The sequence below is a fragment of the Triticum aestivum genome, chromosome 4A (assembly GCF_018294505.1).
Source record: "Triticum aestivum cultivar Chinese Spring chromosome 4A, IWGSC CS RefSeq v2.1, whole genome shotgun sequence".
Classification (NCBI taxonomy): domain Eukaryota; kingdom Viridiplantae; phylum Streptophyta; class Magnoliopsida; order Poales; family Poaceae; genus Triticum; species Triticum aestivum.
This window is the reverse complement of record NC_057803.1, coordinates 373,678,678-373,750,766: the sequence shown is the minus strand read 5'-3', so window position 1 is coordinate 373,750,766 and position 72,089 is coordinate 373,678,678. Positions and strand designations below refer to the sequence as shown.

The 72,089-nt window shown below is 46.1% G+C and overlaps 1 long non-coding RNA gene across 12 annotated transcripts; it reads right to left on the bottom strand.

Moving 5' to 3' along the window:
• Nucleotides 1-32,583: 32,583 nt before the first annotated feature.
• Nucleotides 32,584-51,429, bottom strand: LOC123086129 (uncharacterized). Of its 12 annotated transcripts, XR_006440526.1 has the most exons (8): nucleotides 51,209-51,429; nucleotides 50,603-50,612; nucleotides 50,099-50,519; nucleotides 49,832-49,926; nucleotides 49,667-49,749; nucleotides 48,514-48,702; nucleotides 33,170-33,281; nucleotides 32,584-33,056 (listed from the first exon to the last, which is right to left on the bottom strand). It is a non-coding gene; the product is annotated as an uncharacterized lncRNA (long non-coding RNA). The 12 variants fall into 12 exon arrangements; XR_006440523.1 differs by having other exon boundaries at nucleotides 48,514-49,749; XR_006440525.1 differs by lacking the exons at nucleotides 32,584-33,056; nucleotides 33,170-33,281 and adding an exon at nucleotides 48,025-48,437 and having other exon boundaries at nucleotides 48,514-49,557.
• Nucleotides 51,430-72,089: the final 20,660 nt, after the last annotated feature.

Sequence of the window (72,089 nt, the reverse complement as noted above, 5' to 3'; positions counted from 1 at the left end):
ATCTGAGTGAGCAAACACTTCTGAATCATCCTCATGAACGTGGCTCCAGCATTCTTGAGGCCGAAGGGCATGGTGACATAACAGAAGCACCCGAATGGGGTGATGAAAGCCGTTTTGATCTCGTCGGGTCCATACAGACGGATCTGATGGTACCCTGAATAAGCATCTAGAAAAGACAAACGCTCACACCCCGCGGTCGAGTCGACTACCTGGTCGATGTGGGGGAGAGGGAAATGATCTTTCGGGCAGGCCTGATTGATATGTTTAAAGTCAATGCACATGCGAAGTGACTTGTCCTTCTTGGGGACCATGACAACATTGGCGAGCCACTCGGAGTGGTAAATCTCTCGGATGAACTCCGCTGCTAAGAGCCGAGCCACCTCCTCGCCAATAGCTTTCCTCTTCTGGACAGCGGACCGTCGAAGATGTTCTTTCACAGGCTTGAACTTCGGGTCGACTCATAAACGGTGCTCAGCCAGCCCCCTGGGAACTCCAGGCATGTCAGAAGGCTTCCATGCGAAGATGTCCCAGTTCTCATGGAGGAACTGGATGAGCGCTTCTTCCTATTTGGAGTCGAGCGTCATTGAGATGTGAGTCGGGGCAGCATCAGGGTCGGTCGGATGAATGTGGGCTGGCTTAGTTTCACCGGACGACTAAAAAGCAGATTCTGAAGCAGGCTTCTTGGCTCGTAGCAATTCACTCGGATCAGCAGTCTTCTGGTACTCTTGCAGCTCAACAACTGCCATCTGAGCGTCAGCAATCTTTGATCCTTTCTGAAAACACTCCTCTGCTTTCTTCCGATTGCCTGTAACGGTGATCACACCTCTGGGGCCGGGCATCTTCAACTTAAGATACACGTAGCACGGTCGAGCCATGAAGCGTGCGTAAGCTGGCCCGCCCAAAATGGCATGATAAGCACTTTGGAAGTCCACAACCTTGAATGTCAACTTTTCCTTGCGGTAATTCTTTGAATCACCGAAAACCACATCAAGAGCGATTTGGCCGAGTGATTTGGCTTTCTTCCCAGGAATGACTCCGTGGAAGCTCGTGTTACTGGTACTGAGCCTGGACATCGAAATGCCCATTCCTTTCAATGTTTCAGCATACAATATGTTCAGGCCACTGCCACCATCCATCAGGACTTTGGTCAATCGAGTGCCTTTGACAACCGGGTCGACCACCAAAGCTTGCCTCCCAGGGGTGGCAATGTGCGTAGGGTGATCAGACTGGTCAAATGTGATGGCAGTCTAAGACCACTTCAGATAACTGGGTGTTGCCGGAGCAACCATATTCACCTCACGGTTAATGACTTTCAGTCGACTTTTGCTTTCGACATTAGCAAAAATCATCAGGGTGGAATTGATTTGGGGGTATCCATCGTCACTATCTTCCTTGTCCTCAACTCTGTCCGACTCTTTTTCCTTATCTTTGGACTATTTGCCCTAAAACTGCTGGATCAGGAGCCGGCACTGTCGAGTGGTATGCTTTGGGTAAATAAAATTACCCTCTTCATCTTTCTTGGTGTGGATGTGACATGGCAGATCCAAAACATCATTTCCATCTTGATCCTTGACTTTCTTGGGCTTTCAGGGGCCTTTGGGTTTTCCCTTGAAATTTCCCTGGGTTACGGCCAGGGCCTCCCCAGGGGCGGCTGGCTCGGCCTTCCGCTTCTGTTTCCGACTGGAATTGCCTCCGGTTTCCTGGGCGACTGCTTTCTGCTTGCCACTCCGGAGTCGATCTTCATATTCTCCGTTAGCGTATTTGGTGGCAATTTCCATCATCTGATTCAGGGACATTTCTTCGGTCCGACCGAACTTCAGGTTCAACTCTCTGTTCTTGACGCCTTCTTTAAAGGCACAAACTGCTTGGTGATCCGGTACGTTCTCAACTGTGTGATGCAAAGTGATCCACCTCTGGATGTAATCCCTCAGAGTTTCCCTCGGTTTCTGCACGCAAGACCGCAATTCTGTAAGGCCTGCAGGTCGCTTGCATGTTCCTTCAAAGGTCGTGACAAACACTCGAGAGAGATCCTCCCAAGTGTAGATGCTGTTGGGTGCTAACTGATTCAGCCACGCTCTGGCCGAGCCCTCTAACAGAAGAGGCAAATGCTTCATGGCCACCTCATCATTGCCACCGCCAATTTGTACAGCCACTCGGTAATCTTTGAGCCAAGTGTCAGGCTTAGACTCACCGGTGAACTTGCTGACTCCAGTCGCCAACCTGAAGTTGGGAGGAATCACTGCGGCTCTGATGGCTCGACTGAAACACTCTGGCCCCGAAACATGTACTCTGCTGCTGACAGGCGCATCTCTGTTGTGGCCTTCCCGATGAGCTCTGTTCCTGTCAATCAAACCTTGAACGAGGATAGACCTCGCATCAAAGCCTGGGTCCCTGGGGTCGACTAGAATCCTCTGCCCAACACTATGAGGGCGCCTGTCATCTCGATGTCGAGGCGCATATGACCCACTCCTCGGGAAAGGGGTTGGCACTCGACGTCGATCATCACGATCGGATCGGTGATCATACTGCTCATTCCTTCTATACTGATCATGCTGGTCACCACGTCCCTCACGCCTCGGGGGCGATCTCGGGCTGTGAGCTGACTGGACTGTATCTGTTGCAACGGATCGACTGTGGATCCTATTCCGCGATTGAGAAACAGCGGAATTCTGGTTTCCCGCCGCCTGGAGCAACGCTCTGATCTGCAACAAGCCCCTGCCAGCCTCCGACTGGGAGGGCTGAATCGATTCTGCTATACGGGCCGCGGTGGCCAAATTCTGAACTGGGGTTCGGTATACCTGCGTCGGCGGGAAGAGCTGACGTCGACTAGACTCGGGAGCCCGCAGACGCGCTTGCTCGTCGAGTGCTCGCTGGAGATTCTCTAGTCGAGTGCGCTCGGCCAAGTTAGCCAAGCGTGCGTCCTCCAAGGCCCGGGCCTCAGGGGTCTCTCCGACGATAGGAGTGTGGAGTGCGTCCATGTTCCGGCGGCGAAGCTCCTCTCGCTGTAATGACGTGAGAGGTTCGGGGAGATACTCATCGTGGGGATGCGACGGGTCGCCCCCACCCGCGCCTCCATCGGCGCGAGGGAAACCGGGAGGACTGTGCGTTCCATCTACCGCCAGAACCTCAGCCGCTGGGTCGCTGCTGTCGCACTCGGATGCGGTCTCCGCGGAGCCAGTCGACAGGTCGAACAGGCCGTAGAGGGATTCGTCGGGCTCGATTGCCGCGACTTGTGGGGCGGCCGACTGGCGAGCCACGGCATGCCTCACCCACCTCTGAAGTCTCGACCGACCGGAGCGCTTGCGCCGGTGGGAGACAGAGCGGGGAGACGATACGGGGGCCGACCGATACTGGGTCGACGGTTGCTGCAGGAGGACGCCACGAACGCATGCGCGGAAATGCGTCGCGCCGCGGACGGGGAGCGCGTCGATGTCGAGTGGTGCCTCCTGAAGTCAGGCGGAGTCGTCGGCGATGAACGTGAGCGCGCCGAGGCGGATCTCGCGGCCCTCCACCAAAACTCCGCACGAAACCATGATCAAAGGGATCGGAAAAATCGCAACTTCTCCAATCAGGCGCTAAGATTTCTGCCCCATGATGGGCGCCAACTGTCGTGGTTCTAACTCTGACAGTGATGTAGGGGGATGTGTATGGAGAGGCTAGATCTTAGCTATTGGGAAGTTGTAAACACACCAAGATGTACGAGTTCAGGCCCTTCGCGGAGGAAGTAACAGCCCTACGTCTCGGTGCCCGGAGGCGGTCGATTGGATTATAGGCGTGTGAATAACAGGGGTGCGAACCCTCCATACTGAGGAGGGGGGTGGCTTATATAGAGTTCGCCGGCCCTCTCCTGCCCTCAGTGATACCGGGTTTAAGGTACATTTAAGGTTGGGCGTTACTGGTAACGCCCCTAATAAAGTGCTATAATGACCATAAAGACTACTTAATAGCCGACCGTTTGCCTGCGGAGTGACTTTAGATCTCCTGGCAATCGAGTGGTTGGCTTCATGGTCGAGTGATAGCTTCTTGGTCGAGTGTCTTGAACCCGTCGAGTGGGATACCTTCAAGTCGATTGAAAGGTGACTTCTTCTAGGGATGTCCTTGGGTAGGGCTCTTTGGACAGGTTCGTGCCCCTACCCTAGGTACATAGCTTCATCAGCCTCCGAGTGAATGTGATGTGTGAATTACGGGACACTCGAGAAGACGGAAATAACAGAATGTAAAATGACTTAGCTGTCTGAAGGCGCGCGAGTGGCCGAGTGGTGACGAGGCGATGGTGACAGTCGACCTTCGTCTCGGTGTCCTTGCGGATAGGGATGGAGCACACATTATACTTGTGATGCAGCTCCTTGAGTTAGAGGTTTGCTCTTGTCCCAGTCAGATTTTGGCTACTTAGGTGAGTCCTTGGACTGCAGCTAAGCCTCCGAGTGGGAAGCTTGCTCTCCACTCGGTAGGATTTCAAACACTTTGGCGAGTACTGGACTGCAGCTAAGCCCCCGAGTGGGAGGTTTGCTCTCCACTCGGTAGGATTTTTTTTTAAACTTAGGCGAGTACTGGACTGCAGCTAAGCCCCCGAGTGGGAAGTTTGCTCTCCACTCGGCAGGAATTTTTTTTCAACCTTAGGTGAGTACTGGACTGCAGCTAAGCCCCCGAGTGGGAGGTTTGCTCTCCACTCGGTAGGATTTTTTCAAACTTAGGCGAGTACTAGACTGCAGCTAAGCCCCCGAGTGGGAGGTTTGCTCTCCACTCGGTAGGATTTTTTCAAACTTAGGCGAGTACTGGACTGCAGCTAAGCCCCCGAGTGGGAGGTTTGCTCTCCACTCGGTAGGATTTTTTTTAAACTTAGGCGAGTACTGGACTGCAGCTAAGCCCCCGAGTGGGAGGTTTGCTCTCCACTCGGTAGGATTTTTTTCAAACTTAGGCAAGTAATGGACTGCAGCTAAGCCCCCGAGTGGGAGGTTTGCTCTCCACTCGGTAGGATTTTTTCAAACTTAGGCGAGTACTGGACTGCAGCTAAGCCCCCAAGTGGGAGGTTTGCTCTCCACTCGGTAGGATTTTTTGAACTTAGGCGAAACAGATTCGCAGCTAAGCCCCCGAGTGAGAGGCTGACTCATCACTCGGTAGGATTTCTTGAACTTAGGCGAAAAAGATTCGCAGCTAAGTCACTCACTGAGGGATGCCGAGTGGTGATGAGGTGACCAACCGAGTGGCGACACGCGGGGCGGCCGAGTGGTGATGAGGTGACCAACCGATGGCGACGCGCGGGGTACCCGAATGGTGATGAGGTGACCAACCGATGATGACGCGCGGGGCGGCTGAATGGTGATGAGGTGACCAACAGAGTGGCGACGCGCGGGGCGGCCAAGTAGTGATGAGGTAACCAACCGATGGCGACGCGCGGGGCGGCCGAATGGTTATGAGGTGACCAACCGATGGCGACGCGTGTGGCGGCCGAATGGTGATGAGGTGACCAACCAATGACGACGCGTGGGGCGGCCGAGTGGTGATGAGGTGACCAACCGATGATGACGCGTGGGGCGGCCGAGTGGTGATGAGGTGACCAACCGATGGCGATGCGCGGGACGGCTGAGTGGTGATGAGGTGACCAACCTAGTGGCGACGCGCGGGGCGGCCAAGTGGTGATGAGGTGACCAACCGATGGCGACGCACGGAGCGGCTGAATGGTTATGAGGTGACCAACCGAGTGGCGACGTGCGGGGCGGCCGAGTGGTGATGAGGTGACCAACCGACGTGCGGGGCGACCGAGTGGTGATGAGGTGACCAACCGATGGCGACGCGCGGGGCCGCCGAGTGGTTATGAGGTGACCAACCGATGGTGACGCGCGGGGCAGCCGAGTGGTTATGAGTGACCAACCGATGGCGACGCGCGGGGCGGCCGAGTGGTGATGAGGTGACCAACCGATGGTGACGCGCGGGGCGGCCGAGTGGTTATGAGGTGACCAACTGAGTGGCGACGCGTGGGGCGGCCGAGTGGTGATGAGGTGACCAACCGATGGCGACGCGAGTGGCAGCCGAGTAAAGTAGACGCGTCCCGTGGAGTGGCGATGCACGGGGCGTCCGAGTGAAGTAGACGCATCCCGCGGAGTGACGATGAACGGGGCGTCCGAGTGAAGTAGACGTGTCCCGCGGAATGACGATGCGCGGGGCGTACGAGTGAAGTAGACACGTCCGGCGAAATAACGATGGGCGGGGCGTCCGAGTGAAGTAGACGTGTCCCGCGGAGTGATGATGCACGAGGCGTCCAACTGAAGTAGACGCGTCACGTGGAGTGACGATGGGCGAGGCGTCCGAATGAAGTAGACGCGTCCTGCGAAGTGACGATGTGCGGGACGTCCGAATGGTGTAGACGCGTCCCGCAAAATGATGACGCATGGGGCGTCCGAGTTGGGCAAGTTGATAATGATGCAAGCAGCTGCGTGACCACGTGCTTGGCGGCTGAGGACATGTCCAGTCGAGTAATGATGTACGGGCGGCCGAGTGACGGCGCACGAACGGCCGATCAACGCCAGTGATCTGGTTTGGTTCGAGTGAGCTAGTTCCATCCGAGTGATCATGCCAAGTTGCTGACTGCAGGGAGTTGTTGCCGAGTGCTAGGTCAGCGAAGTGGCGTACTGGTGGAAGCCAGTCCTTTCGTTTTCTTTTTTCTATATGCAGTTATTCCTCGAGGAGGTTGATTTGGTGCAGAGCTCGATCTGTTGGTTGTGGAGCAATAAATCACAAGTAATTAGGTGTAATTGCTTGACCGGCCAACACATTGAAGGAGTTGCGCACGTTCTGAACGTGTACGTAGAATGCGTGGGCCGTTTGAGTCAAGCAGACGCATCCCACGGACTGGCGACGCTCGGGGCGTCCGAGTGTTGTAGACACGTCCTACGGGGTGACGATGCGCGGGACGTCAAGTAACCATGCACGCGCGACCGAATGACGCCGGCGTGACCAGTTGAGCGACGGTGTGTAGGCGGCCAAGTCACTGCATGTTAGTTGTATATAAAAAATGCATCTGAATGAATCTGTACGTTTAGTAATCCAAATGAAAAACTCATTTGCATGTCATCGTGTTATTCGCCTGAACGAAATGTCCATCCGAATAAACTGCAGTCGGTGGACGACAACGGGACAAATGATCAGTAGCAAGTATAGCTACGAATATTATTATTTTTTTGACCCCAACGCTCCTGCAAGATACTACCTCTCTCTCAGTTTATAGGGCGTGTGCGTACCCCTAGGTCATCAATTTAACCAACCTAATACAAGTCATATATTACAAAATATATACCAACATAAACTTCGAGTTTCTACTTTCAAAAGTTATAATTTTTGTGTTATATAGTTTATATTAGGATGATAAAATTGGCAACCTAGGTATACGTGCAGGACTTGTAAACTGAAACGGAGGTAGTAGCCAGTTAGCAAGCATAGCCACGCAATTAATAGTCGGGCGGTTGCACATGCATGCATGCATGCATGCACCAATTACTGGTGCATGAATAGCAGGAGTTTTGGCTACAGTAATTAGGAATTTGGTGCAGGAAATACTCACCTGATGAGCCGCTTAATGACGCAATTACCTTAGTGAAACGGCCACCCCACGTTCTTCCATTTCCTTGCGCGATGAGGAGGTGGGCTATGCTCGCGTGCGGTTAACGCACTAGACGGGCTACAGGGTTGATCCCTTACTCCCGAATGACGGCTGCAGCGACGTGACTTGGAAACGCCGCCAGAGGGGCCGATCCGGCGCGGATGGACGTGCCAGAGGCCTGGGGGTCGTGCAGCAACCGAGTGTCCGTGTCACCGGAGTGACTGCTGAACGCCTGCTGTCACCGCAGCTAGCAGACGGGTGTGCTAGGCTTGACGGAGAAGACGAAGCGGGAGGCGCGCTGGTGGCCGCCCCGGTCGGTCCGGTCGAGCGGGCGATTCGCCTCGCGCTCGGAGTCCTCGATGGCATTGGGGTCGTCGCCTGTGAACCCGAGGTAGTGGCGCGGGTCGTCGGCACCCATGGAGGCGGCACCGCCGGAGTGCTCGGCGGAGAGGAGCCGCACACCGCCTAGCGGGGGCGCGTCCGTCCAGCGGTACCGGCCCTCGAAGATGAAGCCCATAGTGTAGAAGGAAATCGCCTGATCGACGCGTTTGTGAATGGTCATGCACGCTTGCAGTGTCGGGTGAAGATGTATCTTCTCCTCCACTTTTGCGGTGCTTGAGTTGTTCGTATGAACTGCATGAACAGTAAATTAGATGGATGAAAAACCATCTGCATCATGGCTCGATAGACGCCATGCCCCACGGTGGGCGCCAACTGTCGTGGTAACGATTTCGACAATAAGAGAGGGGTAGGATAAAGGAGCATGGTCTATCGAGATGCAAATGGGTGACACGGTGGTTTTAGCGAGTTCGGGCCTCTCACGGTGGAGATAACAATCCTACGTCTCGTGCTCCGGAGAGGCTTTGTTTTATCTGAGTATGTATCCAGATATTACAATGTGTGTTTGAGAGAGAGAGGGGAGAGTGGATCTCCATGCCTGAGCTATGTCCTGAGACTAATGGTTAGAAAGAGAAAGAGGTGGAAGAAAAGAGCCCCCTAGTCTAGTGGTGGGGATGGCTTATATAGAGTGTGCCACCCCCTCACCCCTTATGTTACACGATGGAGCATCAATGCCATAATGCCTGCCCACTACAAAACCGTCATGCTGACTATTGGTCTTTGCATATCCGAGTGAGTCACATGACCGAGTGGAATAAGCTCGTCGAGTGAAGTGTCGTGCTCCGAGTGGTTGTTGCTGTCCGAGTGACTTTCAAGTTGCGGTACATCTGGATGGCGATCTGGCCCAGGGGCCCAGTACAAAGTATACGGTGTCCATGGATAGGGCCTTTAGGTCAGGCCTGTTACCCTACCCCCAATACACGTCCTCGTCATCCACATTGGAGATTAGCTCAACGGAACAACCTACCATAGTTGAAGCACACGGTGCCTCAACATCATCTAGCACACCGGAGTACATGATCAGAAGTGAAGGTAACACCCCCATCCTTACTCTCCTTGCGTCTCTTGAGACTGAACCCTCATTTGTGTTGTTTGGCACCTGGGCAGACGACATGGACGCTTACCTCAATGGTCTCATGAATGATAATGCCAATCCTGACAACCTCTTTGACGATGAATATTACCTGTTTGCTGGTGAAGGTATGTACACCCGCTTGAGCGTGATCCACATGTTGGGGGTATCTCACTAATTAGAAACATTGTTTGCAGGCTCAGATGTTGATGACATGGAGCACAACGAATTGGAAGACTCAAGGCACAATAACTATGCCGACCATGATCCATTTGACTATGTGTACTCAAACCTCCCAGCCAACACACACATCCTGAAGCACGCTGCGAACTGCGACCACTGCAAGGCTAAGAAGTTTGTGTCCGAGACCCCGGGATTCTGCTGTTGCAGTGGGCAGATCGAGCTGAAGCAACCGGAGCCCATCCCGGAGCTCATGAGGCTTTGGTCTAGCACTGATGTGGACTCTAGACATTTTTGGGAGAACATACGGTTCTTCAACGGCCACTTCTCCTTCACAACCCTCGGTGTCAGCCTCGATGAAAGCTACACAAACATGAAGTCTGGGGTGTACACGTTTCGGGCGCACGGCACCATCTACCACAACGTTCATTCCTTCGGGCCAACATCCCGTCCAGAGCATCTACAGTTGTACTTCTACGACGACGACCCAGGCCTAACCCATCGCAAGGATGCCACCAAAAAATTAGACCAAGATGTCGTCAGAAAGTTAGTGGACATACTCAGGGAAAACCCGTACTCCCAGCAGTTTAGGAGTTTGGGTGCGCACAGGGACAACCTCAACGATTACAGGATAGACCTCAACACTGACCAGAGACTAGACCAAAGGAAGTATAATAGACCTCTGTCATCCGAGGTCGCTGCAATTTGAGTGGAGGGCACTGACCTAGAGAAGAGGTTCGATCGTAGGATTACACTTTGCAGGAATGACAACCAGAGGCACAGTATACATGTGACGGCTGGCTCGTATGACCCGCTCTCTTACCCACTCTTCTACCCAAGGGGGGAGCTCGGTTGGCACCCGAAACTACCTAAACGTGATGTCCCTTGGCCGGTTGTGCAACAACCAAGAGGTGGACGTGATGATGATGATGAAGCAGGTAAGCCTTATGCGTATTATGTCGTTTTGATGAATTGTATAGTTCTCATATGAATCCTAACTTCCGCGTTACTCATCCATGTGCAGAGGGGAATAGCAGGTTATGCGTCTTGGTGAGAGACTACTACTGTTACATGCTGCAGACACGACCTGGGATATTCAATCCCATACTCTGTGGAGCACAATTGCTCCAGCAATGGGGGGTGGACATGTACATCAAGATTGAGAGCTGTAGATTGAAGTGGTACAGGAAGAACCAGACAAAGATCCGTGCTGACCTGTATAAAGAAGTTGTTGATGCAATTACATCCGAAGAGACCCGGGCAAGCGTTGTTGGAGTAAGGATAGTGCTCCCTGGAACGTACCCAGGTGGCGACCGCGACATGAAGCGGAGGCATATGGATGCCATGGCAATAGTCCATACCTACGGGAAGCCTGACATCTTCTTGACCATGACCTGCAACCCTAACTGGGAAGAGATAACGAATGAGTTGTTTCCTGGTCAGACAGCGCAAGACCGACCTGATCTTGTGGCTCGTGTGTTCCATGGCAAGCTAGAGGCTATGAAAGAGATGTTGTTCAAGAAGAATATCCTGGGTGTTGTTGTCGCACATGTATACATAGTCGAGTTCCAGAAGAGGGGCCTCCCCCACGCACACTTTTTGTTGATCATGGATTTTGCAGTACGACCGACTTATTTCTGCCGAACTCCCAGACAAGCAGAAGTATCCTGAACTCCACGCCTTGGTGGTGAAACATATGATGCATGGACCATGCGGTGCTCTCAACCCCAAAAATGTGTGCATGCAACAGAACGAGTGCAAGTGCAGATACCCGCGGCCGTTCAATGAAAACACGGCACATGGAAAGGACTCATACCCAGTTTATCATCGTCGAGATGATGGTCGGCAGGCTAAGGTCCGGGGTAAAATGTTGGACAACAGATGGGTTGTGCCATATAACCCTTACCTTCTACGTATGTTCAATTGCCACATCAACGTTGAGGTTTGCTCCAGCATAAAGGTCGTTAAATACCTTTACAAGTACATATACGAGGGCCATGATAGGGCTTCTTTCAGCATCGACCAACCCGACACCGATGGTAACATTGATGAGATCAAAAGATACGTAGACGCGAGGTGGGTTACTCTTCCAGAGGCGATGTCGAGGATATTTGGCTTCCCCTTGTGTGACAATGACCCGCCTGTCCTACAGTTGTCTCTTCATCTCCCGAATATGCATAGGGTGGCATTCAATGAGCAAGCTCACTTGACCGACGTAGTCGCCTCTGAGAATGCTTCCAAATCCATGTTGACAAAGTATTTCAAAGCTAACCAAAACCACCCGTGGGCTAGGAATATATTGTACAAGGATTTTCCTGGAAGGTTCACATGGCAGAAGGGTAAGAAGTATTGGAAAGAGTGGGTGGAGCGTTGTCAGATAGGTCGAATTGTGTCTGCCAATCCTGCCGAGGGGGAGCGATACTATCTGCGTGTGCTGCTAAACCATGTTGCTGGCAAGACATTCTATGAGGACATGCTCACCGTGGACGGTAGGCTATGCAGGAGCTTTAGAGAGGTTGCCGAAAGGTTGGGACTCATCGAGGCAGATAACACGCTCGACGACTGTCTTACCGAGGCAGAGCAGTGGGCAATGCCATGTTCTCTCAGGAGGCTCTTCGCAACAATTTTGGTGCACTGTGAGCCAGGCGACGTGTGTGGTTTATGGGATAGGCACTTCGAGCCTATGTCTGATGACTATCGGAAATCACACACGTGCCCGATTGAGGTGCAACAGATGGTGTTGCTTGACATTAGGGGTATGTTGCAGTCCATGGGCAAAGACATAGCCGATTTCGCTCTTCCATGCATTGACGATGCGTTCGACCCAAACGAGGGCGAGGCCAGAGAAGTGATCGAGGAATCCAACATCGATTTTGACATCAATGACACTAAATTGGCATCGTCGCTAAACTTGGAGCAGAGGATTGCATACGATGAGATACTAGCTGCTGTTGAACGCGGTGATGGGGGTGTGTTCTTTGTTGATGGCCCGGGAGGTATAGGGAAGACCTTCCTGTACAGGGCACTGCTCGCCAAGGTTCGAAGCGAGGGAAACATCGCTATCGCTACCGCGACGTCAGGTGTCGCCGCTTCTATCATGCCTGGAGGCAGGACTGCCCACTCGAGGTTCAAGATCCCATTGAGCTGCGACGATGGCGCCTCATGCACCTTCACGAAGCAGAGTGGTACCGCCAAGCTACTAAGGATGGCCTCATTGATACTATGGGACGAGGCCACCATGACTAAGCGACAGGCGGTCGAGGCACTCGACAACAGCATGCGCGACATCATGGGAAGACGGGACCGACCCTTTGAAGGAAAAATTGTTGTGTTTGGCGGGGACTTCAGGCAGGTGCTTCCAGTCGTCAGGAGGGGGTCCCGGGGTCAGATAATCGATGCAACCCTCCGAAGTTCACATCTCTGGAAGGGTATGCGCCAGCTAAGGCTCGTCACCAACATGAGGGCTCATAATGACACCTGGTTTGCGGATTACTTGCTAAGGGTAGGCAATGGTACCGAGGAAGTTGACGATCAAGGAAACATACGACTCCCTGAAGATATTTGTGTGTCGTCTACAGGCGAGGGTGACGACCTGGAGAAGCTGATTGACCGTGTGTTTCCGAGACTAGATGACAACATGTCTGATCCGAATTACATGACTTCACGCGCAATCCTCTCCACCACGAACGACAACGTCGACAAGATAAACATACACATGGTAGAGCGTTTTCGGGGGGAAGAAGTAATCTACCATAGCTTTGACAGTGCAGAAGACGACCCATATGGCTACTATGCTCCTGAGTTCCTAAATGGACTGACTCCCAACGGTCTGCCTCCGCATGCACTCAAACTGAAGCTCAACTGCCCTGCCATACTTCTGAGGAACATTGATTCGGCTAATGGTCTGTGTAATGGGACGAGGCTTGTGGTGCGAGGTTTCGAGAGGAACGCCATCGACGCAGAAATCGTGATCGGACAACACGCAGGTAGGAGGGTATTCCTTCCTCGAATACCCCTATGCCCGTCTGACAACGACATGTTTCCATTCAAGTTCAAGAGAAGCAATTTCCTGTAAGGCTTAGCTTTGCTATGACGATTAACAAGGCTCAAGGACAGACGATTCCGATTATTGGCGTGTACCTACCTAATCCGGTGGTTTATCATGGTCAACTCTATGTCGCATTGTCTTGAGCCACCGCGAAGAGAAATATAAAGATCCTCATTGAGAAGGAGAAGGATAGGGAGAATGGCAAGAAGCAAAGCAGTAAATCAAAGAAGCGAAAATGACCTACCTTGTCCTTACAAACCTCGATGAAGAACATCGTCTATAAGGAAGTCCTTACAGGCTGAAGTCCGCTCTTAAATATGACAGAGGATTTACTCTTATGCTACAGATAAGTTGGTGCTCTTCGGTGTTCTTGTACAGATATCTTATCTTTCGATGTTAGCAATTAAACCTTATTATGTTTATACAACAAGTCAAATATTAATAATATTGCCTCGGATTTGTGACTTTGCAAGTTGCCAATTTTTGTTGTATGTGACATTATTTTCCCTTTTGCTGGATTGCTTATATATATTATTCTTTTGTTGTTTTGTAATCAATCATCTACTACATCTAAACTCGGCTTTGTTTTCCTGCACAAATTTTGCACACTACCTGGGTCACTCCGTTGTTGTAAAACTAGACTCCACTGGAGTGTTCTACATTAGATAAGTTTTTATGATGCAGCCCCAAAGCATGCAATTCTGAACATGCAGAAAACAAAAAAATATAAGCATGTAAACAATAATATTACACCAAAAATATCACAGCTATATAAACTTTCATCTCTGTTACTAATTAGGAAGAAGGTCATTTCTACTGAAACTACAATGACAATGTCACTAGACTAGAAAACAACTGAATCTTTAATCCCAGTGCAGTAGTGAAACACTTAACCTTTAGGCATGTTTGCATGCTTTCAGTACTGTCACAATTCAGGCCATATTCGTTTGACATAATTTTCATGGTTTGGTGCTGAAAATTGGCAGTGTATTGTGAAATAACAGTACTCACAGTGTTGGGGAACGTTGCAGAAAACAAAAATTTTCCTACTCGTTTCACCAAGATCATCTAGGAGTTCATCTAGCAATGAGTGATTAGATGCATCTACATACCTTTGTAGTTCGCGCACGGAAGCGTTCAAAAGAACGGTGATGATGTAGTCGTACTCGACGTGATCCAAATCACCGATGACCAGCGCCGAACGGACGGCACCTCCGCGTTCAACACACGTACGGGACGGGAGACGTCTCCTCCTTCTTGATCCAACAAGGGGGGAGGAGAGGTTGATGAAGATCCAGCAGCACGACGGCGTGGTGGTGGATGCAGGGCGTCACAGCAGCAGGGCTTCGCCGAGACTACGAGGGAGAGACGTAACGGGGGGAGATGGAGACGCCAGGGGCTGGTGTGAAATCCCTCCTCTCCCCCCCACTATATATAGGGGTGCCAGGGGGGGCGCCGGCCCTAGTAGATGAGATCTACTAGGGGGGGCGGCGGCCAAGGGGAGGTTTCCCTCCCCCCCAAGGCACCTAGGGGTGCCTTCCACCACATGGACTCTTCCATGGTGGAAACCCTAGGCGCATGGGCCTATAGGGGCTGGTGCCCTTGGCCCATCTAGGCCAAGGCGCACCCCCTACAGCCCATGTGGCCCCCCGGGACAGGTGGCCCCACCCGGTGGACCCCCGGGACCCTTCCGGTGGTCCCGGTACAATACCGATAACCCCGAAACTTGTCCCGATGCCCGAAATAGCACTTCCTATATATAATTCTTTACCTCCGGACCATTCCGGAACTCCTCGTGACGTCCGGGATCTCATCCGGGACTCCGAACAACATTCGGGTTTCTGCATATACATATCTTCATAACCCTAGCGTCACCGAACCTTAAGTGTGTAGACCCTACGGGTTCGGGAGACAAGCAGACATGACCGAGACGACTCTCCGGTCAATAACCAACAGCGGGATCTGGATACCCATGTTGGCTCCCACATGCTCCACGATGATCTCATCGGATGAACCACGATGTCGAGGATTTAATCAATCCCGTACGCTATTCCCTTTGTCTATCGATATGTTACTTGCCCGAGATTCGATCGTCGGTATCCCAATACCTCGTTCAATCTCGTTACCGGCAAGTCACTTTACTCGTACCGTAATGCATGATCCCGTGACCAGACACTTGGTCACTCTGAGCTCATTATGATGATGCATTACCGAGTGGGCCCAGTGATACCTCTCCGTCATACGGAGTGACAAATCCCAGTCTTGATCCATGTCACCCAACAGACACTTTCGGAGATACCCGTAGTCTACCTTTATAGTCACCCAGTTACGTTGTGACGTTTGGCATACCCAAAGCACTCCTACGGTATCCGGGAGTTACACGATCTCATGGTCTAAGGAAAAGATACTTGACATTGGAAAACTCTAGCAAACGAACTATACGATCTTGTGCTATGTTTAGGATTGGGTCTTGTCCATCACATCATTCTCCCAATGATGTGATCTCGTTATCAATGACATCCAGTGTCCATAGTCAGGAAACCATGACTATCTGTTGATCAACGAGCTAGTCAACTAGAGGCTCACTAGGGACATGTTGGTGTCTGTTATTCACACATGTATTACGATTTCCGGATAACACAATTATAGCATGAATAAAGACAATTATCATGAACAAGGAAATATAATAATAATGCTTTTATTATTGCCTCTAGGGCATATTTCCAACAGTCTCCCACTTGCACTAGAGTCAATAATCTAGTTACATTGTGATGAATCGAACACCCATGGAATTCTGGTGTTGATCATGTTTTGCTCTAGGGAGAGGTTTAGTCAACGGATCTGCTATATTCAGGTCCGTATGTACTTTACAAATCTCTATGTCTCCATCTTGAACATTTTCACGAATGGAGTTGAAGCGACGCTTGATGTGCCTTGTCTTCTTGTGAAACCTGGGCTCCTTGGCAAGTGCAATAGCTCCAGTGTTGTCACAGAAGAGCTTGATCGGCCCCGACGCATTGGGTATGACTCCTAGGTCGGTGATGAACTCCTTCACCCATATTGCTTCATGTGCTGCCTCCGAGGCTGCCATGTACTCCGCTTCACATGTAGATCCCGCCACGACGCTTTGCTTGCAACTGCACCAGCTTACTGCCCCACCATTCAAAATATACACGTATCCGGTTTGTGACTTAGAGTCATCCAGATCTGTGTCGAAGCTAGCGTCGACGTAACCCTTTACGACGAGCTCTTCGTCACCTCCATAAACGAGAAACATTTCCTTAGTCCTTTTCAGGTACTTCAGGATATTCTTGACCGCTGTCCAGTGTTCCTTGCCGGGATTACTTTGGTACCTTCCTACCAAACTGACGGCAAGGTTAACATCAGGTCTGGTACACAGCATGGCATACATAATAGAACCTATGGCTGAGGCATAGGGGATGACGCTCATCTCTTCTATATCTTCTGCCGTGGTCGGACATTGAGCTGAGCTCAATTTCATACCTTGTAACACAGGCAAGAACCCCTTCTTGGATTGATCCATATTGAACTTCTTCAATATCTTATCAAGGTATGTGCTTTGTGAAAGACCTATGAGGCGTCTCGATCTATCTCTATAGATTTTGATGCCTAATATATAAGCAGCTTCTCCAAGGTCCTTCATTGAAAAACTTTTATTCAAGTAGGCCTTGATGCTGTCCAAGAGTTCTATATCATTTCCCATCAAAAGTATGTCATCTACATATAATATGAGAAATGCTACAGAGCTCCCACTCACTTTCTTGTAAACGCAGGCTTCTCCATAAGTCTGTGTAAACCCAAACGCTTTGATCATCTCATCAAAGCGAATGTTCCAACTCCGAGATGCTTGCACCAGCCCATAAATCGAGCGTTGGAGCTTGCACACTTTGTCAGCATTCTTAGGATCGACAAAACCTTCCGGCTGCATCATATACAATTCTTCCTTAAGGAAACCATTAAGGAATGCCGTTTTGACGTCCATTTGCCATATTTCGTAATCATAGAATGCGGCAATTGCTAACATGATTCGGACGGACTTCAGCTTCGCTACCGGTGAGAAAGTCTCATCGTAGTCAACCCCTTGAACTTGTCGATAACCCTTAGCGACAAGCCGAGCTTTATAGATGGTCACATTACCATCCGCGTCTGTCTTCCTCTTAAAGATCCATTTATTTTCTATGGCTCGCCGCTCAATGGGCAAGTCAGTCAAAGTCCATACTTTGTTTTCATACATGGATCCTATCTCGGATTTCATGGCTTCTAGCCATTTGTCGGAATCCGGGCCCGCCATCGCTTCTTCATAGTTCGAAGGTTCACCGTTGTCTAACAGCATGATTTCCAAGACAGGGTTGCCGTACCACTCTGGTGCGGAACGTGTCCTTGTGGACCTTCGAATTTCAGTAGGGGCTTGATCAGAAGTATCTTGATCATTGTCATTAACTTCCTCTCTAGTCGGTGCAGGCACCTCAGGAACATTTTCTTGAGTTGCGCCATTTTCCGGTTCAAGAGGTAATACTTCATCAAGCTCTACTTTCCTCCCACTTACTTCTTTCGAGAGAAACTCTTTCTCCAGAAAGGACCCATTCTTGGCAACAAAGATCTTGCCTTCGGATCTGAGGTAGAAGGTGTACCCAATAGTTTCTTTTGGGTATCCTATGAAGACGCATTTTTCCGACTTGGGTTCGAGCTTTTCAGGTTGAAGTTTCTTGACATAAGCATCGCATCCCCAAACTTTTAGAAACGACAGCTTAGGTTTCTTCCCAAACCATAATTCATACGGTGTCGTCTCAACGGATTTCGACGGAGCCCTATTTAAAGTGAATGCGGCAGTCTCTAAAGCATAGCCCCAAAAGAAAGCGGTAAATCGGTAAGAGACATCATAGATCGCACCATATCTAACAGAGTGCGATTACGACGTTCGGACACACCATTACGCTGAGGTGTTCCAGGCGGCGTGAGTTGTGAAACTATTCCACATTTTCTTAAGTGTGCCCCAAACTCGTGACTCAAGTATTCTCCTCCACGATCTGATCGTAGAAACTTGATTTTCCTGTCACGTTGATTTTCAACCTCACTCTGAAATTCCTTGAACTTTTCAAAGGTTTCAGACTTGTGTTTCATTAAGTAGATATACCCATACCTACTTAAATCATCAGTGAGGGTGAGAACATAACGATAGCCACCGCGAGCCTCAACACTCATTGGACCGCACACATCAGTATGTATGATTTCCAATAAGTCGGTTGCTCGCTCCATTGTTCCTGAGAACGGAGTCTTGGTCATTTTACCCATAAGGCATGGTTCGCATGTGTCAAATGATTCATAATCAAGAGACTCTAAAAGTCCATCAGCATGGAGCTTCTTCATGCGTTTGACACCTATGTGACCAAGGCGGCAGTGCCACAGGTATGTGGGACTATCATTATCAACCTTACTTCTTTTGGTACTCACATTATGAACATGTGTAGCATCACGTTCGAGATTCATAAAGAATAAACCATTCACCATAGGAGCATGACCATAAAACATATCTCTCATAAAAATGGAACAACCATTATTCTCAGATTTAAAAGAGTAGCCATCTCGAATTAAACGAGATCCCGATACAATGTTCATGCTCAAAGCTGGCACTAAATAACAATTATTAAGGTTTAAAACTAATCCCGAAGGGAGATGCAGAGGTAGCGTGCCGACGGCGATCACATTGACCTTGGAACCATTCCCGACGCGCATCGTCACCTCGTCCTTTGCCAGTTTCCGCTTATTCCGCAGCCCCTGCTTTGAGTTACAAATGTGAGCAACTGCACCGGTATCAAATACCCAGGAGCTACTACGGGCACTAGTAAGGTACACATCAATTACATGTATATCACATATACCTTTTGTTTTGCCGGCCTTCTTATCCGCTAAGTACTTAGGGCAGTTCCGCTTCCAGTGACCGCTTCCCTTGCAATAAAAGCACTCAGTCTCGGGCTTGGGTCCATTCTTTGGCTTCTTCCCGGCAGCTTGCTTGCCGGGCGCGGCAACCTCCTTGCCGTCCTTCTTGAAGTTCTTTTTACCCTTGCCTTTCTTGAACTTAGTGGTTTTATTGACCATCAACACTTGATGTTCCTTCCTGACTTCTACCTCTGCTGATTTCAGCATAGCAAATACTTCAGGAATGGTCTTTTCCATCCCCTGCATATTGAAGTTCATCACAAAGCTCTTGTAGCTTGGTGGAAGCGACTGGAGGATTCTGTCAATGACCGCATCATCCGGGAGATTAACTCCCAGCTGAGTCAAGCGGTTATGCAACCCAGACATAGTGAGTATGTGCTCACTGACAGAACTGTTTTCCTCCATCTTACAGCTGAAGAATTTGTCGGAGACTTCATATCTCTCGACCCGGGCATGAGCTTGGAAAACCATTTTCAGCTCTTCGAACATCTCATATGCTCCATGTCTCTCAAAACGCTTTTGGAGCCCCGGCTCTAGGCTGTAAAGCATGCCGCACTGAACGAGGGAGTAGTCATCGAACGTGCCTGCCAAGCGTTCATAACATCTTGTTCTGCAGGGAGAACGGGTGCGTCACCAAGCGGTGCTTGTAGGACATAATCTTTCTTGGCAGCTATGAGGATGATCCTCAGGTTCCGGACCCAGTCCGTATAGTTGCTGCCATCGTCTTTCAGCTTGGTTTTCTCTAGGAACGCGTTGAAGTTGAGGACTACGTTGGCCATTTAATCTACAAGACATATTGTAAAATATTTAGACTAAGTTCATGATAATTAAGTTCAACTAATCAAATTATTAATGAACTCCCACTTAGATTAGACATCCCTCCAGTCATCTAAGTATTACATGATCCGAGTTAACTAGACCGTGTCCGATCATCACGTGAGACGGACTAGTCAACATCGGTGAACATCTTCATGTTGATCGTATCTACTATACGACTCATGCTCGACCTTTCGGTCTTCTGTGTTCCGAGGCCATGTCTGTACATGCTAGGCTCGTCAAGTCAACCTAAGTGTTTGCATGTGTAAATCTGTCTTACACCCGTTGTATGTGAACGTCTGAATAAAACACCCGATCATCACGTGGTGTTTTGAAACAGCGAACTGTCGCAACGGTGCACAGTTAGGGGGAACACTTCTTGAAATTATTATGAGGGATCACCTTATTTACTACCGTCGTTCTAAGTAAACAAGATGCAAAACATGATAAACATCACATGCAATCAAATAATAAACGTGACATGATATGGCCAATATCACATAGCTCCTTTGATCTCCATCTTGGGGCTCCATGATCATCTTGTCACCGGCTTGACACCATGATCTCCATCATCATGATCTCCATCATCGTGTCTCCATGAAGTTGCTCGCCAACTATTACTTCTACTACTATGGCTAACGCGTTTAGCAATAAAGTAAAGTAATTTACATGGCGTTTCTTGATGACACGCAGGTCATATAAAAGAATAAAGACAACTCCTATGGCTCCTGCCGGTTGTCATACTCATCGACATGCAAGTCGTGATTCCTATTACAATAGCATGAACATCTCATACATCACATATAGATCATTCATCATTCATCACAACTTTGGCCATATCATATCACAAACCACTTGCTGCAAAAACAAGTTAGACGTCCTCTAATTGTTGTTGCAAGTTTTACGTGGCTGAATTAGGGTTCTAGCAAGAACGTTTTCTTACCTACGTTAAAGCCACAACGTGATTTGTCAACTTCTATTTACCCTTCATAAGGACCCTGTTCATCGATTCCGCTCCAACTAAAGTAGGAGAGACAGACACCCGCCAGCCACCTTATGCAACTAGTGCATGTTAGTCGGTGGAACCGGTCTCACGTAAGCGTACGTGTAAGGTTGGTCCGGGCCGCTTCATCCCACAATACCGCTGAAGCAAGAAAGGACTAGTAACGGCAAGAAAGTTGACAAATCTACGCCCACAACAAATTGTGTTCTACTCGCGCAAGAAGAACTACGCATAGACCTAGCTCATGATGCCACTGTTGGGGAACGTTGCAGAAAACAAAAATTTTCCTACTCGTTTCACCAAGATCATCTAGGAGTTCATCTAGCAACGAGTGATTAGATGCATCTACATACCTTTGTAGATCGCGCACGGAAGCGTTCAAAAGAACGGTGATGATGTAGTCGTACTCGACGTGATCCAAATCACCGATGACCAGCGCCGAACGGACGGCACCTCCGCGTTCAACACACGTACGGGACGGGAGACGTCTCCTCCTTCTTGATCCAGCAAGGGGGGAGGAGAGGTTGATGAAGATCCAGCAGCACGACGGCGTGGTGGTGGATGCAGGGCGTCACAGCAGCAGGGCTTCGCCGAGACTACGAGGGAGAGACGTAACGGGGGGAGATGGAGGCGCCAGGGGCTGGTGTGAAATCCCTCCTCTCCCCCCCACTATATATAGGGGTGCCAGGGGGGCGCCGGCCCTAGTAGATGAGATCTACTAGGGGGGGCGGCGGCCAAGGGGAGGTTTCCCTCCCCCCCAAGGCACCTAGGGGTGCCTTCCACCACATGGACTCTTCCATGGTGGAAACCCTAGGCGCATGGGCCTATAGGGGCTGGTGCCCTTGGCCCATCTAGGCCAAGGCGCACCCCCTACAGCCCATGTGGCCCCCCGGGACAGGTGGCCCCACCCGGTGGACCCCCGGGACCCTTCCGGTGGTCCCGGTACAATACCGATAACCCCGAAACTTGTCCCGATGCCCGAAATAGCACTTCCTATATATAATTCTTTACCTCCGGACCATTCCGGAACTCCTCGTGACGTCCGGGATCTCATCCGGGACTCCGAACAACATTCGGGTTTCTGCATATACATATCTTCATAACCCTAGCGTCACCGAACCTTAAGTGTGTAGACCCTACGGGTTCGGGAGACAAGCAGACATGACCGAGACGACTCTCCGGTCAATAACCAACAGCGGGATCTGGATACCCATGTTGGCTCCCACATGCTCCACGATGATCTCATCGGATGAACCACGATGTCGAGGATTTAATCAATCCCGTACGCTATTCCCTTTGTCTATCGATATGTTACTTGCCCGAGATTCGATCGTCGGTATCCCAATACCTCGTTCAATCTCGTTACCGGCAAGTCACTTTACTCGTACCGTAATGCATGATCCCGTGACCAGACACTTGGTCACTCTGAGCTCATTATGATGATGCATTACCGAGTGGGCCCAGTGATACCTCTCCGTCATACGGAGTGACAAATCCCAGTCTTGATCCATGTCACCCAACAGACACTTTCGGAGATACCCGTAGTCTACCTTTATAGTCACCCAGTTACGTTGTGACGTTTGGCATACCCAAAGCACTCCTACGGTATCCGGGAGTTACACGATCTCATGGTCTAAGGAAAAGATACTTGACATTGGAAAACTCTAGCAAACGAACTATACGATCTTGTGCTATGTTTAGGATTGGGTCTTGTCCATCACATCATTCTCCCAATGATGTGATCTCGTTATCAATGACATCCAGTGTCCATAGTCAGGAAACCATGACTATCTGTTGATCAACGAGCTAGTCAACTAGAGGCTCACTAGGGACATGTTGGTGTCTGTTATTCACACATGTATTACGATTTCCGGATAACACAATTATAGCATGAATAAAGACAATTATCATGAACAAGGAAATATAATAATAATGCTTTTATTATTGCCTCTAGGGCATATTTCCAACACACAGATTATTCTACTGTTATTTATCTAGAGATGGGAGTAGGCTGAATTAGAGCGGGATTGGGCATATGGATACACACAGAAATCGAGCTGAATTGCTTTTTAAACATGTAAATGCTACTCCTTGCTGTACTTTAAAAAAATACTCCTTGATGTGCATTCAGACTCAGAATTCAGAGTGGCTAGAATTTAGTTGCAAATCAATCAGATACGGCGCACCAGCGAAGTGCTTCCACAAGTACACCTAGCAGTTCAGAACTGCAACTACTCCTACTGCAAACAAAATTCAGTAAATTTCAGTGCATCTACTGCAAACAAAATTCAGTGCATCAACTCCATGTACTCCTAGAGTACTCTTTCTTTGAAATTCAGTGCATCTACTGGAAACAAAATTCAGTAAATTTCTAGCAACTACTCCTACTGCACAAAAAATTGAGTGAATTAAGAATGCAGAGATACCTGCCACAACTTGATTCACATGTTTGGATTCAGTTGCATTGATGGATTCAGAGTACTACTGCCGGCACTCCCTGTTTCTTGGCTTGCTGAAGAAAGAAAGCAACCAACCAACAAATTCAGAGGAGGGGCTCGCAAGCAAGCAAGCAGGCCAAGAGAGCAAAGGAGGGGCTTACCATCAGCAATGCGGGAGCCGGGCAAGGTAGCGCTTGTTGAGACGGTCGATGGAGATGCCGATCGCCGGGCGCGGGGGGCGTTTCGGTTTCTTGGCCTGCTGAAGCAGCCGGAGGCGGGCAACGACGACGCGTGCTTCGAGCTGGATGAGCATGAGGTCGTGTGGCCGGCCGGCGGCAGCGATAGGGACGTGGACGGATGGTCGGCCACGCCGGTGGCTGAGGCGGCGGTGCCCCCGCGGTGCGTCGCTCAGCGCATGTCGTGCCGCAGAGCTTCGAGCTGTCGTCGCTCCTTGTGGAGGGCAGCGGCGTCAGGGAGTTATTGTCACCCTGGTCGTGCCTGTGAGGCCGGGCCGCGGCGCCGCGGCACATCAGGGGCGACAACGACGGGGCCAACGAAGAGGCAACAACGGCCCGAGAGGGAGAGGCGCCGGTGATGCGGGTGAGGGAGAGGTGCCGGCGAGGCGTGCGAGGGAGAGGAGGCGGCGGCGGTGGGAGACGAGGCCGCCGGCTGTGCGGCTGTGGGGGCGAGAGCGGAGGGAGTGTGGGTGACTCCACCGTGATCTGGATTGTGTGCGTGAGTGGAAAGGGAGTGGAGAGAGTGAGGAGAAGGAGTTGGTGGGTGCTGGTTGGCCCATGATGCGAGTGGGCTTGGGCTTCTTGGGGCCTTTGTTGTAAGAAAACAAATGCCTACAAAAATGATGTACGAAAAAAGATAGTATATATTAAAGTAAAAAGGATATAGATACATTAATTAAACATGGATCATCCAAATAAATCTTTTTTATACTTATTCCATATATTCAAAATATCACACAAAAACACAATTTTGAGTGAAGAAACAAAGTATACTTGGTTTATGTTGGAGAAGGGTGACGCTAAAAAGGGCCGAAAATTCATCGAGTTTTTCACAACATAATGATGTGGAGGCGGTGATATCTCATAAAAAACCAAAAAAGTATGCCAATTTAAATGTTATCGCACAAGGTATTCTTTTCAATGTTATTATCGATCTTTCTTTCATCATATTTCCTTTTGTATTCAGCCAATTTGTCTCATTTTAATACAAATTTGGCTCATTTTTGTATCATGACGATAGACTATGTTTGTATCCCTAGAGATATTACAGTCATCGAATCAATCATGTCTGCCCTAAGAAAACCAAGTTCGTGGACATTGAAGATGTCTTGTTATCAAACGATGATTTGGAATGCTTTATGAAGGATGGTATGTTCTTACAGGATGGTGTAAGACCAATTGCATAAACTTTGTAATTAATAATATAAACAATATATAATATCGTAAAACATATATATTATTGTCATTGTGGAATTACAGCTGGCTCATGATCATCTATGAGATAGGGCGGGTGAAAAGGTACATATTATTAGCACGTTTGTTTCTGCGAGATGAAAGAAGACGGAGAAAGAGACATAGAAGCATCAAAATTTGTTAAGTGCATCAAGTATATCTCAATAATTTTTAATAGATTTTTAGTTGGATCATCCCTTATCTGTATACATTGTTAATGTGCTATTTTTTGTTATCACTTTACATTACAAAGTTAAGTGGACTTAAATTATTATGTAATTGGGACCGTGTTATAGTGTCTCTATTTTTGACGATTTCAGAAGCCCGTGGCAACGCACGGGCATTCTACTAGTTATTATTAGGTAGAGAGGTAGAGACTAGGACATATGCCCGTGCGTTGCAACGGGAAAAACAAATTCTCGCATGTAACCATGTAATATTTGAATGCACTTACATGGCATGGTGCTCCTGGTTGTAACTCGCTCAATCATTGATTGTGGAAGATGCCCACGCGTTTCAATGAGAGAATAAGAATCCATACTTTTGACCGTGGAAGAAAGCAGTATACACATGGAAATATAGATTATAAACTAAAAATGAAGCAAAACCTGAATTTTGTGTAGATATGATGCTCTCCTTCAAGCCATGTAGTATCATGGTGTACATCAGAACAAAAAGAGAAAAAAAATATGTCGGTAGTAATTCATGCGCACTGATAAAACAATTGAAACTTCCATTCAGTATACGATATGGTGGTAGATAGAGGGGAGTAAAAATAAATTTTTCTTTTTTGCGGGGTGAGGCAAAATAGAATTGTCACCCAGGGACATAGGAAGTGTGAATCTGTGCGTAACAAAGTGCATACCTCTGCATAAATATTCAACGATTTAATGCTATAGAAAAGCCAACCTTGATTGATCAATGTAAGCTTGCACGTGTAATTGTTGAGTTCCTCCTCTTGCATACCCAAACCTGCAAATTAGCCAAGTGAGATTCGGTTTTCTTCTACACCGAAAGGACCATGGACAAAAATGACTTTGGCCTTGAAGATGAGCAAAGGAAGGTAGCATGTTACCAACAATGAAAAAGGGTAACATGTTGTCAGGGTAGCATTGCCCCGAGGATTCAAATTCTTTATAAATATTTATGTAGCACGCTAGGAGTTATGCAAAATCCATATCATGTTAGACAGAGGTACATGAACTGATGGAAAATTCAGAATTGTAGGAATATGAGAAATACCTTACTCCTCTCGCTGTAGTTATATAGAAACTGATTTAACCAGGGCATGGACTTTTACAGGATACTGGCTTTGCTTGGTTCGCTCGGTGGCATCCGGTTTCCTAATCACCCTCCGCTCGGTTGATTTTGACTTTGCGAAGCCGCATATCAAAAACCGCTGCTGCCGAAAACATCATACGCGAACCAAACATGATCTACCGTTTCAGAAGCACGGGGATTGGCATTGGAAAACGCAACACTTTCCGTTCACCAAAAACGTCGTTAGCTAGGGGATCAGAAAAGAGGAAAAATTAACGGAAATGTTAACGCCCACACGTGTGGGCATTCACAACACCGTCCAAACGCGTCCAAAGCCACCAGATGAAAAAAGCACGGATCTTGAGGCGTGTCCCAGCCACGTCATCAACTGAGCGTGTGGCAGGAAGGACGAACGTGCGACACGACTGAACACAGCTCAGTTGCCTCCCATCGCCCGCACAGAGCCCACTTCCCCACCCACACGTATCTTCTCCCCCCCCCATCCCCCCAACCCACTCCTTACCACCACATCTCAAATCCCGAGGGCGACGGCGAGGGGATTCTGGGTCGGCGTGGCTCCCCATGGCCGCCGAGGGGACAAGCAGGCGGAGGTCCTCGACTACCTCAACGACGACTAGGAGGTCGGGGTCGAGAGGACGTCCTCGACCGCGCCCATAGAGGAGAGCCTCGTCCTCGACCGCACCCAGCACCGGCGAGCTTGACGGAGGAGCCGCTCTGAGATGCGGCGGCTGCTTGGCGGTGCCCGGGGCGACGCGAACCGGCGCGCCGCGCGCTGATGCGGACGAGGCCGTCACGACCTAGCTCGAGCGGCGCCCGGTCATAGGGCCGAGATGCGGTGGCTATTGGCGGTGCCGAGTGCGACGTGGACAGGCACATCCCACACTGATGCGAGGACGCCGCCATGGTCCACGACCCTCCCATCCATCTTCAGGGTAACACTCCCTCCCTCCCTGTGTGCATCGACCGATGGATCTTTGTTGTTGCTACTGAAATCCTCATGTGGGTTTACGAATTTCTGTAGGATGTTGCTAGTTTATTGCACTATGTGATTCATCTGGTGCCTTTGATTAATTTCGTATAGCATCGAAACTAGTTAGAATCTGCTTATAGGGTAATGAACAAGAGAGCACCAGGTTTCATATCTGTGAACTTTTTTGTGGTTCAGACTTGTGATTTTTCATGGCAAATTTGACAAAAAAATTCCATGGCAATTTTGTATATGCATTAGCCATTGCAAGTTTTATCTCTGTCCTTGTTCGTGAACAATGGCATTTTGGCACATATGACTTTTTCATGTGATTTGCCATGGCACATTCTTTATCTAAAAACATGGCAAACTTGCCATGGCAACTTATCCATGTTCGAAAACATCGCAAATTTATAGATATTCCAAAAACATGGCAACTTAGTATGTTCAACAACATGGCAAACTTCCCATGGCAACTTTTGCCATGTTCGAAAATGTGTCAAAGTTGTAGATGTTGAAAAAACATTTCAACTTAATATGTTCAACGACATGGTAAACTTGCCATTCGAAAACATGTCAAAGTTGTAAATGTTCAAAAAACATGGCAACTTAGTATGTTCAACAACACGGCAAACTTGCCATGGCAACTTTTGCCATGTTCGAAAACATGTCAAAGTTGTAGAGGTTGGCAAGTTTGCCGTGTTCGGAAACATGGCAAAGTTTGTAGATGTTCGAAAACATGGCAAAGTTGTAGATGTTGAAAAAACATGGCAACTTAATATGTTCAACAACACAGCAAACTTGCCATGGCAACTTTGCCATGTTCGAAAACATCACATGTTTATAGATATTTTAAAAACATGGCATCATACTATGTTCAATGACATGGTAAACTTGCCATGAAAACTTTTGCCATGTTTGAGAACATGTCAAAGTTGTAGATGTTTCAAAAAACATGGCAACTTAGTATGTTCAACAACACGACAAACTTGCCATGGCAACTTTTGCCATGTTCCAAAACATGTCAAAGTTGTAGATGTTGGCAAGTTTGCCGTGTTCGAAAACATGATAAAGTTGTAGATGTTAAAAAAACATGGCAACTTAATATGTTCAACAACACGGCAAACTTGCCATGGCAACTTTTGCCATGTTCAAAAACATCACATGTGTATAGATATTAAAAAAACATGGCAACATACTATGTTCAACGACGTGGTAAACTTGCCATGGCAACTTTTGCCATGTTTGAAAATGTGTCAAAGTTGTAGATGTTCAAAAAACATTTTCAACTTAATATGTTCAAAAAACGTGGCAAAGTGGTAGATGTTCAAAAACATGGCAACTTATTATGTTAAAAAAATTCAAATCTTGCCATGTCAAACTTAACGGACACGGCAATTGTTGTTCACGGGGCACGGCAAAAATATTTAATTTCACAAACCAAAAGTGGGATTTTTCTACATTTTCTTTTGGAATGGGAACTTTTTACTTTTTTGTGACATGTCATTTTTTACTTATTTTTTGACATGGCAAATTTATTATATAGGGCATGGCAATTTTAATTTTAATACGATGGAAATTTTTACATTTTTCTAGAACATGAATTTTTTAAATATATAGCATGGCAAATATACTTATGTAGCCATGGAAATTTTTACTTTATTCCCATGCCAAAATTACTCTATTTTTGCCATGGCAAATTTTACAGTTTTTTCCATGGCAATTTTTACTCTATTTTTGCTATGAAAAATACCATGTCATTTTTAACTTATGAATTTGCCATGGCAATATAATCTTTGTTTGTATGATGGGAGTTTCCATGTCTTGTTTTCTTCTGGGTCATAAAAAAATCTTTTTCACCAACGGCATTTTTCTGCTTTTTATAGGGGCTGGTATTTTATTTTTCATATCATAGTGAAAACTGGGCTTTTTTTGGTTATTGGGCTCTTTTTTGGTTTGACAGGAAAACGGGCCTGTATGGCGATCTGGAGGCTGTTCGAGCGCTGGGAGATCGTACGGAACGAAAATTGTTCGGTCGTTGCAACTCCAGACCAGACATGTGGGTAGACTCCTCCCCTGCCACACGTGAAAACCGTTCGGTCGTTGCCCCTCCAGACCGGGGACGAGGCTCCTCTGCCATTCGGCAGGGTGCCGTTCCATCAGTGACAGGTGGGCTCATTGAAAAACAGGCCCACATGGCAATGCCACAACTGCAGGCAACGTACGTCACGTGCGGGCAGCCTTCTCCCTTGCCATACGTGTAGCAGTTATCGGCGTTCAAATTTAAAGCACTTATTATAAAAGGCTAACTTGACTCAATCCAACCGGGGTTGTCCACGTGTTAGCTGACTTACCCGGAGTTCTCGCGAGTAATCAATCGAGTCATGTATGTGTGTATATGCCAGATCGATCCGGCAGCATGTACGTAGCTCCGTAAACATATACCCATCGTGTGCATGCATATTCTTGTTATTCTAATCCAGATCAATCAACGCTGGCCGCTAGTAGCAAAGCATGTTCTTGTTATGCTATGGAGATCAACCCAACTAAGCCAAAACTATGTACGTTTTCCCAGAAAAGAATCAATCCAGCTGCTTGCTTCACACCTTTGCATGCGTAGCTGTATACTATCATGCCTCTGTAACATCGATCGACTCCGAAAAAAATCAAGGCAGTGCCCTACCCTGCACACGTTGCCAGACTCAGCAAGTGTGATACACCAGAGCGAACTCGTACTCTACGTCGACGATGCTTCCCAGCGGCGGCGGGCTTGAGGAACAACGCCACAAAGCCGGCATCCTGGTGCGCCTTATACTGAGGCAAAAACAGATCATTCACGCGTGGCACGAAGAGTTGTCCAAGTAAAAGAGGGGGAACCCAGTCGGCTGGACCACCAGAACGCATTGGCGTGCGGCAGCAACGCGCCGCCTGCGTCGGGTGAGTATACGGCTGCACAACCGGGAAGACGGCGAGACGCGATATGATCATGGCCCGATCTTATTTTTCTTTCTTTCATCAATCAATCGTTAGGTTGCAGGATAGGTTATATATGTATTTCTGCAGGCCGGCCCACCTAACACCTAAGGCCCAGCCGCCCCACTACTCTACCCCTAGCCCAATCGCCTCAGCCTCCCGATCCCCATCGTCCCGGTCGCCGTCGGTCGCATAGAGGACAGTGCCCTGCGCCTCTCGATCTCGTTCGCCGCCACCCCCGCGCGTTCGTCACTCCGGCGAGGCCGCCGCCCCTCCGACCTCCACTCTCATCCGTCCGCGCCTCCTTCCTTCCTTCCTTCCATTATCCTCCTCCTCTTGTCATCTGCCCGGATGCGCAGGATCTGCTGCCTCCGCCCATGGCGCCGCTGCACGGCTCAGCCCCGTCCGATACAACACCAGCGCCCCGTCCGTCGACCCTCTCCACCACACCCCCGTTGCTGCCTGCATCCGACCTGCCAGCCCCATGTCTGGTCACCCCACGGTGTTGCTGCATGAAAAAAGAATTGCGGTTTAAATATATTAAATCACAGGGTGTATTTTGCAAGATCGAATCGTTTTTTAATATCCACTTTAAAAAGGGAGTGCGGGTTGAATACCCTAAAACACAGGTACTTTTTTGAAAAACGGCGCGACGGTGAATCCGAAGACTCAGTCCATACTTTATTATTAACTAGGAAAAGTGACGCCTCATACATACACTTAACGACATCAGCAAATCCTTGAAATCTTTCATGATGCCACGCAACAAGCAACATGATAACTTTTCTAAAAAAAACAAGCAACATGATAAATGGTGTTGTGCAAAAACATAAAGGTGTGATGATTTTTGAAGTGAACTGAAGGTGTTTAGAATTCATTATACAACGCAAATATCTACCTAGTTGCCTATATATGTTTACGCATTTGTTGTTGTTTTTCGGTGACGCAAAAAAATATTGCATTAGAATGAAATAGCAAAGTACATTTTAGTATTTAATGATAACATGTGCATAAGTGTTTTCATATACTCCCTTCGTCCAAAATAACTTGTCCCAAATTTGTCCCTCAAATGGATGTATCTAACACCAAATTAGTGCTAGGTATATCTCTTTGAAGGACAAGTTTTTTCGAACGGAGTGAATATACCCAACGCATATATATGCGACGCGACGTGAATGTGTGTGTGTGTGTGTGTGTGTGTGTGTGTGTGTGTGTGTGTGTGTGTGTGCGCGCGCGTGCGCGCGCGCGCAATCATAATTCAATTCAAGACTTAATTTGGTTGCAAACATATAGAATAGCTCCACAAAAACAACCAATCTATAAGGACATATGTAATAAGCATTTCTAAAATATCTCATCATACAAAGAAGGTATTATTTAAGTTTGCATCCTAAACGTAATTTCAAAAATTAATGATAATAGCATATTTGAAATCTACATATTTTTCTGATGAATATACCCAGCGCATATATATGCGACGCGACGCGAATGTGTGTGTGTGTGTGTGTGTGTGTGCAATCATAATTCAGTTCAAGACTTAATTTGGTTGCAAACATATAGGATAGCTCCACAAAAACAACCAATCTATAAGGACATATGTAATAGGCATTTCTAAAATATCTCATCATACAAAGAAGGTATTATTTAAGTTTGCACCCTGAACGTAATTTCAAAAATTAATGATAATAGCATATTTGAAATCTACATATTTTTCTGATGAATATACCCAGCGCATATATATGCGACGCGACGCGAATGTGTGTGTGTGTGTGTGTGTGTGTGTGTGTGTGCAATCATAATTCAGTTCAAGACTTAATTTGGTTGCAAACATATAGGATAGCTCCACAAAAACAACCAATCTATAAGGACATATGTAATAGGCATTTCTAAAATATCTCATCATACAAAGAAGGTATTATTTAAGTTTGCACCCTGAACGTAATTTCAAAAATTAATGATAATAGCATATTTGAAATCTACATATTTTTCTGATGAATTTTCATATATGGCATGTCAGATTTTAAAGTTAGGGTTTCAAAGATATGAAAATTTCAAAAAGTAATTGATTTTTTAAAGGAAAAGGGTGGTTGTGGGAATCGAACCCACGACCTCTAGCGCGGTAGGTCACGGAACCAACCAGTGCGCTGCTTGCCTGGTCATTGTATATGAGGGGATCTCCCCTTATTGAGCTATGAGCGAGCGCGGAAAAAAAACAAAACGTTCTTCTCACTTACCGGTGGCATTGGTGGGTAATTATTTGCAACTTTAGGGGCAGTTTTAATGACGGACGGGCAGAAGCGATAGCCGCTTTATTAGTAGGTAAAGATTATTATTATTAGGAAGAGACTAAAAAAAATGCCCGTGCGTTGCAACGAGAGGAGAAGAAGTATCACCACACCTTCTTTCTTTACCTTCTGAAACAAGATGATGCTTCTAATTTCTAAAGCTTCATGAACCAAGGTTGGCTAGGCATACGTAAACACACAATCTGGAACTGCCATACAATAGTTGAACAACATCATCACAAGTGTTTTGTCATGAACCACAATCTAAGTGTTCCACCATTATCATACACATTATGGTAATATTCAGAAATTCATTCACAGATGGATGCTTTATAAATCTTTATAAATAACCATTAGCAACAAATATATCCTATTGAAAGAGCGACAAATTATTCAGGCATCAATGGGAACACATAGAAAACAGTATTTCCAGAGATCCCATTGAAAGAAATTTATAATAGTAAATATGACAAAACAAGTATGTCAACCATGCTTAGAGGATTACATCATACCATTTGGACTCATAATGAGCGAGCGTGACATTGGAGTCGAAACTCTGACCGAGATCACCTAAACACAATAGTAAAATTCTCAGTAATATCACTCATAAACTACAATAGTAAAATTATGTTGGAATTCAGACATGACCATGCAAGTTATATCCTGAGCAAATTTGACAATACCTATCAGACCAAATGTATATGGAACATCTGGGCCACTTCTCGGAGGGGTCCTAAACCAAATCTTTTTCAGCGTCTCTTCAGTTCCAACGGCTTAGTAATACTTTGTGTCAAACTGCAAGAAAAGTCATAATTAAGCCTTGAATCAAGATTCCAGCCTTCATAAAACATAAGCATCAAATGTTTGACGTGCCGGTAACCTCCAGGTTCTTGATTGTACAATGACGAATGTATCCCGAGGTATATTTGTAGAACATATACCGTGAATGCTTTCCCTTTGCAGAACAATTAAGATTATATTCTGAAGTCCCGTAAAACACAGTGCTCGATCCAGGTTCTGACTGTTGTCACCCATGAGATTATCATGGCTGTACTGTTGTGGTTGCCTTGTCTGATATGAACCCGTTAGAGCACCTAATCAATCAGTATGAGAGTGGAAGCCACAAACAACACCATGATTGAGCTACAGAAGAGGGTAGACACTGATCCTACAGCTCCCTCTTTGCTGATTGCTGATTTATGATTGTATTAGAAGATGGAAGAAAAGCAACATGGCCAGACCTTTAGATTGTATGGCATGCGCCGAGGAGGCCATCCATCCTTCTTCCACCGTTCTTCTTCTTCCTGAATCCCCGTTCTTCTTTTCCCTGAATCCTCTTCTGTTTCTCTTTTCTATACCAGGGAAAACCGAAGCCCCGCCATGGCCTTGGAGCCCCCCTGCCAACCATGGAGGTCTGCCTTTACCTGCAAGGACTTCGAACCGCCACATCGGATCACTCTGCCTCACGTGCATGTCCGCCATCGCCCGGCTCCGGCGAGCTCCTGCCTAGGTCGCCGGATCCCTCGCTCCGACCTTCCTCACCGTTCCCCCGTCTCGCCGCCCGCCTTCGAATCAGCCTCCCCGGCCCCTGCAAGCTCCAGCCGCCGCCGCCGCCATTCCGCATCGAGCCGCCGTGCTACCCCCAACCGCTCGAGCCGTCACATTGCCTTGATCAAGAAGGTGCACTCGAGCGTCGTCGGCGTGTAGCCGGTCGTGCAGGGGTAGACGTGCCGGCGTGGTGGGCGGTGTCGGCGCACGGCAGCGCGCGAGGCAGGAGGTGGAGACGGGGATTGGGAGGCAGGGTCGTGCGAGGGCTGATTTTCTTTCTTTTTTCCCGGCTGTACCGGTTCGGGTTAACTTATTCCGAGTACTTCGCGTGGAATACCCAAAACAGTAGGACTTTTCTGGAAAACACCGTGACGGTGAACCCGGAGACTCAATCCGTGCTTTATTATTAGGGAGAGACTAGTACAGAAATGCTCGTGCATTGCACTGGGCGGAATATTAAATATAACTTGCTCCACATGCCATTATGCAACACTTTTTAAATCCAATTTTTGCAAACGTCAGAAATAAGGATGCACTAAGTATTTCTTTTTGGACCATGAAATTTGGACGTATCCTAACAATGTTCGACATGACCTATTTCAGCTCTCCGATGAAACAGTAATTGTGTATGGCATAGTCTTTCAATCAATTTTATTTATTGTTGTACAGAAAAACATGAATATTTTTAAATTTTGAGAAGGTGTTTTTAAGAAATTGGAGTTAATTCTCATTTTTATGGTGACGAACGTTTTTTGAAATATTATATTTCATTTGTAATTTATTTTGAACTGATTTTTGGGCTTGACCCATTGAAATACTTTTATTCACACACACACACACACAACACGCACGAACTCAATCTTTCTTCCCGTTCCCCATTCTTCTTCCCCACTACCGCCGCCTCCCTTGTCCCCCTCGTTCTCGGAAGACAAGGGTAGAAAGAATAACACTTCCGGTGGCCGCAACGTTATGTCTTCCGCCTGCGCCGCCGTATGAACAGGACCTTGGGTGGCTCCTGCTTCCTCCCTGTTCCCTCCCACCCCTCCCCCCGCAGGCTCCAACCATGGCGGTTGGTGGGCGTGCAGCCGCTGTATGGAAGCTTGTCCTTAGCATTCAAATTGGCAACTCCTCCTTTCTTTCTTATGCTCCAACCTTGGTTAGTTGTGGCAGTAGTAGTATAGTTAGCAGATTCAGATTTTCTTTGGTAGCTAGCCTTTGACACTTTTTATTAGTTACTAAACAATGTGAATGGCCCAAATGGCAGCATGTAGTCAGCATGAGAAAGATCTCTATTGCTCGATAGTGTATTGCTTACATGTTTAAGCATCTTAGTCCTAACAAAACAGAGAATCACAATTGCTGAAAGCACAAGTGCTCCCTAGGTGGTTTTGATAATTGATGACAACATATCTCTTGTTGGACTAACATTTCTATCTAGCATGTTTCAGATAAGTTCAACAATGGAGTGGCATGGACTAAAGGTTGTGGGAACTCCTTCAAGATGCTAAGGACAAAGGATTGGCTAAAGCTTCAAGCTCAAGACTCTTCATTTTACATTTTAGTGATCCAAGATCACATTGAGTCCATAGGAAAAGCCAATACTATCAAGGAGGGATGGGGTGTTGCTTAATGAGCCTCTTCCTTCATGTGCTTAATGATATGCTCCAAAATCCTCAGCTACTTTCCCACTTCCACATATGACCTAAACCCTAAGCCAAACTCGGTCCTACCGATTCTTCCTATCCGGCGCCACCGAGTTTCACTTGTCATAAGCCACTGCCAAACCCTAATCATTTCGGTCTCACCGATGGGATCTCGGTCTCACCAAGATGGGCTTGCAAACTCTCTGTTACCCATTGCAATATTCTCGGTCCCACCGAGATATGCAATCGGTTCCACCGAGTTTGCTTGGCCAAATCTCAGTTTCACTTATTATCATAATCGGTCCCACCGAGTTTGAGTAATCGGTCAAACCGAGTTTTGGATTTACCCTAACCCTAGCACATCGGTCCCACCGAGTTGATCCAGTCGGTCCCACCGAAATCTCTAACGGTCACTAGGTTTACATTTTCGGTCCGACCAAGTTTATTGATTCGGTCCCACCGAGATTGGAAAACTGTGTAACGGTTGGATTTTGTGTGGAGGCTATATATACCCCTCCACCTCCTCTTCATTTGTGGAGAGAGCCATCAGAACGCATACACCATTCCAACTCATATGTTCTGAGAGAGAACCACCTACTCATGTGTTGAGACCAAGATATTCCATTTCTACCATATGAATCTTGATCTCTAGCCTTTCCCAAGTTGCTTTCCACTCAAATCTTCTTTCCACCAAATCCAAATCCTATGAGAGAGAGTTGAGTGTTGGGGAGACTATCATTTGAAGCACAAGAGCAAGGAGTTCATTACCTACACACCATTTGTTACTTCTTGGAGAGTGGTGTCTCCTAGATTGGCTAGGTGTCACTTGGGAGCCTCCGACAAGATTGTGGAGTTGAACCAAGGAGTTTGTAAGGGCAAGGAGATTGCCTGCTTCGTGAAGATCTACCGCTAGTGAGGCAAGTCCTGTGTGGGCGATGGCCATGGTGGGATAGACAAGGTTGCTTCTTCGTGGACCCTTTGTGGGTGGTTGCTTCTTCGTGGACCCTTCGTGGGTGGAGCCCTGTGTGGACTCGCACAACCGTTACCCTTGGGTGGAGCCCTGTGTGGACTCACGCAACCGTTACCCTTGGGTGGAGCCCTGTGTGGACTCGCGCAACCGTTACCCTTCGTGGGTTGAAGTCTCCATCAACGTGGATGTAGGATAGCACCACCTATCCGAAGCACGAGAAAAACATCTGTGTCTCCAATTGCGTTTGATCTCTCCAAACCCTTCCCTTTACATTCTTACGAGTTGCATGCTTTACATTCCGCTGCTCATATACTCTTTGCATGCTTGCTTGATATGTTTTGTGTGTGTTGAAATTGTGCCTAAACTCCACTTAAACCAAAAAGCTTAAAAATTGCAACTTGAGCATTATGTGTCTAATCACCCCCCTCTAGACACATCTACTTCTAGATCCTACAAGTGGTATCAGAGCTTTGGTCTCCATTGCCTTGGTTTAATCACCATTGGAGGAATATGGATGTGTCTACATTAGGGAGTCTTAGACATAGAGTGCTTATTCTTGATGGAGAGTATTTCCATGAGTGGAAAAATGAGATGCTTGTAATCTTCAATCAATATTATTTGAACAATTATATTGCTAGCCCTTGTGCACCTCATATTGATCCTTTGCATCCTACCCTAGATGAAGATATTGACATGATTCGCAATCTTAGAACTATTGAGCTCATCATTAGAGGATTGCCCAAAAATTTGATTGCTAGTTTGCCTACTCACAATTGTGCCTATACCATATGGAAATTTCTTGAGGAACGATTTCCCGATTATTCCTTGAAAACTTTGGATGAAATTCTCCATAAATCTATTGCCTTGAGTAAGATGAACTCTAGTGATCCTAGTTTTGGTAAATGTCTTTTTGAACTTGCCAATCTTAAGCATGCTAAAGGAGATGTTGGAATCATTAGTGATATCATATTCGAAGCTATAAGAATTCATAAAAGTGACCACTTTGATGATCATTTATCTAATGAATTACCCTCTCTAGGAAATGATGAGTCACAAGATCATGATGAACATGGATACTATGATGATGATGATGATGATGATAGTGACTTCGATCTTGATGATGCAATAAGACATTTTGGTCTTATGGCAAATCTTCGGGGATATGAATCAGGAGGAAAGGAATGGGTTCTTGATAGTGGATGTACTGATCATATGACCGGAGATGAAGAGATGTTTCGTGAGCTTGCTGAAAATGACGGCCCTCGAAAATATGTCACCTTTGGTTATAATTCAAAGGGTAAAGTGGTTGGCCTTGGTAAGGTGGCCATCTCACATGATAGTTCCATTCAAAATGTCATGCTCGTTGAATCTCTCGGCTACAACTTACTTTCAGTATCTAGACTTGCTGATTTCGGTTTGAATGTCCTATTTACTGAGGTAGATTGCCAAGTATTTCGTCGAGACAATCATAAAATGGTCTTTACCGATATGCGTAGAGGTGATCTTTACATTGTCGATTTCTCTAAAAAGGCACCACCTAAAACTTGCTTTGTTGCTAAATCCTCAAAAGGTTGGTTGTGGCATAGACGACTAGGTCACGTTGGCATGAGAAACCTTGACAAGCTTATTAAAGGAAATCATATCCTTGGAGTTAACGATGTCATATTTGATAAGGATAGACTTTGCAGTGCTTGTCAAGCAGGTAAACAGGTTGGAGGAAGGCATCCCGTGAAGAACATCATGACCACAAGAAGGCCAGTCGAGCTACTTCATATGGATCTTTTTGGTCCCAACGCCTACAAGAGTCTCGGTGGAAATTCTTTTGGTCTAGTTATAGTTGATGATTTTTCAAGATTTGTGTGGGTGTTCTTTCTTAATGACAAGTCGCAGGTCCAGAAGATCTTCAGAAACTTCGCTAGGAAGGCCCAAAATCAGTTTGACGTGAAGATCAAGAAGGTTCGGAGTGACAACGGAATGGAGTTCAAGAACGCAAATGTGGACACCTTTCTTGACGAAGAAGGGATTTCACACGAGTTCTCGGCTACGTACACACCTCAACAAAATGGAGTTGTTGAGAGGAAGAACCGGATGCTCATCGAAATGGCAAGAACGATGTTTGATGAATACAAGACGCCGAAGCACTTTTGGGCAGAAGCGGTTGAGACAGCTTGTCACGTAACAAATCGCTTATATCTTCACAAGCTACTCGGCAAGACGGCATACGAGCTTCTCACCGGTAACAAACCCCAAGTTGGATACTTTCGAGTATTCGGCTCAAAGTGCTACATTCTTCATAAGCATCGTCGTTCAAAGTTTGCTTCTAAATCTCATGAAGGTTTTCTACTTGGTTATGGCTCAAACTCTCACACTTACCGTGTCTACAACAATTTCACCCGAAAGGTTGAAGAGACGGTAGATGTGAAGTTTGATGAATCTAATGGCTCGCAAGTAGAGCAATTGCCAATTGATGTAGGAGACAAAGACCCTTCAGAAGCAATCCAAGACTTGTCCATTGGCAAAATTCGTCCAACAGAGGTGAAGGAGAGTACTTCATTCGTCCAAGTGGAAGCTTCTACTTCACGAAAAGGTGAACCAAGAATCGACACGGAAGCATCCACAAGTGGGACACACCAAGATGAAGAAGACAAGGAAATGCATCAAGATGAACATCAACAACCTCCTTCTCCACCACGACAAGAGAACGACGACGTCAACAATGAAGAAGGCCAAGAAGAAGAACAAGATGAAGAAGATGTTCAACGAAGACCCAAGCAAAAGCTCTCACGAGTTCGAGCAAGAATTGCCAAAGATCATCCCGTCGAGCAAATCCTCAATGATATACAAACCAGGAGAATCACTCGCTCAAAACTCGTTTAGCTAACTTTTGTGAAAACTATTCATTCATCTCTAGCGTTGAACCAATGAAGGTTGAAGAAGCATTGGAAGATCCGGATTGGATAAACGCTATGCATGAAGAGCTACATAATTTTGAGAGAAACCAAGTTTGGACATTGGTTAAGAAGCCCGACAACAACTACAACATCATTGGTACCAAATGGGTGTTTCGCAACAAGCAAGATGAAGATGGACAAGTGGTTCGCAACAAAGCACGTCTCGTCGCCCAAGGGTACACACAAGTCGAAGGTATGGACTATGGTGAGACGTATGCTCCCGTTGCTAGACTTGAGTCCATTCGCATCTTACTTGCCTATGCTAATCACCATAATATCACCTTGTACCAAATGGACATTAAAAGTGCTTTTCTAAATGGTGAAATAGAGGAGGAAGTTTATGTCAAACAACCTTCTGGCTTTGTCAATCCTAAGAAACCAAATCATGTTTACAAACTTCACAAAGCTCTTTATGGTCTTAAACAAGCTCCTAGAGCATGGTATAAATGCTTGACCAAGTTCCTTACTACAAGTGGTTTTGAAATTGGTAAAATTGATTCTACTCTTTTTACTAAAAGGGTTAATGGAGAACTATTTGTATGCCAAATTTATGTTGATGATATCATATTTGGTTCAACTAACCCTCTCTTTAGTGAAAAGTTTGGAAAGCTAATGTCAGAGAAGTTTGAGATGTCTATGATGAGTGAACTCAAATTCTTTCTCGGGTTGCAAATCAAGCAAACTAAGGAAGGTACATTTGTCTCTCAAACAAAGTACACCAAGGACTTATTCAAGAAGTTCAATATGCAAGAATGCAAAGGTATGTCTACACCAATGCCTACTAGTGGACATAATGATTTGTCCAAAGATGGTGAACCTGTTGATCAAAAGGTTTATCGCTCTATGATTGGTTCATTGTTATACCTATGTGCTTCACGTCCCGATATTATGCTAAGTGTGTGCATGTGTGCACGATATCAAGCTGCTCCTAAAGATTGTCATCTTAAGGCTGTGAAAAGGATAGTGAGATATTTAATCCATACACCAAATTTTGGCATTTGGTATCCTAAGAGGTCTTCTTTTGATCTTGTTGGCTATTCTGACTCGGATTATGCCGGAGACAAGGTTGACAGAAAGTCCACTTCGGATACTTGTCAATTTCTTGGCAGATCTCTTGTGTCTTGGTCTTCCAAGAAACAAAACTCGGTATCCTTATCCACCGCCGAAGCGGAATACATTGCCGCTGGTTCATGTTACGCTCAATTACTTTGGATGACCCAAACTCTTAAAGATTATGGGATTTATGTGAAACATGTTCCACTGCTTTGTGACAATGAAAGTGCTATCAAAATTGGTCATAATCCTGTACAACATTCTCGAACTAAGCATATTGAAGTTCGTCATCATTTCATTCGAGATCATGTTGCTAAGGGTGACATCAATCTTAAGCATGTTCGCACCGACAAGCAATTAGCAGATATATTTACTAAACCACTTGATGAGAAAGTGTTTTGCAGGTTGAGAGGAGAATTGAACATCATTGATGCTTCGAACTTGGAGTAGAAACTCCATTGGATACATGCAAGACATGAGCTTATGACTAATCCATGATATATCTCTTATGATAACTATCTTATGTCTTGGATATATTTGCACCTTGCATGTTGTCTAACCCATGTAGGTGCTTGGTTGAATCTAATTCCATGAGATTGCGACTCACTCATATCTTGAGCAATCTCTACATCACCAAGACTCTACACAATAGTGGTTGAAGACAGGGAAGCACAAAACCACTCAAACATATCCTTTGACAAATTCTATGTTAAGCTTCATGATTGTCATTTTTGGATACACAAGTGCTCTTCCTTGCAAGAACTAACCCATGTAGGTAGATGAACTCAAACTCCAAGTGGTGCTCCCAACTCTTGATGAACTACATCAACCTTGAGCACCCACACAAGTTCAACTACATGAGCAAGAACCACACCACCACCCAAGGTATGTTATTCCATCTTAGAGAAGCTTTACTCCAAGACATGAGTCAAAGCAACTCAACAAGATGTGAATACATCAAGATGCTTAAACGAAAAATGGTAACCCCATTTTGAGCTTAAACGATGAGTATGACCTATGATCAAGTGTTCTCACTTGACTCCTAAGTCAATATACTCTAACATAGGTGACTATGTCACCGCCCAATTCTAGATGAAGTTCTCTTGTGTTCTTTTCTGAGTTATTGCATTTGTCCCTTGCATATTTGTTTCCTTCTTTTTCAAACAAAACAAAAACAAGAACTTCATCTAGAAACTTTCACTCTTTTCTTTTTTTTTGGTTCTTGTTCTACATATTTCTGCATCAAATTCATTACAAATCTTTGTGAGATCTTACTTGACTAGTGAGCTGAGGTGACAAGTGTTTTTCTCTATGATGAACTCGGTTTCACCGAATTGCCATTTTCGGTCCAACCGAATCCCTTCGGTACTACCGAAACATGCCACTCGGTGCCACCGATTTCGCAACAGGAAAAACAGTTTGCCACATATTCTATATTTCTTCTCATCCAGCTCCACTCAATGAATCTTGTCCTCTACAAGCATCACAGTTTTATTCCCTGCTTTGTACTGAATCTCAAGGACCAAACCTATTCGACGGATTCCAGGAAAAACCTTCTTGGAAATTGATGTCAAAGGGGGAGAGAGAGATCACATCAAAGCTTATCATCAGGGAGAGAGAGATCACATCAAAAGCTTATCACCTACAAAGGAGAAAGTACCAAGGGGGAGAGAATACTCAAGGATCCCATATATTAAGGGGGAGAAAGAAATCTCCAAGGAGGAGAGAATACTCAAGGATCCCAGATGCTTGATGTTCAAGAGGAGGGATGCCACATGTCTGTTTGGGGGAAAGGCATGTTCATATGAACTCTGGGGAAAGACATGTTCATATGAACTCATTTGAATTAAGTTCTATTCATATCTTTCAGCTCTGATTTTCTGTTTCCTATCTTCTCCCAATATCCCATGTACGATTCAGGGGGAGCAAGACACCTAAGGAAAAGAAATCAGTCAAATTCATTGCATATCTTTATTCTTGGGGACATGTTGAATTCAATGTGGTACCTTGTACTCACTCTCTACATGTCATCCCAGTCTTGGTATTCTTGTGGTTTCTTTTGTTTGCTCTGGCTAGTGGACGTACATGTGTTATCTAACCTTGTTTGTGCAGGTCCATTCCATCCTAAGCCAACTCAAGACCACAAGGTAACTATATGCATCAAAATCATGAGTATGAGGAGTTCTTGCTTATGTACATACTGTTTGCAAGAAGGACTCATGAGCATGAAGATATTTTCCTTGATAATCTTTTGCTCTGATGCATATGGCCAAGATGCATGTAACACATTGCCTACTCTGTCATGGTTATGCTCTCACATGCCTCTATATTTCATATTTACATGAGTGCATACATGTAGGGGGAGCCTATGCTCGTTACATGTCCTTCCAAAGCTTTACTTGTTGTTCTTTATATCTTTATCTAAAGCTTTGATGTATGTTGCCATCAATTACCAAAAGGGGGGAGATTGAAAGCACAAGTGCTCCCTAGGTGGTTTTGATAATTGATGACAACATATCTCTTGTTGGACTAACATTTCTATCTAGCATGTTTCAGATAAGTTCAACAATGGAGTGGCATGGACTAAAGGTTGTAGGAACTCCTTCAAGATGCTAAGGACAAAGGATTGGCTAAAGCTTCAAGCTCAAGACTCTTCATTTTACATTTTAGTGATCCAAGATCACATTGAGTCCATAGGAAAAGCCAATACTATCAAGGAGGGATGAGGTGTTGCTTAATGAGCCTCTTGCTTCATGTGCTTAATGATATGCTCCAAAATCCTCAGCTACTTTCTCACTTCCACATATGACCTAAACCCTAAGCCAAACTCGGTCCTACCGATTCTTCCTATCCGGCGCCACCGAGTTTCACTTGTCATAAGCCACTGCCAAACCCTAATCATTTCGGTCTCATCGATGGGATCTCGATCTCACCGAGATGGGCTTGCAAACTCTCTGTTACCCATTGCAATATTCTCGGTCCCACCGAGATATGCAATCGGTTCCACCGAGTTTGCTTGGCCAAATCTCAGTTTCACTTATTATCCAAATCGGTCCCACCGAGTTTGAGTAATCGGTCAAACCGAGTTTTGGATTTACCCTAACCCTAGCACATCGGTCCCACCGAGTTGATCTAGTCGGTCCCACCGAAATCTCTAACAGTCACTAGGTTTATATTTTTGGTCCGACCGAGTTTATTGATTCGGTCCCACCGAGATTGGAAAACTGTGTAACGGTTGGATTTTGTGTGGAGGCTATATATACCCCTCCACCTCCTCTTCATTTGTGGAGAGAGCCATCAGAATGCATACACCATTCCAACTCATATGTTCTGAGAGAGAACCACCTACTCATGTGTTGAGACCAAGATATTCCATTTCTACCATATGAATCTTGATCTCTAGCCTTTCCCAAGTTGCTTTCCACTCAAATCTTCTTTCCACCAAATCCAAATCCTATGAGAGAGAGTTGAGTGTTGGGGAGACTATCATTTGAAGCACAAGAGCAAGGAGTTCATTACCTACACACCATTTGTTACTTCTTGGAGAGTGGTGTCTCCTAGATTGGCTAGGTGTCACTTGGGAGTCTCCGACAAGATTGTGGAGTTGAACCAAGGAGTTTGTAAGGGCAAGGAGATCGCCTGCTTCATGAAGATCTACCACTAGTGAGGCAAGTCCTGTGTGGGCGATGGCCATGGTGGGATAGACAAGGTTGCTTCTTCGTGGACCCTTTGTGGGTGGTTGCTTCTTCGTGGACCCTTCGTGGGTGGAGCCCTGTGTGGACTCGCGTAACCGTTACCCTTGGGTGGAGCCCTGTGTGGACTCGCGCAACCGTTACCCTTCGTGGGTTGAAGTCTCCATCAACGTGGATGTAGGATAGCACCACCTATCCGAACCACGGGAAAAACATCCGTGTCTCCAATTGCGTTTGATCTCTCCAAACCCTTCCCTTTACATTCTTGCAAGTTGCATGCTTTATATTCCGCTACTCATATACTCTTTGCATGCTTGCTTGATATGTTTTGTGTGTGTTGAAATTGTGCCTAAACTCCACTTAAACCAAAAAGCTTAAAAATTGCAACTTGAGCATTATGTGTCTAATCACCCCCCTCTAGACACATCTACTTCTAGATCCTACAATTGCCTCAGGAATATGCAACACTATACTCTGAGGTCACCTTCAGAGAACAAATCAGAAGATCTTGCAGCATGTCGAGTCAACCCACGTACAACATTAATAGGTATTTTTATATCCACTATGAATTACTCTCTCGTGTGTGTGTGTGTGTGTATTTCTTCTCTAGATACCAAGAACCATTTTTCTTGATTTACATTCACACACAAACATCCAATGTTACTGACACACATCTCACTCACATGCCTAGCTGCCTGACATGTTTTTGTGACAGATTCCTTGGTGGTTGCTAGTAGTACCCTATAAATATTGCTCATAGCTAGTTCATGTTGCCACTTGTTGCAGTTGGTTGCATCGAAATTTCGTTGATTCCAGTCAATCAACAATTTTTTCTACTAAAGCTTAGTATGTACTCACGGGAGTAACTTAAGTCTTTGGCCGAGGGATCTTTACTTTGAAAAGGTTTGATCTGAATCTATCTTGAAAGAACAGCTTGAGGTCTAGCTTATTAAGATCAGGCTTTTATGTTCTACATTTATTAAAGAAAGTATTCTAGAGAAAGAGAGCACACTTTATTCAACTTGCAGTTTACATAGGCTAAGATGTACACTGAAAACACAAAAACTGGTGGTGCCAAATAAACCATACATGTGATTTTTTTTTCTTTGCATTCCTCTCGATAAACTTGCATATCTTACATTGTGCTGTTCCTGTAATTGATGCAAAGATCTAATAATTTCACATCTATCAGTCCTAAAGAATGCAAGTTGTCCATATACACGCAAGGTAATGATGATGGAACCTATGGTTGCAGGCACAAAGGAAAGTTCATGCCTTTTTCAAAACAACAGAACCGTAGTTAGCTTGGCATGAGATCGGGCGTACCTCAGGTGGAGCACGGTCTGTACTACGAGATTGTAAGACAGCATAGAAAGGCGACTTGTAGCGCAAAGTGGACGTACAAAGCTAGCCAAGCCAGCGGAAGCCGTGTGTTTGTAAGCTGTGTGCTTGTATTTGTAGTAGCACGCATAAAAAAACAGAGAAAGTTGCGAATAATCATGAGTGGACATGGTGCCACGCGCGGTCGGTATCAGGCCCGCTCATTCCCATGTGATTCGTGCAGTCCAAATACGAGTAGCATGTATACTGAGATTGATGTGTTGTATACTATAAAGCATTCTGCATTCATATTACCTACGCCCTCGCCAAGAGATGGCCCACAAGGCAGGGTCAGGCATTCAATCGAGGAGTGCATTTGAGCATACGTCAATTAAGTCACCCAGGAAGTTTTCATGGGAACAGTTCAGGGCCTTTTATGTTTGACATCACCCAGCGGAAAACCCTTGGGTTAGTTGGACTGGCTAGAGACTAGAGTAACTTCTCATTAAACAAGCTTGACTAAATATTCTGACATAAACATTTATCGTCTCTCAATACAATGTACTGCAAGTGTTAGCCAATATTACCGATGATCGATGGAAACCATCCTCCTATTGGTCAGTTCGATTCCTTAAGCCACTTTTTTTCTTCCAAAAACCATATGACGGTGATCTTTTGAACAACCTAACACACATTTTTGGGTAGCTTAGAACAAGACTAATTTAGGATACATTTCAAACATGTTTAAATTCACTTATTTCGCTCAACCTATTTCAGTGTAACTGCTTAGAACAACACTTACAAGTGAAATCTGATTTTGATTGCAGCGACCTTATTCTTTTGAAATGAGCGAAACATGTTTTCTTGAGCAGTTGAAGTTTATTTTAGTAAAATTATTTCTTTAGAAGAGCAGATTTTTTTTAAATGAGTGCACGGGTACCGGTACATAGCGAATATTTTCAATCTTCCTTTTGAAACGAGTGAAATAAAATAGTGCATTATCTTATTTTAGATGAGTGAAATCACTGTATTTTGAATATGATTGAAATTATTCATTTTCAATTGACTGAAACGAGTGCAATCTATTTTGTGAAAAGAGTGAAATCATTTTTGTTGAAAATAATTGAAATTATTAGTTTGAATTGAGTCAAACAAGTGGAATCTAATTTTGTAAAGGAGTGTGGAATAAACAAGTGAAATATGTTGTTCTAAACGAATGAAATCATTCTTTTCAAAAATCATTGAAATTATTCATTTGAATTGAGTGAAATGAGTGGAATCTGTATTTTGAAATGAGTGAAGTATGGAGTATGTTGTTTTAAACGAGTGTAATTGTTTTAAATGATTGAAAACATTTGTTTGAATCAGGTGAAATGAGTGGAATGGGAGCGGCGTTTTGGCTCTTGGGTGCATCTGCAACACGGGTGAATAGTAAAATAATTAAAAATAGTAAAAGAAAATGAATATTTCTTGTGATGCCAGATGCTTGTATTCGTGAAGTCCGTGCTAAATTTCGTGTAGTTCAGACGTTTTAGTAGCTGTCGGCAAAAGAGACAAATTTCGTATCTATGAGAAATATTTGAAAACAACACTGTTCGAAGCTCACTTTGTCTTTTTTGCCATGAGCTCCTGGAATATAATTTAGCCATGAAATTTTGCATTAACTGGCGCACTCAAGCATCTTAGATAAAAAAAATCAGTTTTTTTGAATTTTGTTTATTTTATTTTTACTGTTCATCGGGTGCAGATGGGCCTGACCCCGAATTGAATATCAGAGTGGAATCTATTTTTCTTAAAGGAATGAAATAAATGAATGAAGTACATCATTCTAAATAAATAATTGAAAACATTTGTTTGAATCGAGTGAACGAGTGGAGTCTATTTTTTTCAACGAGCGAAATATGTTGTTCCAAACTAATGAATTTTTTTCCTTTGAAAATAATTGTGATTATTTGTTTGAATTAAGTGAAGTGAGCGTAATCTGTTTTTTCAAAGAGTGGGGTGTATTTTAAATGAGTGCAATAGTTATTTTTGAAAATCAGGTTAGGGCCGTTTCCAGGGTGGTTAATCTTTCAGCACTTGTTGTTCGCTGGTCAGGCATCTGCTTTGCTTTTCCTGCACTAATCGAGCAAAAGAAGGAATGTGAGACCGGGCTGGAAAATTCTAACACATGAGATGTAAACAGGCATCTCCCACGTTCCACTTAAGCATCTAGATCCATAAGTTGCCCAAAAAATTGTCGACATGCTAGGGGTTGAGGCAACAGAGAGATGATTATAGGTGGGCTCATTGAATCGTACCCAAAAGAAACCGAAAACCACAGATCAAGTATAGCTTTAACCGGCTAACCTGTTAAACTCCGTTTCTGCAAAAGCCATCGCAGGAGTGGGCCAGATGCTATTAATGCTCGTACGAATACAGACAAATTCGAAAGTGATCACGCCCAAATTCTACAGAACTTCCAAAGTAAACAAATGAACATTGTAGCAAACTGACTGGACGACTTTAGTTTGAACAGTCCAACAAGCAATTCAGGAGCACAATACCCATGACAAAGTGATACAACATTTGCGCGGCCGAACCTACTCCAATTTTGGTCCTAATCTGTATCTGAAACTCATCGGTGGACACAAAGCATACGACCACAGCAAAGCAGGGCACAATTCAGTTCTAGATCAGATCTCAAGCAAGTGCTACTCTGGAGGCCGGTCACCAGCAAGAGCAAAGGAGTAGTAACCCACAGACCTATTGAGCAGCGAGGCGGGAAAAATAAACTGAAACAGGGGCTCAGGCGATGGACGGCTCAGGCAATGGACAACTCAGGCGATTAACTTTCAATAGGAGACATACCTCTGGTGTAGCCGCCCCAGGCGACGGACGGCTTGACGGATGTTCTCCTTCCGCCAGCGAACTTGGCATTGGACGGCTCGACGACTCGAAATCCCAGACTCCCAGCTATCTTGCTCTGGCAGCTTACTGGTAGCAGACCAAAATGCTTGGATGCCTGTTCTGGAAGTTGTTCCAAATTTGTGCAGCTCCCTAGGTGGACTCATAGAAGGTTGAACAATGTTTTGTTAATCAGATACAACATCCTTACACTTAAAAATGCATAAACAAAATCTACCTCATTAGATGCATCCTTATATGATTCTTGGCAGTTAGCTGAACACAGAGATAATAAGAAACACAAGAAACTGGCTTTTTAAACTTGCATTATTGCAGTATGCAAGAAATTGATGATATTGTCCCCAAGTGGTCTAACAATGCACCAAGTGATTATGTAGAGAATTATAGATTCGCCAAATTCTTAAATCAGTATTTTAATCAAACAACATTTGTTAATTTGAAACTATTTGATATTGTTATTGTTCGTAAGTCTATTTTAGTTAGAGAATGTTCTCAATCGGATTACCATCCCTCTTTATTTCAATTAGGTTCAGCAAATTTCTGTTATTACCTTGACAGTGCCCACTGCTGGACAGAGTTAATATTTTTGGCAAGAAATCTCTGTTATAAATGATCCAAATTTATCTATATGTATTATGTATATCCCCAACAATAGAAAAAACATTCTGGTCCTCTTCCTCGCTAGCAAATTTTCGTCAGAAATAGGGATATGCCAATGACCTTTCTCTGATTTCTGAGTTTCAGAGGTAGAGGGTGGAACAATTAGAAAGTCAACAAAGGGCTAGATGAATCTGATTGAAAAACTAAAACAAACAGAATATCTTGTTGTGCATAAATAATCAATTATATGTCCAATTAGTACTGTCCAGTTAAAGGTCGAAGCTAGAATCTTAGATCTTACAACTGTACTTCCGAAAAGAACCATTCAGTGTCAGACCTTTATTATTGCTAAATGTCAGGATCTCATATCATACAATCATAGTCCTCCTAGATTAGGATTATACCAAATTAGTGAACGAATAAAATAACTACAATTTGGAGCTTCAAGTAAAGCAAACGGTTAACTAAATTCTCTAGTCGACAGCCATGTTGGTACCTGAAGAATCACCCTCCCCCTGCTGTTAGTTCAGCACCTCGGTCCCTCGCTCTTGGCGCAGCATCCGATCCCAAATCTCCAACCTGGTAGCCAATTCTGGTCAACAAATAGTAGCATGGAATACTTTTACAACTAACTTAGAATCCGAAAAGAAGACATGCTTACCATGTTGACGCACATGACACTGGAACCACTCGTGCAATCATTTTCTAGATGTGTCTCTTTAGGTTCAAAACTGTGAATTTCAGAGATGCGCTTCTCTGAAAGCATAAAGATGACATATCAGACTCGACACTTGGCTCAACAAATCGTACAGTTCGGTGCAAGTATTTATACTGCTTTCATGTGCAAATCCAAGTGAGAGTAGTATATTGGTAATCCATATTTCAGATGGAAACAGGAAAACAGAAGTGTGATTTTAGAGGTGAATACCTTATCCTCCACCTCATGGATAAAACAGTCGCCGTCAGATGTGTGGTGAAGTGCTGGCCACCATGCGATCAATGCAAACAAGCACACCACTGCCCATCATATTTTGGGGGAAAATTATATAGTAGTGCTCTCCGGCGTTCATCCTTTGTTCTGTGTTTTCTTTTCACTTCTTCTTTGCAATTCTTGTTCTTGTCAGGCGACGTGAAAAATCGACAAAGGGAAAAACAAAATAATAAAGTAAGAACAGAGGCAACGAACGCCATGGTGTGAGCTGTGAGCACAAAAATTCCTCTCACTGAATTTTTATAGCTTGGTCGACCTTTCACTTGGGCCCTTTTTTCACCACATGCCGACATCATTGGCTGCATGGCGGTGTCGGTGGCGGCGGCGCGGCCGCAGAAGGCATTCCGCGTGGAGGGCACTGCCACCGCGGATGACGAAGATGCTGTCAGTTGCTGTCGATCTATCACCAATACAAATCTTGTTTTCTGAAGAGAATCTCACCAAACAAAACCTGAAGAGTTTTATTGAAAGTCAGCCAGATGCCCTTCTCCAAAATAGTACTATTTTCTATTAAGAGAAGCATAAGTGACATATACAATGATTTGCGTTTGCTAACTACTCTTATGAGCTGCTTGCAGCGCTGTGTCATGTCCTAAACAATGCAATCAAGTATGTACAGAAGGCAAAAGTGTAAAGATAAAAACTACCAATACAATGTTTCAGAGTTACTATAAGATGAGATCCTCGTTGGACGTTCAATCAAAGCAATTCAGAGGATCCCCACTTCTAAAGATTTCAGTAAACATTCTCACTGCCTTTGATTGATTACAACAGATTTATGCCTATTGCTCAAAGCTCATGCCTATTATCCTATGGAAACTATTAGAAAGCATGTGAACAGAACAAAAAAAACATCTACTGATCTCCATCCATCATGCCATGTATGTTGGTTCCCTTGCAGTTCAGGTAAGACAAGACAACCAAATTAAGCAATTGAACAGAGAAAGCCATCCTGCAGGAGCAGAGGAGCGGGATTGATCAAGCAGTTGGGAATCAGTTAAAAAACAAAGAGGAAAGGGGGAGAGGCTAGGGTGGATGTAAGCTCACGGGAAGGTAGTGAACGGAGGGAGCGCAGCGAGCGCGGCCAGAGCCTCCGCGTCCGTGTCGCCATAAGCCTCGGCCGGATCGAACGCTGCTCCGCCTCCCGCGCGTCCTCCTCCTCCTGGCCGTTTCCCGCGGCGGAGAGGAGCGTGATGAGCATCTGGTCTCGGTCGGCGGCGTGCGCTCGAACCGGCCGGCGCAGGTGTAACGCCCCGAGACCGATGTGCCAGGTGTCTTCCAGTTATTTGCTTTCATTGCCATGTCATTTGCTTGTGTGTCGCATCTTGCCATGTCATCATGTGCATTGCATCATCATATTTTTCAAACTTGCATCCGTCCGGGTCTTCCAGTTCCGTCCGTTGTCCTTTCCGAGCCCAGACACACTTGCACGCGCCTGCGGCACGTCCGAAATATTATTTTATAAGTGGTCGGAAAATGTTCTCGGAATGGGTTGAAAGTTGGCGTGCGGTGTTGTTATATTGTTAGTAGGTCGCCCGCCAAGTTTCATCGCATTCGGAGTTCGTTTGATAGCCCAACCGTTAAACTATAGCGGCAGTATAGCCGGTCTAACGTCAGACGTTTTCGGTCTCCAGAAACAGTCGCTGGGCCTCCCTCTCTTCTCTTCTCTCAGCTCGAGACCGTCTACACAGCTCACTACCTACCGCCAGTTCCAACCTAACCTCTCTCGTCAGCCGCACCCCCCCCTCGCGCGCATCCGAAAATTGTCCCGGACCCGACCTGAGCAGTCGTCACCGTCATGTCCGGATCATCCCCAGACATCTACAAAACGTCTCTGTTTTCTTAATTGAGCTTCCTAGCCTAGTTATTCGCGACCATCCGATTACGATCAGAGGGACGAGGTAGCCCCTAAACTAAATTCATCTGTATATTTATAGCCCAACCCTAGATCCTAGGGAGATGTCCCATCTGTTGGGGAACGTAGCATAAATTCAAAATTTTCCTATGTGTCACCAAGATCTATCTATGGAGTCATCTAGCAACGAGGGAGGAGTGGATCTACATACCCTTGTAGATCGCGCGCGGAAGCGTTCAAGAGAACGGGGTTGATGGAGTCGTACTCGTCGTGATTCAAATCACCGATGATCCTAGCGCCGAACGGACGGCACCTCTGCGTTGAACACACGTACGGAGCAGCGACGTCTCCTCCTTCTTGATCCAGCAAGGGGAAAGGAGAGGTTGATGGAGATCCAGCAGCACGACGGCGTGGTGGTGGAAGTAGCGGGATTCCAACAGGGCTTCGCCAAGCGCTGCGGGAGGAGGGAGATGTGTCGTGGGAGGGAGAGGGAGGCGCCAGGGCTTCGGTTTGGTTGCCCTCCCTTCCCCCCACTATATATAGGGCCCAGGGAGAGGGGGAGGGCGCAGCCTTGCCCCTTCCTCAAAGGAAGGGTGCGGCCAAGGGGGGGAGGAGTCCATCCTCCCCAAGGCACCTCGGAGGTGCCTTCCCCCTTCAGGACTCTCCCCTCCTCTTGTCCCTTTGGCGCATGGGCCTCTAGGGGCTGGTGCCCTTGGCCCATGTAGGCCAAGGCGCACCCCCTACAGCCCATGTGGCCCCCCGGGGCAGGTGGCCCCACCCGGTGGACCCCCGGGACCCTTCCGGTGGTCCCGGTACAATACCGGTGACCCCGAAACTTGTCCTGATGGCCGAAATAGCACTTCCTATATATAATTCTTTACCTCCGGACCATTCCGGAACTCCTCGTGACGTCCAGGATCTCATCCGGGACTCCGAACAACTTTCGGGTTACCGCATACTAATATCTCTATAACCCTAGCGTCACCGAACCTTAAGAGTGTAGACCCTACGGGTTCGGGAGACATGCAGACATGACCGAGATGACTCTCTGGTCAATAACCAACAGTGGGATCTGGATACCCATGTTGGCTCCCACATGTTCCACGATGATCTCATCGGATGAACCAAGATGTCAAGGCCTTAATCAATCTCATATACAATTCCTTTTGTCTAGCGGCATTGTACTTGCCCGAGATTCGATCGCCGGTATCCCGATACCTTGTTCAATCTCGTTACCGGCAAGTCTCTTTACTCGTTCCGTAACACATCATCCCGTGATCAACTCCTTGATCACATTGTGCACATTATGATGATGTCCTACCGAGTGGGCCCAGAGATACCTCTGCGTCACACGAAGTGACAAATCCCAGTCTCGATTCGTGCCAACCCAACAGACACTTTCGGAGATACCCGTAGTGTACCTTTATAGCCACCCAGTTATGTTGTGACGTTTGGCACACCCAAAGCACTCCTACGGTATCCGGGAGTTGCACAATCTCATGGTCTAAGGAAATGATACTTGACATTAGAAAAGGTTTAGCATACGAACTACACGATCTTGTGCTAGGCTCAGGATTGGGTCTTGTCCATCACATCATTCTCCTATGATGTGATCCCGTTATCAACGACATCCAATGTCCATGGTTAGGAAACCGTAACCATCTATTGATCAACGAGCTAGTCAACTAGAGGCTTACTAGGGACATGGTGTTGTCTATGTATCCACACATGTATCTGAGTTTCCTATCAATACAATTATAGCATGGATAATAAACGATTATCATGAACAAGGAAATATAATAATAACCAATTTATTATTGCCTCTAGGGCATATTTCCAACAGTCTCCCACTTGCACTCGAGTCAATAATCTAGTTCACATCGCCATGTGATTAACACTCACAGGTCACATCGCCATGTGACTAACACCCAAGAGTTTACCAGAGTCAATAATCTAGTTCACATCACTATGTGATTAACACTCAATGAGTTCTGGGTTTGATCATGTTGCTTGTGAGAGAGGTTTTAGTCAACGGGTCTGCTACATTCAGATCCGTATGTACTTTGCAAATCTCTATGTCATCTCCTAGATGCAGCTACCACGCTCTATTTGGAGCTATTCCAAATAACTGTTCTAATTGAAGCTATTCTAAATTGTTGCTCCATTATACGTATCCTGTATCTCTACTCAGAGCTAGCCGGATAGGTGTTAAGCTTGCATCGACGTAACCCTTTACGATGAACTCTTTTACCACCTCCATAATCGAGAAAATTCCTTAGTCCACTAGTTACTAAGGATAACTTTGACCGCTGTCCTGTGATCCATTCTTGGATCACTCTTGTACCCCTTGACTGACTCATGGCAAGGCACACTTCAGGTGCGGTACACAACATAGCATACTGTAGAGCCTATGTCTTAAGCATAGGGGACGACCTTCGTCCTTTCTCTCTATTCTGCCGTGGTCGAGCTTTAAGTCTTAACTTCATACCTTACAACTCAGGCAAGAACTCCTTCTTTGACTGGTCCATCTTGAACACCTTCAAGATCATGTCAAGGTATGTGCTCATTTGAAAGTACCATTAAGCATTTTGATCTATCCTTATAGATCTTGATGCTCAATGTTCAAGTAGCTTAATCCAGGCTTTCCATTGAAAAATACTTTCCAAATAACCCTATATGCTTTCCAGAAATTCTACGTCATTTCTGATCAACAATATGTCAACAACATATACTCATCAGCAATTCTATAGTGCTCCCACTCACTTCTTTGGACATACAAGTTTCTCATAAACTTTATATACACCCAAAATCTTTGATCATCTCATCAAAGCATACATTCCAACTCCGAGATGCTTACTCCAGTCCCTAGAAGGATTGCTGGAGCTTTGCATACTCATTAGCATCTTTCAGGATTGACAAAACCTTCCGGTTGTATCACATACAACCTTTCCTCAAGAAAATCGTCGAGGAAACAATGTTTTGACATCCTATCTGCAAGATTTCATAAATAATGCAGTAATCGCTAATATAATTCCAACAGACTCTTAGCATCGCTACGAGTGAGAAAGTCTCATCGTAGTCAACTCCTTGAACTTGTCGGAAAAACATCTTAACGACAAATCGAGCTTTCTCGATGGTGATACTTACCATCATTGTCCGTCTTCCTTTTAAAATCCATCTGTACTCAACAGCCTTACGACCATCGAGCCGTTCTGCCGAAGTCTACACTTTGTTTTCACACATGGATCCTCTCTCGGATTTTATGGCCTCGAGCCATTTATCGGAATCCGGGCCCACCATCGCTTCTCCATAGCTCGTAGGTTCATTCTTGTCTAGCAACATGACTTCCAAGACAGGATTACGTACCACTCTGAAGTAGTACGCATCCTTGTCATCCCACGAGGTTTGGGAGTGACTTGATCCGAAGTCTCATGATCAATATCATAAGCTTCCACTTCAATTGGTGTAGGTACCACAGGAACAACTCTTTGTGCCCTGCTATACACTAGTTGAAGTGACGGTTCAATAACCTCATCAAGTCTCCACCATCCTCCCACTCAATTCTTTCGAGAGAAACATTTCCTCGAGAAAGGACCCGATTCTAGAAACAATCCCTTATTGCTTTCGAATCTGAGACAGGAGGTATACCCAACTGTTTTGGGTGTCCTATGAAGATGTATTTATCCGCTTTGGGTTCGAGCTTATCGGCCTGAAACTTTTTCACATAAGCGTCGCAGCCCCAAACTTTTAAGAAATGACAGCTTAGGTTTCTCTAAACCATAGTTCATACGGTGTCATCTCATCGGAATTACGTGGTGCCTTATTTAAAGTGAATGTGGTTGTCTCTAATGCCTAACCCATAAACTATCGTGGTAATTCGATAAGAGACATCATGGTATGCATCATATCCAATAGGGTGCAGTTATGATGTTCGGACACACCATAACACTATGGTGTTCCAGGCTGTATCAGTTGTGAAACAATTTCCACAATGTCTTAATTCTGTGCCAAACTTGTAATTCAGATATTCATCTCTATGATCATATCATAGATACTTCATCCTCTTGTCACGATGATCTTTCAACTTCACCCTGAAATTACTTGAACCTTTCAATAATTCAAACTCGTGATTCATCAAGTAAATATACTCAACATCTACTCAAATCATCTGTGAAATAAGAACATAACGATATCCACTACACGCCTCAGCACTCATTGGACTGCACACATCAAAATGTATTACTTCCAACAAGTTGCTTTCTAGTTCCATTTTACTGAAACTGAGGCTTTCAGTCATCTTGCCCATGTGGTATGATTTGCATGTCTCAAGTGATTCAAAAAATCAAGTGAGTCCAAACGGTCCATTTGCATGGAGTTTCTTCATGCATAAACACCAATAGACATGGTTCGCATGTCTCAAACTTTTCAAAAACGAGTGAGCCCAAAGATCCATCAACATGGAGCTTCTTCATGCGTTTTATACCGATATGACTTAAGTGGCAGTGCCACAAGTAGGTGGTACTATCATTACTATCTTATATCTTTTGGCATGAACATGTGTATCACTACGATCGAGATTCAATAAACCATTCATTTCAGGTGTAAGACCATTGAAGGTATTATTCAAATAAACAGAGTAACCATTATTCTCTTTAAATGAATAACCGTATTGCGATAGACATAATCCAATCATGTCTATGCTCAACGCAAACACCAAACTCGATGGTAGAGGGAGCGTACGATATTTGATCAACCTTGGAAATACTTCCAACACATATCGTCATCTCACCTTTAGCTAGTCTCTGTTTATTCCGTAGCTTTTATTTCGAATTACTAACACTTTAGCAACCGAACCGGTATCTAATACCCTGGTGCTACTAGGAGTACTAGTAAAGTACACATCAACACAATGTATATCCAATATACTTCTATCGACCTTGCCAGCCTTCTCATCTACCAAGTATCTAGGGTAATTCTGCTCCAGTGGCTGTTCCCCTTATTACAGAAGCACTTAGTCTCGGGTTTGGGTTCAACCTTGGGTTTCTTCACTAGAGCAGCAGCTGAATTGCCGTTTCATGAAGTATCCCTTCGTGTCCTTGCCCTTCTTGAAACTAGTAGTTTCACCAACCATCAACAATTGATGCTCCCTCTTGATCTCTACTTTCGCGGTGTCAAACATCGCGAATATTTCAAGGATCATCATATCTATCCCTGATATGTTATAGTTCATTACGAAGCTCTAGCAGCTTGGTGGCAATGACTTTGGAGAAACATCACTATCTCATCTGGAAGATCAACTCCCACTTGATTCAAATGATTGTTGTACTCAGACAATCTGAGCACAAGCTCAACAATTGAGCTTTTCTCCCTTAGTTTGCAGGCTAAGAAAATCGTCGGAGGTCTTATACCTCTTGACGTGGGCACGAGCCTAAAATCCCAATTTCAACTCTCGAAACATCTCATATGTTTCGCGACGTTTCAAAACGTCTTCGGTGCCTCAACTCTAAGCCGTTTAACTGAACTATCACGTAGTTATCAAAATGTGTATGTCAGATGTTCGCAACATCCACAGACAACGTTCGAGGTTCAGCACACTGAGCGGTGCATTAAGACATAAGCCTTCTATGAAGCAATGAGGACAATCCTCAGTTTACGGACCTAGTCCGCATAATTCTACTATCAACTTTCAACTAAATTTTCTCTAGGAACATATCTAAACAGTAGAACTAAAGCGCGAGCTATGACATAATTTGCAAAATCCTTTTGACTATGTTCAGGATAAACAAGTTCATCTTATGAACTCCCACTCAGATAGACATCCCTCTAGTCATCTAAGTGATTACATGATCCAAGTCAACTAGGCCGTGTCCGATCATCACGTGAGACGGACTAGTCATCATCGGTGAACATCTTCATGTTGATCGTATCTACCATACGACTCATGCTCGACCTTTCGGTCTCTTGTGTTCCAAGGCCATGTCTGTACATGCTAGGCTTGTCAAGTCAACCTAAGTGTTTCGCGTGTGTAAATCTGTCTTACACCCGTTGTATGTGAACGTCTGAATCAAACACCCGATCATCACGTGGTGCTTTGAAACAACGAACTGTCACAACGGTGCACAGTTAGGGAAACACTTTCTTGAAATTATTATGAGGGATCATCTTATTTACTACCGCTGTCGTTCTAAGCAAATAAGATGTATAAACATGATAAACATCACATGCAATCAAATAGTGACATGATATGGCCAATATCATATTGCTCCTTTTGATCTCCATCTTCGGGGCTCCATGATCATCATCGTCACCGGCATGACACCATGATCTCCATCATCATGATCTCCATCATCGTGTCTTCATGAAGTTGTCTCGCCAACTATTACTTCTACTTCTACAGCTAACGATAAGCAATAAAGTAAAGTAATTACATGACGTTTATGTTGACACGCAGGTCATAAATAAATAAAGACAACTCCTATGGCTCCTGCCGGTTGTCATACTCATCGACATGCAAGTCGTGATTCCTATTACAAGAACATGATCATCTCATACATCACATATATCATTCATCACATCCTTTGGCCATATCACATCACATAGCATACCCTGCAAAAATAAGTTAGACGTCCTCTAATTGTTGTTTGCATGTTTTACGTGGCTGCTATGGGTTTCTAGCAAGAACGTTTCTTACCTACGCAAAGACCACAACGTGATATGCCAATTGCTATTTACCCTTCATAAGGACCCTGTTCATCGAATCCGATCCGACTAAAGTGGGAGAGACAGACACCCGCCAGCCACCTTATGCAACTAGTGCATGTTTGTCGGTGGAACCGGTCTCACGTAAGCGTACGTGTAAGGTTGGTCCGAGCCGCTTCATCCCACAATGCCGCCGAATCAAGGTTGGACTAGTAACGGTAAGCATATTGAACAAAATCAACGCCCACAACTACTTTGTGTTCTACTCGTGCATAGAATCTACGCAAAGACCTAGCTCATGATGCCACTGTTGGGGAACGTAGCATAAATTCAAAATTTTCCTACGTGTCACCAAGATCTATCTATGGAGTCATCTAGCAACGAGGGAGGAGTGGATCTACATACCCTTGTAGATCGCACGCGGAAGCGTTCAAGAGAACGGGGTTGATGGAGTCGTACTCGTCGTGATCCAAATCACCGATGATCCTAGCGCCGAACGGACGGCACCTCCGCGTTCAACACACGTACGGAGCAGCGACGTCTCCTCCTTCTTGATCCAGCAAGGGGAAAGGAGAGGTTGATGGAGATCCAGCAGCACGACGGCGTGGTGGTGGAAGTAGCGGGATTCCAACAGGGCTTCGCCAAGCGCTGCGGGAGGAGGGAGATGTGTCATGGGAGGGAGAGGGAGGCGCCAGGGCTTCGGTTTGGTTGCCCTCCCTTCCCCCCACTATATATAGGGCCAAGGGAGAGGGGAAGGGCGCAGCCTTGCCCCTTCCTCCAAGGAAGGGTGCGGCCAAGGGGGGGAGGAGTCCATCCTCCTCAAGGCACCTCGGAGGTGCCTTCCCCCTTCAGGACTCTCCCCTCCTCTTGTCCCTTTGGTGCATGGGCCTCTAGGGGCTGGTTCCCTTGGCCCATGTAGGCCAAGGCGCACCCCCTATAGCCCATGTGGCCCCCCGGGGCAGGTGGCCCCACCCGGTGGACCCCCGGGACCCTTCCGGTGGTCCCGGTACAATACCGGTGACCCCGAAACTTGTCCCGATGGCCGAAATAGCACTTCCTATATATAATTCTTTACCTCCGGACCATTCCGGAACTCCTCATGACATCCGGGATCTCATCCGGGACTCCGAACAACTTTCGGGTTACCGCATACTAATATCTCTATAACCCTAGCGTCACCGAACCTTAAGAGTGTAGACCCTACGGGTTCGGGAGACATGCAGACATGACCGAGATGACTCTCCGGTCAATAACCAACAGCGGGATCTGGATACCCATGTTGGCTCCCACATGTTCCACGATGATCTCATCGGATGAACCACGATGTCAATGACTTAATCAATCTCGTATACAATTCCTTTTGTCTAGCGGCATTGTACTTGCCCGAGATTCGATCGCCGGTATCCCGATACCTTGTTCAATCTCGTTACCGGCAAGTCTCTTTACTCGTTCCGTAACACATCATCCCGTGATCAACTCCTTGATCACATTGTGCACATTATGATGATGTCCTACCGAGTGGGCCCAGAGATACCTCTCCGTCACACGGAGTGACAAATCCCAGTCTTGATTCGTGCCAACCCAACAGACACTTTCGGAGATACCTGTAGTGTACCTTTATAGCCACCCAGTTACGTTGTGATGTTTGGCACACCCAAAGCACTCCTACGGTATCCGGGAGTTGCACAATCTCATGGTCTAAGGAAATGATACTTGACATTAGAAAAGCTTTAGCATACGAACTACACGGTCTTGTGCTAGGCTCAGGATTGGGTCTTGTCCATCACATCATTCTCCTAATGATGTGATCCCGTTATCAACGACATCCAATGTCCATGGTTAGGAAACCGTAACCATCTATTGATCAACGAGCTAGTCAACTAGAGGCTTACTAGTGTCACATCCCTAGCTTCAGGCATTGCTCTAGGTTAGCTTCATGTGTGCATCATGTCTATATTTTTGAAACTTGAATTGAGGAATATTGGAAGCCTCAAAACCCTAAATAAAAGAGGGGCAAAAACCCTAGAAATCTTATTCATTGCTCCAAAAGGCTCTTCTTAAATGTTTGATAATTTTTGGTAAGGGTTCTGGTCCCAATCAAAATATTGAACATTTTTAAGGATTTATTTTTGGGACTTTGAATTTAAATCTTTAGCTATTTGAATTTGAATTATATTCATATAATTAGAATATAATTTCAAATACCCCTGAAATATTTTATGAGCTTTTGGAAAAGTCCATCTAGCCAAATAAAATTATTCAGAGGAGTTTTTGGCATTGTTTGAATTTGTTTAAAATTCAAAACAGTGGCAAAATAAATTAAATAAAACAAACAGAAAAAAAATAAAAAGAGCAAAGCTTACCTGGCGCTTACCTGCAGCCCCACCTAGCGCCCCATCTGGCCCAGCACCGCAGCTGGCCGGCCCAGCCCACCAGCGCCCTCCCTTTCGTCTTCCTCCTCGGGACAGTAGGACAGGGGCGTGTGCCCGCGGCGCGCACGCACGCGCAACGCCACCTCCTGCCTGCCTGCTGCCACTCCGACGCCGCTACGGATGCCACGCACCCCCTCAGGCCGCTCTCAACCCCCTCCCGTGCTCATCCCCTTCTCCTGCTCTCCCTCTCGCTCCGCACCTCGGGCCCGAACGGAGCCGCCGCCACCGACGCCGATTGCCGCAGCCACCGTGCTCCCCTCGCCTCGCCGACGTGCCAAGAAGCCCCGTCTCGTCCCCCTCTTCCTCCCCACCAAGACAGAAGGTGCCGGAAGCCCTGGATGTCGCCAGCTCCGCCGTTCCCCTCCTCGGCCACCGAGGATCGCTGCCATCGATTCGTCGCCGTCCGGCCTGCCCCGAGACCGCCGAGCATCTCTTCGTGACCGTGGTGAGCCCCCGGTCCTCTTCCCCCTAATCCCGCCTTCGTTTGTTTGCCGTAGCCGCCGCCCCCTTGCTTACCGTAGCCGTCGCCGCGCGGGCTCGTCGTCGGCGAAGCCCCGGTGACCAAATGGCCCCGCGCGTGCGTCCGTTGCACTCGCAACGACCCGTGGAGTAACGCTAGCGTGGCAGCTAGCTCGTTTGCAAGCCGCAGCGCTAACCCCGCACCCACCCGAGCTCCGGCCGCCGCCTCGCTCGCCGCCGTTGCTGATTCCGACCACCTCAGCACCTCCCGCTGCTACCAAACGACGCGCCTCACCACGACGCGTCCGTAGAGATCAACCGCGGCTCAAACCGCTGTCTGTACGCGAAACCTGAGCTCCGGCGTGTTGCCGCCCCGGGTTTGGTCGCCGCCGGCTGGCCTCCGGTGACGCCGACGTGGCGCACTTACTTAGTCGCTAATGACCCTGCTAACAGCCCTATCTCTCACTGACATATGGGCCCCACGCCCTTAACTAACCACGGTTAACCCCTGTTTAGTTTAAGTTAACCACAGTGGCCCCACGCGTCGGAATTGACCTAGCTGACGTGGCCGTTGACCGGTCCCACCTGTCAGTGGGTTAAACAACCCTGTGTCACTGACGTGTGGCCCCCACACGTCAGGTTTGACCAGCAGCAGCGTCTGTTGACCTGCTGACGTCACGGTGACGCACTGCTGACGCAGTAAATGTTTTCTGGAATTTAAATAATTCTTAAATGATTTATTAATTCCAGAAAATGCCTATAAACTTCTAAAATTCATAGAAATTCAACCGTAACTCCAAATTAAATAAATCATATATGAAAAATTATCAGAAAAATTCAAGGAATCCATCTGTACCATTTTCATGCATGTTAGAACAACTTATAGCTGCTGTTTAGCACAAATCAATTAAATGGCATTTGAATAATCACATATGGAGTTTAAATTTGAATCTTGTATTCAAACCAACTTCATTTAATCTGTTGCTAGTTGCATTAGACCAAAACACATTCATTTTGCCATGTCATGAGCATGCATCATATTGTGCATTGCATTGATTGTGTTCCTTTCTGTGTTGCCGGTATTTGTCCCCTCTCGATAGACGTGATATCGATGATGTGATCGTTGACACTGATGAAGACTCAATGTTATCTTCAGAAGTGCCAGGCAAGCAAAACCCCCTTGTTCATTCCGATACAATCCCACTCTCTCGCTCCTGCTCTCTTTTACTGCATTAGGACAACATCGATTCATCTGTTACTTGCTGCGGTAGCTGAACCCTTTATCCTCTGCATGACCTGTCATTCCACAGTAATTAGATGAAACCCACTAGCATGAGTAGGAGTTGTTTGAGCCCTATTGTGCCTACTCATTCATGTTTGTTTGTCATGCCTGCTACTGCTTAGAGTTGAGTCAGGTCTGATTCATCGGGGATGAATCAGAGGCGTGCGAACATGTCCTACTGTGTGTGAGCTAAGTGTGTGAACACGATTTGGTAAAGGTAGCGGTGAGAGGCCATGTAGGAGTACATGGTGGGTTGTCTCATTGCAGCCGTCCTCAGGAACTGAGTTCTGTGTTTGTGATCCATGATTCAGCTACTACCACGCATTGGGCCCGAAACCAATGGACCCTCTCGGCTTCTTATTCACCCTAGTTCTCCGTCCAGGAGTTGCAAGTAGTTTCTGGTGTTTGTAGCCTACTGGAGGTCGTGGACAGCGCTGACCGTAGGGGTGGGCTGTGATGCGGTAGGTACGTGGCACGGTGTACCGAATACCCGTTAGGTATCTCGGGAACCCTGTTCACATCGTTCGGGGCCGTATGGGAAACCTCGGCCGGACTCCCTGCGGATGGAACCTGGATAGGCGATAAACCTGGACTGGAGGCTTAGGTGATTAGGTAGGTCGTGGCCGACACCCACGTTGGGCTTCCGCTTGAAGGTTGCCGAGTACATGTCGTGTAAACGACGGTAAGTGGTGAGAGCGTGTGTGAAGAAGTACACCCCTGCAGGGTTAACATCATCTATTCGAATAGCCGTGTCCGCGGAAAAGGACTTCTGGGTTGCTTATATCAGTTCATAGACAAGTGAAAGTGGATACTCTAAAATACGCAAGATAAGCGTGAGTGCTATGGACGGCGTTCTCGTAGGGAGACGGGGGCGGATCCATAGTGGTGTATTGATATGGTGAATATGTGGACTCGTGTGCGCCACCTCAAAAGAGTTACTTGCAGTCGTAGTTCAGGATAGCCACCGAGTCAAAGCTGGCTTGCTGCAGTTAAACCCCACCATCCCCTTGTTGATAATGATGCATGTGTAGATAGATCTGATGTAAGTCTTGCTGGGTACATTTGTACTCACGTTTGCCTATTTTATGTGTTTTTGCAGAGAGACTTCAGTCTCACTAGTAGTTCCGCTTGGACTTCGACGTTTAGCTTGATACCTCAGCTACGATCTTGTGCCCTCGGCAGGATCTGATAGATAGTCAGGCTTCTCAGCCTTTTCATTTATAGATGTCTGTACTCAGACATGATAGCTTCCGCTTGTGCTTTGACTTGTATGCTCTGATTGTTGGGTCATGAGACCCATGTTTGTAATGTCTCGCTCCTCGGAGCCTATTGAATAAACTACTTGAGTCGTAGAGTCGTAGAGTCCTGTTAGCCCGCTACAGCCCGGTTCATCGGAGTCCTGCTAGCCCAGTGCTACAGCCTGGATTCGCTCGCTGATGACCGACACGTTCGATGCTGGGTCATGGATGCCTGTCCCTGTAAGTCTGTGCCACTTTGGGTTTACGACTAGCCATGTTAGCCCGGGCTCCTTATCATATGGATGCTAGCGACACTGTCATATACGTGTGCCAAAAGGCGCAAACGGTCCCGGGCAAAGGTAAGGCGACACCCGTGGGAATACCGTGCGTGAGGCCGCAAAGTGATATGAGGTGTTACATGCTAGATCGATGTGGCATTGAGTCGGGGTCCTGACAGCGTTGGTATCAGAGCTTGACTGCCTGTAGGATTACCAAGCCAAACTTGTCGAAGTTGAGTCTAGAAATTCTTTAGTTATATAAGGGAATTGATTGTGGGATGGAACGTAAGGCTCTTTTTACTCCTTATAGTTTATGCCCTTCTGATCTGAGTCATCATCTTCTCTTCTACGGGGATTAAGAACTAGGCTATCTCTTCTTTCTATCAGGATCACGTGTTACTAATCCGTAGACTTATAAGATTGTTGGATTAAGTCTCAGTTCAGTTCCTACTACTTCCGTATGATAATTGTTGATCTCGAAACCTTGATATTGTGCTTCTGAGTGGTTATGCCACCATTTTTGTGAATGTCTCAAATCTTTTGTGAGCATTTACAGCCGTTATGCTGTCCGAGTCATTCCAGGTTTCTAAATAGTCTGATGCATTTGCAAATCCTTTCCCTCTGGTTTCGATGTTCCTTTATGCCAGCTCAATCACACTAATTGTTAAGTTGAGGTACTCTATTGCCTTGACATTATGTTGGAGTTACTATTATGGCCCTAGGTGTTTAGGGAGTCACCTAGTAATCTAACAATGTTTTGTGATCCCAGTGTGATGATTCTGGCTTTTATTCTCGAAAGCATCCCGTGATGCCACTTAGTATTAGGTATTCTACTCCTTGGGCTTTGAACCCGAGATTCACTCTACTTACCTCATGTTGATAGTGTTTGCTAGTTCCTTTAGGATATTAGTAACTTTGCGATAGTCCTCGAGGTCCGTGGTATTTCCTTCTTCCAAATACTATGAACCGCTTATGGCAGATGTTTATTGGATCAAAAGATCACAATTAGAGTACTCTTGAGGAGTTCTCCATTCATAAATCGTGACTCTGCCAGTTCTACCTTTCTGCATGGGTTATCCGGAAGAAATATGTTGAACTTCATTCGACATGCTAATCCATGCATCCACAACTCAGAAAATCATATGTTCTTTTGAGTTGTCCCATCTTAGTTGTTTCCGACCCTCGCCTATCAATTGATAGTCAAGAGTATGCGTGCGTTCGTTTATCAATGCCTATTACTCTTGTGGTCCGTCAAGCCATTCTATCGCGGAATGACTAGGAGAAACAAACTCCAGTACCTCTTCCATATCTAGGATTGGGTCAAAACAATTGTACTCCGCAGATCAAAATGCCAATCCAGCTTTTGCTCTGTTCTACCTTGGAGTATTACCATCTTTTATATCGGGATTGTTATAGGAATTGCACACCATCCTATGAACTCTTGGTACAGTGATACTTTTGCCATCATTGTTCATTCCTCGGTTCCTGTGTTATTGTAACCGGAATGCCGACAAATGAATCATGGCGTGTGAAATCAATACTCCCAGCAACCTCGTTGCTTGGTAGTTAAAGGATAATAATTTTATTCTTAGTATGTTGGTTATTGAATCACCATTCTAAGATTGATCGTGCTACCTAGTCCTTATTTCCTGGTGCACTCTTTGATTGATGAGTTAGGATTTGTCAAGTCCTCGCTCATTTGATCATATCATCTTGCCCTGAAAAGCAAGATTGTTCTCGAGCTTAGTAACATATCGGTGGTTCGTGATTTTCTGAATATCTTCTCAGAAGTATTACCAGGTTGTCACCTGACCGCTATGTTGAGTTCGTGATCAAGTTGGTTTATTCCTGTAAACCACCCCTTCTCCAAGAATCCGTGTTGGATACCCTGAGCTAGTTGGATAAGCTAAACAACAACTTGGAGAGTTGGAAGATAAAAGCTTGTCCGACTTAGTTCATGTTAAGGGATATCTTTTGTGTGTGTGTGTGTGTGTTGAAGAAAGATGATATCTTCATCAATTGGTCCTTGTGAACAATTGTTGGGTCTATTATCTTACCCAAACCTTTGATTGAGTATGGGCTATCATCCAATCAGACCAGAACCAACGATATTCGTAGTGTTGTCTTACTCGTGGTTGACCCCTCGAGCATACACCATTGCATCTTTGGTCTGACCAATGCTATCACCGTGTTCACTTAACTATGGAATTCCTTTTAAAAGGAAACCCAGATGAATTGTTGTTGAGCCCATTGACAACATCCTTATCTCCTCCATGATTTTGTTGAACATTAAGCTAGTGTTGGAAACTTTTGAAAGCATTTTCTTCATGCTAGCTCATGAAGTATTTGTTTGATGAAAGGAGTGACTTCCTCTTATACACGTGCATTTGGTGAAAGTTGCCGCCGTGAATTTGAGAAAGTTAGTTTTGCTTCCTATGGAATCATCCCAAGTCAGTCATGCATACGTGCGAAGTATTCTGTGGTCTGGAGATTTGCAACCTCCATTCTATATGTATATCCTAGCACACCAAGCCACTGATTGAGTTGTTCAAAGATAAAGGAGTCTGTCCAAGGTGAACTCTTTGGACTTCCACGCGTGGAGACTTCGAAGTCATTAATGATGGTTTCCCCTCCTGAACTCGGTAGTGTTTTATTATAAGACTACTTTGTGGTCATGCTTGTCTTGGACATCGTGTTCACATGTTGTAGCAGAACCAGCTCATGTTTTGGAGCTTACTATCGTAGTTCATTCCCCGAGAATCTCGCAACGTCATCTCGTCGATTTGTGTTGCAAACTTTCATTTTTCTTCCTAGACTCGATGAGTCTGGAATATCCTGACACCAACCAGATCTGAATCTCAGGCAGATATGATGGTTTGGAACATTTCCCAAGAACTATAATATTGGTCCCTCGATAACCGGTAAAGTGGATGTCGTGGCCAACACACCCAGCCAGAAGACCTATTATTGTAGTATCTTGTTTGAGGAAGTTGGCCACCTCCCCATAAGGACTTCGTAGGATTTACCCCCTAGCTATGCCTTATGATTTTAGTGTTTCCGAAGTACGACCTTTACCTGATGTTCTAGTTAGCAAACCATATCTAAGAATGGGTTACACTAGCACGTCAAGGAGAACATTAGAAGCGGAGTGCTAAATGTCTCTCGGTCGATCATCCAGATTTTGTTTCCTTGGCCTCGCTAGGGTGAAATCTGAGTTGATGTTATCTTCCTTTGCATCTGCATCCTCCATCACCATTCATCATGGTAGTAAGTTGTGTTACCGGACCCTTGACACGGATGTTGGTAAAACCTTGATGATTATGGAATTGCTCAAGTTCTTGAGAGCACGCACAAGCGCTACGTGTTATCATCGGCACTAACTGGGTTTGCTCTCAGTTTCCTCGGCAATGCTATGATCTTTTCAAACAGTGAATTCACTCTCTGTTGTTGGGTTCTTCCCCAGTTACCAGAATCATTCCCAGCATTTGCATTTTGTTCCCAGCTTGCACCGCCAATGTGCCATTCTACCACGGGTCTCTTCCATTTCCGGTGATAAGCAAATTCATCCATTGCGTTGTCTTCAACAAGGTAATCCACATCATCCAAGTCCAAGTATGCCATTCTACCGACCCCGCCAATCGATTGTTGTGATTTGCCTTAGGCTGATATAGAGAGTCTCAATGATCTCTATATCAAAGGTAATTCTTTTTGCCACTTAAGGGGATATATCTTCGAGTCACCTTCCCTAAGGTGCATCATAATGGTGCCATGTCAACTCAACTCCTCGCTACGTTGACAACCGATCACCACATTCTTAAGTCTGGAATTGTTGTCTACTTAGCGAACCCTCGTCATCTGTCTTACTCCATTTCTTCGGATCTGTGCTTCGTCTCTCAGCTCAAGAGATGTTGCTATGTCTCATTCCGGGAGTTAATCCTGAGTTGTTCGACCTTCGAGAAGAACCATTCTTTTAGGATCTTTCCTTTCCTCTCGTTGTCATGTTAGTTGGAGTTCTCAGAGCAAGACTTCGAGACAAAGATGGTGATCGAAACAACGTCCATTTGAAGTGCAACCTGGATCGTGAAGATTATACTAGTTTGCGTTTCCCCTTCATCCTACCCTACGCTTGAATCTCGAGATGAGATTCTTGTTTAGTGGGGGTGAGTTGTCACATCCCTAGCTTCAGGCATTGCTCTAGGTTAGCTTCATGTGTGCATCATGTCTATATTTTTGAAACTTGAATTGAGGAATATTGGAAGCCTCAAAACCCTAAATAAAAGAGGGGCAAAAACCCTAGAAATCTTATTCATTGCTCCAAAAGGCTCTTCTTAAATGTTTGATAATTTTTGGTAAGGGTTCTGGTCCCAACCAAAATATTGAACATTTTTAAGGATTTATTTTTGGGACTTTGAATTTAAATCTTTAGCTATTTGAATTTGAATTATATTCATATAATTAGAATATAATTTCAAATACCCCTGAAATATTTTATGAGCTTTTGGAAAAGTCCATCTAGCCAAATAAAATTATTCAGAGGAGTTTTTGGCATTGTTTGAATTTGTTTAAAATTCAAAACAGTGGCAAAATAAATTAAATAAAACAAACAGAAAAAAATAAAAAGAGCAAAGCTTACCTGGCGCTTACCTGCAGCCCCACCTAGCGCCCCATCTGGCCCAGCACAGCAGCTGGCCGGCCCAGCCCACCAGCGCCCTCCCTGTCGTCTTCCTCCTCGGGACAGTAGGACAGGGGCGTGTGCCCGTGGCGCGCACGCACGCGCAATGCCACCTCCTGCCTGCCTGCTGCCACTCCGACGCCGCTACGGATGCCACGCACCCCCTCAGGCCGCTCTCAACTCCCTCCCGTGCTCATCCCCTTCTCCTGCTCTCCCTCTCGCTCCGCACCTCGGGCCCGAACGGAGCCGCCGCCACCGACGCCGATTGCCGCAACCACCGTGCTCCCCTCGCCTCGCCGACGTGCCAAGAAGCCCCGTCTCGTCCCCCTCTTCCTCCCCACCAAGACAGAAGGTGCCGGAAGCCCTGGATGTCGCCAGCTCCGCCGTTCCCCTCCTCGGCCACCGAGGATCGCTGTCGTCGATTCGTCGCCGTCCGGCCAGCCCCGAGACCGCCGAGCATCTCTTCGTGACCGTGGTGAGCCCCCGGTCCTCTTCCCCCTAATCCCGCCTTCGTTTGTTTGCCGTAGCCGCCGCCCCCTTGCTTACCGTAGCCGTCGCCGCGCGGGCTCGTCGCCGGCGAAGCCCCGGTGACCAAATGGCCCCGCGCGTGCGTCCGTTGCACTCGCAACGACCCGTGGAGTAACGCTAGCGTGGCAGCTAGCTCGTTTGCAAGCCGCAGCGCTAACCCCGCACCCACCCGAGCTCCGGCCGCCGCCTCGCTCGCCGTCGTTGCTGATTCCGACCACCTCAGCACCTCCCGCTGCTACCAAACGACGCGCCTCACCACGACACGTCCGTAGAGATCAACCGCGGCTCAAACCGCTGTCTGTACACGAAACCCGAGCAACTCCGGCGTGTTGCAGCCCCGGGTTTGGTCGCCGCCGGCTGGCCTCCGGTGACGCCGACGTGGCGCACTTACTTAGTCGCTAATGACCCTGCTAACAGCCCTATCTCTCACTGACATATGGGCCCCACGCCCTTAACTAACCACGGTTAACCCCTATTTAGTTTAAGTTAACCACAGTGGCCCCACGCGTCGGAATTGACCTAGCTGACGTGGCCGTTGACCGGTCCCACCTGTCAGTGGGTTAAACAACCCTGTGTCACTGACGTGTGGCCCCCACACGTCAGGTTTGACCAGCAGCAGCGTCTGTTGACCTGCTGACGTCACGGTGACGCACTGCTGACGCAGTAAATGTTTTCTGGAATTTAAATAATTCTTAAATGATTTATTAATTCCAGAAAATGCCTATAAACTTCTAAAATTCATAGAAATTCAACCGTAACTCCAAATTAAATAAATTATATATGAGAAATTATCAGAAAAAATCAAGGAATCCATCTGTATCATTTTCATGCATGTTAGAACAACTTATAGCTGCTGTTTAGCACAAATAAATTAAATGGCATTTGAATAATCACATATGGAGTTTAAATTTGAATCTTGTATTCAAACCAACTTCATTTAATCTGTTGCTAGTTGCATTAGCCCAAAACACATTCATTTTGCCATGTCATGAGCATGCATCATATTGTGCATTGCATTGATTGTGTTCCTTTCTGTGTTGCCGGTATTTGTCCCCTCTCGATAGACGTGATATCGATGATGTGATCGTTGACACTGATGAAGACTCAATGTTATCTTCAGAAGTGCCAGGCAAGCAAAACCCCCTTGTTCATTCCGATACAATCCCACTCTCTCGCTCCTGCTCTCTTTTACTGCATTAGGACAACATCGATTCATCTGTTACTTGTTGCGGTAGCTGAACCCTTTATCCTCTGCATGACCTGTCATTCCACAGTAATTAGATGAAACCCACTAGCATGAGTAGGAGTTGTTTGAGCCCTGTTGTGCCTACTCATTCATGTTTGTTTGTCATGCCTGCTACTGCTTAGAGTTGAGTCAGGTCTGATTCATCGGGGATGAATCAGAGGCGTGCGAACATGTCCTACTGTGTGTGAGCTAAGTGTGTGAACACGATTTGGTAAAGGTAGCGGTGAGAGGCCATGTAGGAGTACATGGTGGGTTGTCTCATTGCAGCCGTCCTTAGGAACTGAGTTCTGTGTTTGTGATCCATGATTCAGCTACTACCACGCATTGGGCCCGAAACCAATGGACCCTCTCGGCTTCTTATTCACCCTAGTTCTCCGTCCAGGAGTTGCAAGTAGTTTCTGGTGTTTGTAGCCTACTGGAGGCCGTGGACAGCGCTGACCGTAGGGGTGGGCTGTGATGCGGTAGGTACGTGGCACGGTGTACCGAATACCCGTTAGGTATCTCGGGAACCCTGTTCACATCGTTCGGGGCCGTATGGGAAACCTCGGCCGGACTCCCTGCGGATGGAACCTGGATAGGCGATAAACCTGGACTGGAGGCTTAGGTGATTAGGTAGGTCGTGGCCGACACCCACGTTGGGCTTCCGCTTGAAGGTTGCCGAGTACATGTCGTGTAAACGACGGTAAGTGGTGAGAGCGTGTGTGAAGAAGTACACCCCTGCAGGGTTAACATCATCTATTCGAATAGCCGTGTCCGCGGAAAAGGACTTCTGGGTTGCTTATATCAGTTCATAGACAAGTGAAAGTGGATACTCTAAAATACGCAAGATAAGTGTGAGTGCTATGGATGGCGTTCTCGTAGGGAGACGGGGGCGGATCCATAGTGGTGTATTGATATGGTGAATATGTGGACTCGTGTGCGCCACCTCAAAAGAGTTACTTGCAGTCGTAGTTCAGGATAGCCACCGAGTCAAAGCTGGCTTGCTGCAGTTAAACCCCACCATCCCCTTGTTGATAATGATGCATGTGTAGATAGATCTGATGTAAGTCTTGCTGGGTACATTTGTACTCACGTTTGCCTATTTTATGTGTTTTTGCAGAGAGACTTCAGTCTCACTAGTAGTTCCGCTTGGACTTTGACGTTTAGCTTGATACCTCAGCTACGATCTTGTGCCCTCGGCAGGATCTGATAGATAGTCAGGCTTCTCAGCCTTTTCATTTATAGATGTCTGTACTCAGA